Below are 72,089 nucleotides of genomic sequence, written 5' to 3' on the forward strand. Positions count from 1 at the left end.
AGGGAGAGGGTCAGCAGGTACTTGTATGCAAGCCCAAGGAGACGATGGGCATCTGATAGCATGTTGAACCGCCTGAGTATTTGACAGCAGCACAGTGGGCAATTTTTGCAAGAATCACAGCTTTTGGTCAAAATTTCACTTTCTTCTTCCCATTCTGCAGATCCATCCTCTGCTGTTCTGGTCTTGTACTCATCCACATGTGATGCCTTAAAGGGGAATTGCCGTTTTTTACAACCTGGACCTTATTTCTAGCATAAAATACAATCATTTACTCACCCAGATAACTTTGGTGTCATTTGGAGTCGTTGGGACGAACTTAGATCCAGTGGAGCGCCACCAACAATCTACGCATGTGTGTGAGCTACTTACTCAATTGAAAGTTGCCCATTTGGTCCTGCAGGCTTTGGCTGTGTCTTCCAGTTGACTTTCGGGACATGAAAACAAGTCTCTACCACAGCCCGGTTTATCAGTGAACGGAAATCCTCCAGTGTTGTGATACAGACATTTATTGAGACATCCAGACGCCTATCTCCTGGCCTCAAATCCCACTCTGAGCAACAGAGGCATTCCTCCTCTGTTGTCATAGATGAACATTGTCCACAAGAACACCACCAGTTACCATCTACTCGCGGACATGCAGCCGTTTGTTGTTCTTTGGCCAGCTGTTCCTCTCTCTGCCTCTGCATCCTCCTTTCAACAAGCTCCTCATCCGTGTACTCTGGCTCAAAACGGTAAGGACGTCCATCAAAAACAAAGTCATCGTCCACCACCTCAGAATCAGAAAGATATTCAGCCATGTTGCAAAAAATAGCAGTAGCAAACTACAGGTAAACAAGCCGGCTGTCGCGGGTGTGCGCGGCGCTCAGAGATGACATCATCCAGGTCAGAGGTTAGTAGGTCAACCTACAGACCCCGGATGTTGATAACAGGCAACCCTGGACTCAGAGGGGAATAGCACTAGCGTATCATAACAAAATATTGGTGAAATGAACTAGTTTCGCTCCAGATAATGCTCATAGAGGCTGCGCTTCGGTGCCAAATCACTCGCATTATATGGATATACGCGGCGCTCCACTGGATCTAATTTCGTCCGAACGACTCCAAATGACACCAAAGTTATCTGGGTGAGTAAATGATCATATTTTGCGCTAGAAATAAGGTCCAGGTTGTAAAAAACGGTAGTTCCCCTTTAAGCCTGTCCCACTGTCCAGCAAAACTTTTCAGTTCTGACTGAAAGTTATTTACTGTAGCCCTGCTGTCAAATTTGAGGAGACGTGCTGAGATTTTGAAGTGCATTACTAGGAAGAGAAACAGTTCTGACCTAATCGAACTTTCTGGGGTCCAGCCATGCCAAATCAGCAAGGAGAGTTCCATGTGTGACAAATCGTCTGTGGATTGCCTCAATAGCTGTGTCCAGGATGGTGTTGTGCACTTTCACCTCATATACTTTCTCAGCATTGATATGTACCTCATCTTCAGCCATCAATCCAGCCCTGCTTTTTCTCTTCTTGGCTCTCTTCTCAGGTAGTGCAGCCTCCACTTCCATGTCTGTGTTGTCCTCCCTGTCCTCCAGTTTCTCGTTTGTCCATTTCACAAATGTGTCTGCAGCTGCCTTCACAGTTGCGAAGTCCCTGGCGATGCTTTTGAGGCTGTCTTGTGTGGCAGTCCCCATACAATGGGCAGAGAGGATGTCCATCCCCTTTGACTGGAGGTACTTGGACAGCGGAGTTGTTTGCTCGAACACTCTAAAGAAAATCTGTGCTGTTAACACAGTTTCGTGTTTCAAGAGACACTCTTTAAAGCCTCGTCCTTTGGCACGAACAGCTGGCTTTTCTTTTTCCTGCTTTTCGATGGCTTCCAGTGTGAGCACTGCATCAATGAACAGGCCATTCTCTGGTTTTCCAAAATGTCCAAAGATATTTTGGAGAGCATAATGCTTGGCCCACCACCGTGTCTCACCAATTGGACTGAGGCGTCTGTGTCTTGCCTCTTCTTGGGTTTGTTTTCCCCACAGATTGACCCTCTGATAGGACTCCTTGATGAACACAGCTATGTCATTAACCCATTTAATCCCAAATTTTTTCCAGACATGAAAATATCCAAATCATGTGCCATTGTTAACCCTTTGAAATAGTCAATCATTATTTTTGGAAATTTTCATGGAAAAATAGGTTAAAAAGTATGTTTTATGGTCGGCCACAATTGTGACCGGTGGGATAATGTGTATACTGATTTTATGTTTTTCTCATTTCCAGTCATCAAATTTCTTATAGTTCAGCTCAATTATATCTGGGTTGGAATATAGAGCTTTGTTACTGGCAGTACCAGTATCAGCATGTATTAAAATATGCTAGTGTTCATGTGATAACATGTTAGTGTGACTGTTTCACATATGAAAAACATGAATACGACAAATGAAAGCAAAAACGAAAAGACGCCCATCAGCATTAACATTATCTTAACATTTATTAAAACATTCATATGGTAACTTTGTTGTAACATTTGACCTTGCACTTTTGTTTAATACTAGTAGTATTTCAGTGCATAATTCATTTTAACATTTTAATTGTAACATTTTAGTGCAACATTCACTGAAAACTATGGAGTAGTCATATGCGTCTTTAAAACTAAACGGACCGCTCAGAATAAAGGTAACTTGCATTCAAGTAGAAGCCTGCACTAAACAAAACTTTACTTACTGTACATATACAGTAGGCCTCAGAACTAAGTGCATGTGCATCAGAACTATGGTCATTGCTTGACTGATATGAACTGACCTTTTCAAAAAACTCTTCATCCTATAGTATGTTTTACTCCTTATTTTTTGCAGACTTTTCTATTTTTCTTTTATTGGCTTTTCTAACCCTTTTTTTTTTTTTAAATCTATCCTGATCTCTTTTTCTACTGCCCATGGTAGGCCTTGAAACATTCAATGTGCAGTGGTGCTGTGCATTTTTCACATGCATAGGTAGTGCGTTTGTCACAATGACGACATCTCTGGAATCGGTGCATGGTGTTGATTGGCCAGTGAAGGTCAACACCACCCATATGCTCATTGTATTGGTTGATGCATTTTGGTTGTTTGACTGTGTCAAATGCACGTCGCTGCTTGTTCCATCTCTTTACAGAGGTCTCACTGTATTTATCTTCCTTGTTTGTCCCCACTGTGACAATGTTGTTGTCTTTCCAACGGACCAACAACTTCTCTCCCTCAGTCAGGACCTCAGAGGTTCCCCGGGGGAACTTCATGAATTTCTTCTGTGATGTGAATGGGACATCAAACAGACGATTTTGTCTCATTGTTCCAGAGCTCCCATACCCTCTTTTTGTCATTTCATCGAGGAGTGCAAGCGAAGTGAAGAGGTTGTCATGGAAGAATTTGCAACCTTGAGGCACTTCAGCCTGCTCTGCAAGGCCAAGAACTACGCTGGGTCCCTGACCTAACCCAGTCTCAGGAAGGAGGGTGTGGGAACCACCATATGGCTCCATGTGATGCATGTAACCACTGGATGAGGCAAGGCTCCATAGCTTGTAACCAAAACGGATTGGTTTACCTTTTATGAATTGCTTACATCCATGTCGGCCATAGTATGGGATCATACTCTCATCCACTGACAGCCATTCCTGAAATGGCATGATTTTATATGACTGATTGAGCTCAACAAAGATGGGCCTGACTTTAAAAAATGGATCATCAGTGATTTGAGTGTTATCAACCACATGAACTGATGCCATTATTTCATCAAAGCGATTTCTTCGCATTGCATCGGAAATGCTTTCATTGTGTACATCATTGTCAAGTGACCAGTACATGTGCCTTATTGGGACAGAGCTGTACCCAGATGTGATCAGTATCCCATAGAATGTTAAGAGCTCATCCATTGTTAGACTTAGTTGCTTGCCCTTGGTCTGGGTGGAGTAGAGGTTGGACATTTCAAGGGTTAGCTCTCGAAGGGTGGGTGGATACATTAGTAGGAAAACATCCATTGGGCTGGGGCAGTTTTGTTTAACACATTCTGCAGCATTTGGGCTGTAAACTGTGTGTTTTGGAATACCTGCTGTGACAGGCCTCTTAGATTGTTTGAAGGTTCGGTTTTTATTTTTGACCACTTGCAACTTGGTCCTTGGCTCGTCTGTCTGGACCCTGTCTGTCTGGTGGGTAGATGAACTTGGCTCTTCAGAATCAACAGGGGGTGGAAGTGGGGTAGTGGTGAGGAGGGAGTTATCATCACTGATAACATCTGTTTCATAATCTCTTTGCATAAGTTCAGCACTTGCATTTAGCAGCCTAGCGGGCAAATGGCCTGTCTCACCCTCAAAGTCCATGTCTGACCCATCACTGTCACAGTCACTGAGGACAGCATCTTTCTCACTTTGAGGGACAACTGCAATGTTGCATGCCTTGTCTGAAGGGTCCACAAGGTCCAACATACAGAGGATTTTTATTCAAAGTTAAGCTAAAAGGAAGAACAGAGTAGAAAGTTAGCTAGCTACACTGTGTTATCCCACCGGTCACTATTGTTGCCATCAACAACTTTACTCATTCTGTGACCATACTGAACATAGTTGAGTTAATGTAAATACACCTGTCAATACTAGACACCTTAAAGATGATGTGTACCAAAAATATTTGTATTATCTTTATGTTAACCCTCTTTACTGATCTCTTTTGTTGGTGCTTTGATGCAGCCATCCTCCTCGGATGGTGCAACCAGGGAGTAATCAGCTCTGATCATGTGACAATTTACACTAAACATATGAAACTGCACATATGTGTTTGGGAGTTTTTTTAATATCAGTATTTTCTGGAAATAGGTTGATTCTCCATTCAGTAACATTTTTAGGACCTTTAAACTGGAAATGTTTTTTACGGTCACTTTTGTGACCGATGGGATTAAATGGGTTAAGTAGACTGAAGAGTGATCCACTTTCAATGACAGTTTGTGTTGTGTTAGCTGGCACAAGATTAAGTACATGTGCATAGCACCAGACATGCACATGAGTTGAGACTGAGAGGTCATAAGTGCTGAAAAGCCTTTGTACTGGCCCTGCATATATGTTGCCCCATCTGTTGCATTCCCGATGCACATGGCCTTGACCAGATTCAGATGCTCTAAAACTCCTGAAAGCAAGTCCACAAAGTACTGCCCTGTGGACGCTTCGCACCTCACTATGGCAACAAGCCTCTCCTGCACAGCCTCAGTAACATACCTAAGGATTACTGAACACTGATCATAACCTGTTATGTCCTGAGTTGTGTCTAGCTGAACAGAAAACATTCCAGCTTTCTGGACGTCACTTTTTGAGCACCTTAAGAAAACAGCGTCAGCACAGGTCTGGTGTGCAATGCTCTTTTCATGCTCCTCTGTGCGCAGATGTACATGTCGCCAATCACTCATGCCTGTAATGAATGTGCTGGTATCAGTCCTCCTTGCAAATGCCAGACACACAAAGCAGAACAATAAATGGCGTTCTTTGCAATAAGTGAGCCACTTCCTGCTAGTGCCATCTTTACAGGTGAACACCCTCATCACAACTGCACTGCTGGTGTGCTGCTGTGGGTGGTGATCTAAGGATGCCTGTAATATGGCGGGCTCAGGGCGAGCAAAGTAGTCTATGCCCTGGTTCTCTCTCTCCTGCTCTTCCGTCTCTCTCTCACACACTGCTCCACTGGGGATGGTGGATCAACCTGGTGCAACATATAAGGATTGACACAATTTGATGAGGAGTTCCCAGATAACAAGGTGACAAAAAGCTACATTACAATAAACGGTAATCTAATGGGCAAATTATTGTTTAATAAAAATAAACATAAACCAGGTGAAAAAAATAATTAAACAAATGCAACCTATTTACCTTTATTGAATCTATACTGTTTTCAAGTACAAGTAGGGTGGCCCCATACCATACTCATGCCATATCATAGTTACAACCTCAAGGCCTGCATTTTTCCCTGAGAAATTAGCCATTTTACCACAAGAACATTTTACCAAAAAATATTTTAAATTGAACGGAAACATGCCCACACTAAAAAAAATACAGGTAATTAATGTCCACAAGAGTTTGCTGTTAAATGTTAGTAAAAAAAGAGAATAAGATAAAAACACAACTTATCTAGAATAAAGAGGATACTCATGTATAAAAGACAAATACATTTAAGTAGTGCCCGGTATGCCCGATGGCCAGTCCGGCGGTGGAAGGAACTGAAAAGCGACTCGCGACGCACAAGGGTACAATTTCAAAATAAAGCAGGAAACACAAGAACAACAATACATGGAATCATGACAAAAATCTGGCCTGGGCCTGGCAGTTTTTCCAACTTACCGACCTCAGCTTTAACTGTCTCCCCTACAGCTGTAGATAATATGTGAGTCAGCACATTTTGTATTACCCGATGGCTTCACATTTTTTGGCATTTCACAAAATTTGTTCTGCAGAGGAGATGACTTTCATTGATTGGTGACAGTAACCAGCTGCCTACTGACTGTTTGCGTGCAGAACTTGTATATGTTATAACTATATGTTGACAGGCATTTTTTTGATTACACACAGGCACATATACGGTACTTTACTTTAGCTTTTAGTTGATTTTCTACCATTTTCACAGCACACTGCCATGGTTGCTGACATTGTTGGGTGAAGTCAGAAAACTACCACTGAATTAAAGCTCTGGTCTAGGATCTGAGAAAGATTTGAAAAAAGTATCCCCCCCCCCACACACACCCCTCCCCTCTGTGCTCCTTAACCCCTCCCCTCTGAGCTCGTATCGCTCTCCCCTCGGAGCCCCGCGACACACCCCCTCCCGCAACACGCAACAAGAGCAACCAGCCGGCAGAAACCAAATACAGCCCAGCTTTGAATGTGGAGTAACGATGGCGGATTCACAGGTAAAGTTATTACAATGCACGTTGAAACTCACGTAAATCTTGTAAGTCATTACAATGTCCACAGCTAAGCTCCACAGCCAAGCTAGCGTAACATTATTAGCATGTTACAGCTATGTGACGTTACAGCTAGGTAATAAGTTACAACAGCTAAGTTAGCCACTTCTAAAAGTTATTGAGGGCCAAGAGACTAACAGATGCTGCCGTCAGCTTTCATCACAACGATCGTTTTCACATTGTGGCTGAAAAATAAACCTGTGTGAGTCTCGGAGCAACTGTGTGTGTCCCAGCTGCTGTCTGAGTAGCACCAGACCGCGACACAAACGTGCTGTAAACCGTAATCTCTGGTTTATGACAGATAAGACACACAAATACACACATCGTAACGCGTATATGATAATCCATCATATTGATTTAGCAAAGGCTTCATTGAAAACAAATGGACAAGACCGGGAGGAGGGTTAGCAAAACAGTTGAGTAGTGACCGGGCGAGAGGCTGTTATGGAGAAATAAATCCGGACAGTATGAATGAAATTCCTCGATTCATTCATCTTACTTGCTGCTTCATTTAGCTGCCACGAGCAAATAAATAGGCTGATTTGGTGTAAACATGTTAGCAATGTTAGCTTGTTGTTAGCTTACAATGCTAACATAGAGGCTAACGTCTCCGTCGAACAAGTAAACAAGTGTTGACTATACTGCAGAGACAGACACCGTCTAATAACACAGAGACAAACTAACGACAGCTTTCACAGTCATAATCCAGCATCGGCATGAAAGTTATCTGTGTCACAACATCCACAATAAAGACGAAAGATTACCTGCTCAACAGAAACGCCGCTGTATCAGCATCACTTTTCAGGTCACGGAGCTTTCGCCACCGTTCAAATGATGACCCGATGTTTACTCGGGTTTGAGACCTCTTTGTTTCACATCTGTCTGTCTTTTCAGTGACAGACTTTCACTTTCTTTCAGCCTTTGCTGGTGGGGCAAGCAGAGGCCGCTTGCTGTCGCTCTGCTTTCCCTCTGTACCTGAACTGCTCAGGGCAAAACAAACCTCTTGTCCGCTTGTAGTTTCAAATGTGGAAGTGGATCGTTACGAGGCGTGACCAGAAGCAGGAGAGTGAGCGAGAAAATTGACCAATAGTAGCCATGCGGGCCGCTCTTCGTGGGGTCTCTCCTTCTACGAAGCTGCTCTACGCTGCTGGAGTGGCTATTAACAGTAATAATCAAATAAAAAATGTCTACTGTCAATAAAATGTTGTCTACTTTCAAAAATTGAGTGTAAATGGTGAAATTAGTTGAAACGGTGTGTTCAAACAGCTGCTAAATGTTAGCAGTGTAGTGGAATCTCAATGATTTTACACTTTTATGATAGTGAATAGAATGGTGGAAGAAATAATCTGCTCAATAGCAACATAATAAAGTCTAGTAACTAATACTGAAGGAAGATGCAAAATTTGGAGGTTGAATGATAAAAATATTATTTTGACATCAACCCAGTCTTGAGCAGTTTGAGAAGATGGTTCATGCCTACTTTGAGCTGTTAAGGCCGGACCGGAGCTGAGCTCTGTCAGAACCCACAGCACTGGAGGGTGGACAGAAACCTCTTCACGGTGGACTATGGGTGGTGTTGTCCCTGAGACGATGTGTGGTTACCGGCCGACGAGTTCTGCCAGGTCTCTCCTCTGCAGTGGTTTGGGAGCAGACTGCCAGCAGACTTTTCCACTAGAAGCAGCTCAGTGGTCATGGTGTGGGACAGAGCAGATGTGCTGTCTGTCAGGACCTCTCTCTCAGCGGGCTGATGGCAAAAAAAAATTACATTTTAAAAATTATAATTAAATTGTTATTGACTTTGCCTGATAAATTAAAAAGACTTGGAGCTGGTTGAATGACACAAGACTTTCAAATTCTTGGGAAAAACCGTAGTATAAACCTGTAACCAAGTTATAATAGGTTTAGCTGGTGTTGAAACTTAGCTGTCAAATAACAGAAAAAAAAAACTTGCGTGCAAAACAAAAAGGCAAAATTAGTATACAAGAACACAAAAGCAAGGGAAAAGAGCCAAAAAGAAACGAAGCACAAAAAGTAGCAAAAGAGCACGAAACCCACGTTTCCAGTTGTTTTATCTTTGGAGGATACGATGTGTGTTCACGGTCGGTCAACCAGTCAGGAGTCTTTCCTCTCCTTTCATTGTTTGGGACGGTAAATCTCAAAATTTTGAATTATTAAAACATGGAGTTTTGCGTGCTGAAAACACAGCAGAGCGGATCTGGGGTGTGTCTGTCTGATGGTGTTCACAGTCTGATGGTGTTCATAGTCAGACAGCTAAACACATCCTTCACTCATCAAAATGAATAGAAATGTCCCACAAAGCAACGTTACAGGACCAAACAACAGTAATGTAGTAACTGGTAGTTTCTTAGGCAACCAAAAAAATACTGCAGTTATACGTGGAAAAGTGTCTGTCCTCCTGTCTGTCCTACCGACTCTTCCTCACATTTCTGTCAGAGCCAGGCAGCTCCCACAGTTGAATGGTGATGATTTTGTTGTTTGTTTGTCTCTGCAAACTTGTATTGAGAAAAGTCACTGTGACGGTCAGTCCTCCTGACCGAGACTTCATAAATCTCTCCCCCCCCCCCCCCCCCCAGAAAACGGCATCCCTCCCAGCAAATGAGAGTCAGACAGCATCCTGTTTACTGATGGTGATTATGTAATAATGTCATTTGGAGTGAAAACGTAACTTTGTCACTTTCCAGGATGTTTGGTGGGTCAGGATCTCAATCACAACACATTATAACTGCATCTATATGATTATAAACAGTCCTGTTTAGACTTACAGGTGGAAACATGTAAAAAAAAAAAAAACACACAGAGCTCAACATCATGATGTGTACGTCATGATGTTTCTAGGTTTCCCCAGGTAAATCACTGGCATCACTTAAGCAACAACGTACGTTTCTTAATGTCCCTGTGTAGCCTTGTCAGCTCGATTGTCAGCTGACAACAGGTCATAGCCTCACGTTACACATCTCATCCCATACAACCTGACAAGAGGGACATATCAAGATTTGACTGCTTCAGTGTTAACTAGTATAACTAGTACAATAAACTCAAAGACCAGTTGCAGTGTTCGCTAATAAATGTAATATTTCATCATTTCATAAGCATGCAGGATTTCACACCATTTAACACCTTTGCTGGCAGTGAATTAAAGGACACAGCAAGTCATCTCCCCCAATCATTATAAGAATAGCTGTTTACTCAAAATGGATTCCTCCCTCTGAAATTGTGTTTTCTATAACAAGCCTTTCTTCAAAGAATCCTCATTAATCTTCGCCCAAACTATTCGAGTTAGAAAAACAAGTTGGCTCTGAACCCCTTCTGACTTTGAAATGAGCTGAAAAGGATTGCTGCGAGCTCAGTGGTAACTTCCTTCAGACTCATTTCCCTCCTTTCCCTGGTTAATTGTTTGTGCAGGATATGACCCTGCTATTAGCAAATCCTCATATCCCCAGCAGTGTCTCTTCGCAGGCTCAGGGGAAGCATTGAGGCACGCTAATCCTTTCTCAATCACTGCATTTTGAGGCGAGAAAGAGCTGAGTTTCGATAACCACAGCCATCTTACTCAGCTGTGGCACTGCATCAGTGCTATTGCATAACCAAGACAAAGAGCTCTGGGATGTATTCCATGGCTAAGCATATTTACATGTTGTTCCATTGTAGACATAATTAGGTCAAGTGTTTATTGTTATGAGACATGTGACTTGAGTAAACTCATTTAGCATTTCCAAGACTGCAATTTGAGGATTTGGGTAAGACAGATTGCCTCTGGCTTTCAACACGACAGTGTTTGATAGGCAGCATTAAACCATACAACTTATGCAAATACGATTTAAATCATGCAGACGTAAACCACCATGAACAAATACTGCTTGTCTCTATGATCGACTTCAATGAAAAACTTCAATCCATAAATCCTACTTTGATTATGAGCAACCAGCACAACTAACATAGGACCAGACAGTGTGTGCTCCCTCACTGAGACTATGACAAACAGCCTGTACTTATGTTATCTTTATGGGTTCAAATTGACCATAATCAAGATAAATGCTGCTTGCTGATCCAATCACATCCACATGGCTCGGTGCTCCTTAAGGCTCTCATGTTTTAGCTTTACAGAGATCAATAAGTTATTTATTGGGGCCTTTTCTCCTGTGATGCTGAGAACCTGTAAGCAGCCATCACAGGTAAGAGGGGATGTTTGAGCATTTGATTCAGTTTCCCAATAATCAGTGTTTGATGGACAAATTGGTTTTCCTCCATACAGCAAAGTCATATTGGAAACAATGTAAATTAATCATATGGCACTTAATTTCACTGTAGTGTAGCATTCATGGATTCCCAAGCAGCGATAATCTGGTGCATATAACAGCAGATGTGTAGAAGGAATTTGTCCATTCTACCTTTTCACTTTAGGTGGATACAGTTGGGTCACAAATGAAGCTAATAATCTAAAACTCTAGAGTTTGCTGCAGTCAGGACTGTAATAAAATGTAATGTATAGTTTTCAAGATATTTGCAGCAGGGCCTATTAAGCTCGAACCATTTCCAAAACCCCAGACTTCCTTCAATTACAACTTTTTTCTTAACAATCAGTGCCAGTGTTTTTTCTTGATTCTTTCTTTCTACACTATTTGCACATATTACTTTAAGGTTAAGGCCAAGGAGAGTTAGTTGTTATCACAAATAATCTATGATTAAGGCACACTGGTCAGTATTTTCCACATTCCTGCTCAAATTGTGCAGCTCTTTCACTTTAAAAACAGACATATTGTTCCTATGTTTTATATTTTTTTCATATTTTTTATTGTAAATGTTTCTATTAATTTTCCTTGAACTGCTACTTGAAAACTTACTTGGCAATAAACCAAGGGTCTGTGGGTATGTTGACCACAACTTGACATTATTTATTATTATTTATGTTTACATTATATATATTAGTCTGCCCCTACCGGACAGTTAATTCCTGATGTAGCCAACATTTCCTAAGTACATAATAGCTTCGTTTGTTGTCATGCCATTGGCACTGCAGTCCTCTATATGCACTGGAAGCTCCTCCAGTGGACGACTAAACAACCCTTGTTTCCGTTTCCGCAGACATTCAAACCAGATTGGCTCTTGCCTGGTTGTTGCTTGTGTTGTATCAGTTGAGCCTTTTTCTGGTCACTGTTGCTTTGTTGGGTATGCTGCTAGAAATGCTAAATGCAAAGCAGCAGTTTTCAGGTATGGTGCCACTGTTTTTTTCAATGTGGTATTGGTACTTTTACAGTGCCTGTTTTCACCCAAAGTGGGCGTGGTTATTTTGCTGACAGGAAAGTGACGTAAGTCTGCTCTGCACCGGTTCAGACCACTGTGCAGCATAAACGTGGACATAAACAAAACCTTCAGAAAGTCTTGGATTAATGGTGAATTGTTTCCAAAGTGGAGTTGGGCGCTGGTGGTGGTGTTACACTGCTATTTATTTCTGACTCATTTTGTATTTTTTGTTTTGTGTTTTGTTTTTTGCAGCTGAGCCATGCCATGCTTGTAAACATGAAGTTATGCAGACTGACAGGTACCTCACTTATTTGACAGTTTGACTGTTATGCTGCATTATTAATGCATCTTCTGGACCCACATGCAGCCCGTCCTCATCAGAATATCCACCACCTGGGTTTACAGTGAAAGCAGGTTATTATGACTCATGTATACATATGTTGGTCAGCAGTGACCTCTAGTTGCCTTGGTAATTATTACGGCAGCAAAGGAGGAAGTCAGGTGAAGTAGAATAAAGACCACACAAGGAGGAGGACGGGGTGGACAGTCAGGTCAAACAAGAACAGGACGTTCAGTCCATTCCATGTTCCACACAGACATTCCCGGAGACCGCTGTTTGTGTCCGGTGTGAAACCAAAAGTCAACGGTGAGTTATTTAACTTAATAAATAGTAAAGTGACGTCATATACTTTATGTAACCAAAGTTACTGACATAGCTTAGGTACACTACGTCATAGTTATTATAATGAAACAACAATGTTTTCTTAAACCTAACCAAGTGCCAGTGTACGACAAGGTCTGCTATGTCTGTCTCTGATACGCCGCAATGGACATGATGTTTCATTCTGGGAGTCACAATCATTATGTCACACACTTTAATGGACTTCATTAACTGCGAAGTCCACAGAGCAGGACACAAACACAACTCATCATTATTTTGACTGTGTGGTTATGGTTGAGGGCAGTGCAGCTGTCATATGGTACCAGGTGGAGATGCAGCCCGTCGGGACTAAATGGTGCACCTGTTGAAGTTGCAGTGATCCTGGAGTCCATGTTGAGCCTCATCAGCCTGCAGAGAAAGCAAAGCTGTTACAAATGCATAACATGAAAATGAACTATTGAGCACTTTGGTTAACTTAAATATCAGCAGGAGACCACTTTTCATTTTCAAAGTGTGAAGCTGCATTCATCAGGATGTGTTGGCAGGTCAGGTGAGACAACATACGTGTCTTATATTCTCCATAACTGACCCTAGTAAGTCATTGCAGTAAAGTAATTGGTCCCATAATCTCCACACAAAATGCAGTTGAATGGTATGTGGTCTTTGAAAATAGGCCATCCTTCTCCAGACTACTCTCTCATCTCCAAAGTAGAGAATGATTCACTGGGGCTTCACCTGTGAGCTGTGGACACTTCCTGTATGATGAAGTGGAACTTGGCATCATAAACTCTACCTCTCATTTGTCTTTTTCTGTCCCTCCTTCTGGCTTCAGCTCTCTTTCCACCTAGCGTCTATGCATCTATGTCTTTTGCCACTAGTCTGTATGAAAAAGTACTACCTGTCGTTCATTTTACACTCCTGACAACGGGCCCTTAAGACACTGATGTTGATACTTTGGTGATATATGCTGTATGTCTTGTTATACTGAATGGTATCTCAACTACTGGCCTGGTTGTCATTTTATTTTCTATGACTTTCATGGTCTTCAACATGAAATGTAATGTTTTTAATGACCACCTTATCTTTCTTCTAATGGTTAACCTGGCATTAACGTGATCTGTAGGCCTATCTGGACCTGAATCAGGATCAAGAGCATGTGACCCATGTGTGGAGGCCAAGTCCAAACCTGTGGTCGAAGCACAGTGGTGGATATGATTTTACTTTGTTGATGTACTGATGGAATTGGTGCTGTTGAAAAGTACATTATTCTAAACTGATCAGGACATCAGGTGAACCGAGAGGAAATGTTGAGTGTGCTTTAACAGCAAGCATAATTAAACAGGAGCCAGTTTGATAACAGGGAGGCTTCCTAATAAAATATGATGAAACACACATACATATCATCAGATGAAGTGCATTTCTAACACTGCATGTCAGTGACATGTTCACCATGAGGCTACTGAAGCTGTGAAGGGGCTGCTGGTGTTTGGTGTGGTTCAGCAGAGATGCAGTTGTCCAGAAAGCTGCCCGCTGGCCACTTCCAAGCTCTTCTTCAGTGCTTCATGTGAGCTGCTGTAGGCAGGGGGTGGTGATGGAGAGGAAGAAATTGGCAGAGATGTCTCACAGATGTCAGCTTTGTGGCACTTGAAAGTTATAAGGTTCAACCTTTTTGGGACTAAATTACGCTGCGTCCCTGAGTCCAGTGGCATTGCTCCACTGTACAGGACAACACAGCAAACTGCACCTTAAACAAAGTGTAAAGAGAAGAGTTGCATACTTTAAATGTATAACATACCTTGGTGTCACAATACAAAAAAATATTTTAAAAAAAAATGGACCCATCCACGCTGAGAGACAACACAAAATAATTCTAAATGTCCTCAAATGTAATTTCGGGCCACAGTTTCCTGTCATCCTCCCACTCGGTGAAAGTTTGAGGGTGTGGGATGACCTGCCATGTCAGTTTTTTAGTGACACTGTCAAACAAACTAGTTAGCTCCAGTGAGGGAAATGAGAGAGCGTAAGTGCTGCACAAAAACAGGAAGCTGAGCAGATTTTTATTTTCCGTGTTTAAAAATAAGGTGAAAATGGAGGTTTTTCAGATCAGGACAGGCTGTAATCATCCCACTGCATTGAAATTATTAGCAGCCCCTGCAATTAATATTTCTTTGCCTACATGGTTGGCATCAGAGGGCCTTCACACTCATTTCCTTAATGACCTGCCTCCCTCTAACATTTATTTGAACAAAGCAGGACCAAATTATGCCCCAGCATTATTATTCATCAGCGATCCATTCCACCTTAGTAAGCATTCAGACTTAACAAAGTGTTCAGGATCATTAGAGTTGAAATGTAAAGACAATAAGTGGTGGGGAGGCGGTGGAGGAGGTTTCTCACAGCTGCTGATAAAGATTGTGCCCCACTTAAGTGGATTAATTATTAAGATGCTGCTTGGATCCTTTGTGATTCAGCAAAATTTAAGATCCGTTTATTACCTGCAGTAAATCACGTGAAGTGTATGCAGACTGAACAACACAAAGGGTTGTGAGGGTCTGAGGGTTTGCTGATGTTTTCCAAGGTCTTGGTATACATTTCAGTAGAGTAGAATTGTTCAGAGCTGCATCTGGCATAGGAGCAACTCATATTCTATTCCTTTTAATCAGCGCAGGATTCCTTCCCTGTGGACATAATTACATGGTTCATAATCCAGAGCTAGCGCTCCAAAGCTGGTTCCACATGACATAAAACTTGTTTCTGCCTCACAAACATACTCTCTGTACCTTGACACAGTCATTGGATGCTGATCTAATTATTAACCTCAAAGCACCATGTTCACAAAGCATGCTGTAGGAGATCTTGGATCTTTTATGATTCAAGGAGAGGAGATATATTCAGTAGAGGGCAGCTTAGAGTCAATAGTTTCTGACAACAACAAACATGACAGCGGTGGAGAAGGTCATGATAATGCACCAGCTAAGAAAGAGGCAAAAGCAGTGACAGTGTTGTAGACAGCTGCGATCCTTGAGGCCGCTAAAGACATTCAGATGTGACGAACGTCACTTCCACTACTTTCGAAGGTTCACCATTATTCAAACTTCTTTGTCGGATTCTAGTCTTGCATGAACTTTTGGCTACATCACCTCCATGATTTCCAGTGGCACTGCTCCATTTCTTACGAATCTGTGAGCTTTCAGAAAACAAATGTTGGTGAAATCAACACAGTATGGACAGAGGGCCCAGCGATCAACTACTAACTTTTCTTTTATACCTCCTTTAATCTCTTAGTACATAGATCAACTGTAAGCCAAGCCAGGACTATAACAGCAGACTGATGCCTTTCATCCCTTATCAGTCAGCCCTCATGATAATGGAAGCCAGTACAGTGATCCCTCAAGTGAAACCTATTGTATGAGACACTCCCATTGATTTATATTAGCAGAATCACAAAAGAAAATGCTGTCATTCCAGGAGGGGAAATAAAGGGGACAGTTTAATGGACTATTCCCTTGATGAGAAATATGACGATATGTTGGATATGCAGAAATGAGATAATTACCTGCAGGTGGATAGTTCAAGGAACAGCCAGACCGAGCTGCACCGACAGCATGCAGTGCGCTCCAATAGAGCATGAAGGAAACTAGGAGGAGTAATGTCATTGGTCTTACTTATTACAAGACATTTGTTTCTTTGAGGTAAATGCCGGTACAGTTCATTTAGGGCCAAAGCCAAGGGACATAATGCGTCCCACTTCATCTGATTTATGATACGAGCTCTCACAGACCTCTTCATGGCTGACTTGTGTAGGTTTAGGATTTTGTGCAGGGAGACAATTAGCTTGGATCCAACACTGCAGCAGTGCTGTGGATTTTAGTTTGTGCTCATTAGTGGATGGGTGAATGTTGAATGTTTATGAAGTGTGTTTTGTGGGTGCTGTACAGCTGCATGTACGAAACATCTGCATGTTTGGTTGTGTGAGGCAGAGGGAGAGAAAAGATAGTATCAGAAGGTTTGTGTCAATGTCAGATTATCAACTCAGTTTTACTGTGTAATGCTGGTTTATTTTCAGGAAGGGACGTCATTTTGATGCAGCACTGCTGGATCATTTTAGTTTATTTTTTATTATCAATTTAAAAAGTGATAAAGCCATGACTTGATTTTTCTATAGATTTATCCACAGATGTAAAGATTGATTCTACACTGTATTAAAACTGCATGAGCAGTTGTTAAGACATTACAGCACATGCGTTATTTAAAAAATAATGGATATTATGTTCTAAAAAATAGAATAGAAGAGTACAGAAACCAAAGTTTCTTTTCCTAATTCCCACAATAAGGGGGCAGTGTCATTCTTTTTCTGTGCCTGCCCTAATTCAAAGCGTCCTTGGTTCTCTTGAAAGGCACTATATAAAAGTATTATTATTTTAATTATTATTATTATTATTATTATTATTATTATTATTATTGCTTCAAGCTCAGATGTGTTTTAATTTTCTGTGCAGGCTTTTTTTTTACTTCAGGCTACTCCATCTCGCCTCCCCTTCCTGTGGAAACTGGGAAGGAACCAACCATGGCAATTTAATTAACTATATCTTTATTATCGATTGTAAACTGTGTGCAATATTAATACTGTAATCTTATGTAATGAACAAAGTAGTACAGCAAAGTCATAATAAAATATATTTATAATTAACTTCAGTGTCCTTTTTTTAATAATTGAAATAAACCAGAAGTTTATCTGAGCATACCAATACTACAATAACAATATATTAATGGTGTATTATTACTACAATAACAGTATATTAATGTACTGTATGTTGCTTGTGTATTTGCAAGAGACTCTAAGGTCAACTTTCAGTGAACTAATCAAGCATGTACAAAATAGCTAAAATAACTTTAAGTTAACTAATCATTAACATAATTGAAGTGTACTGATGACCCAATGACTTCGCCATAATCAACCTTAAAGAACTTTTTGCAAGACATTTTTGTTTCAACATCTCAAATTTTGACCTTGCTCATTGCCAAACAACAACAGATCAACTGATGCAGTGGTACAGTTATAATGTATATTATTCTTCAGTTGCAGGCTGTGCAGACAAATTTCATCAAAAAGGGATTCTTTCATCCTTTCCTTCACTCCTGTCCCTCAGGGAGATATTATAAGAAATTATCTGTCTAACAAGGCATCTCAATCTCTGGAGCCCTTCATCAACATTCTGTAATTAGCCAGTCAGGTCCAAACGTGGCTTTTCCTTCTCATAACCAGGACTCAGGCTGCTGACCTCAGATCTTTAGGTTCTACCACAGGGATGCGTGGAGATGTAAGATAAATGATGCAATTTAACATTTGCAAACAGCTTTGAATGCTAATTAGTCAAGTGATATGGGCAAGTTTAGCCTCATGCAAGAGGAAAATGAGTGAGATGTACATGCAGTCAAACAGAAACTACAAGGAATGTATATCATGAATTATCGATGTATCCCAGTGGGAATCTTGTACATCACTGGACTGTAAAAACATAAAAACACACAAACAATATAACACCTGTCTTGGATCAGACTGCCCAATATGAATTTTTGTACTTCGCTCAGAGACATGGCAAGATACACTTCAGACAAGGACCAATCACACACTCTTTAGAGCTGCCACACAGTCAGAAAGAGAGAATGTGATTGGTCAGCAAGTCAGGAGCACAGCGAGTGGACCCAGGCCCCCAGGAAGAGCGCCAGGCTTTGGAGCCAACTTAAATAGTGAGCACACTGTGTAATCACATGGGCCTAAAAAGACTTTTTCTCATGAGCTTACATTGTGAAAGACGCGGCTGTATAAAAACTGGATAATTCTATTTTAGCGACACAACCCCAATGAAATGACTTGTTTGACTGACAATACTGAAAATGTTTTTGAACCTGCATAAAACAGTACAAACTTCCCCCGGTGCAAACAAACAGCCAGGCAAGAGCCTAAAAACCTTGGACATGCAAGGATATCTGGCACAGTCCACTTTCTGAACCTTTTTTTCAGTTTCAGCACAAGATGATTTTCAAAATTAACAGAGTCTATCTGGCTTTGATTGGATGTTAAGAGTAAACCAGCACAGCTACAAAACCATTCACATGCAGCAGCGTGGAGGAGCAAGATAACTGCCAAGCTCAACTGTGACTTTCTGGAGAAGAAATCGTCAGATGACTGTCTTTGCTGATGCTCACTCTCATGCTCCGTCTTTGCAAGATGTTGTTAACGTGTGTTCAGGCTGTAACTGCAAGTACACAACACAATTTTGGTGCTTTAGCAAATTCTGTTACTTCAATTTCAGTGAATATTCCTGAACACACACACTTAAATCTGCTTAATCACACATGAAGACACTTGATATTTTGGGGAGCTCATCAATAAGTACCTTTTAGGATTGCCATGACTGAGACGTTAATGCCCTAGCATTATACATGTGTGCACACATACTATATCAACACACACACACACACACACACACACACACACACACACACACACACACACACACGTGATCATGTGAACTTTTGACAGAATTTGACCTCACCAGCCTCTGTTACATCTTCTCCGTCAGTCCAGGAGGTCTTAGACTTTGATAAGATGACTGCAGCCACAGCCTAGCTGCAGAGTGTCCAAAACACTTCTGCAGGCTGGTTTGCAGGGCTCTGGTGAGTGGGATCAAACTGTTAACCTGTCCTTACTGTATAACATTTAATGACATCTTATGACAAAGCCCAATCATTCATGTCAAGAAAGTTTTTCATGACACTGTTACAAAAGCATTTAAGTGTAATAAGTGTCATATAATAATAATAATAAGTGTAATATCTCTTACTGAAAGTTTTAATAACAAGTCTAAATTGTAACACGCTTATAAGAGGATTATTGTGAAGGTTAATGTCCAGTTATCATAACATATTTGACAGAATAACACTTAAAGTTGCTGTTGACATTAATTTCTTTTTAAAATGAGTGTTAAGTAGCTCTAATCACTGTTACACAGTGTTTGGTCAGTGACCCGTGTCTCTCATTCCCCTGCTCATGTAGTATAAAAGTAAAGACATTTTCTGGTATCCCTGCCCACTTCCTCCAATCAGGACAGAGAACTCCATGTAGAGGTGGTCCTGTCTGCTCCAGATGCAGAGAGCAGGATCCTCCTGTTCTGGTACCTACACTGACAGTGGCAGAGCAGGGAAGCTATCAATTCAATCAAAGCAAACAGATATATATATTTTTAGGTGTGCTTTCTTTTAGGTGGCTGTAATACGCTGCTGTCGGTGTCGTTTAGCTGCACAATGTACTGCTTCCCTGACGGTGCTACGTGTTGCTTGGTAGAGCTGATGGTATCTAGTGCAGGTAACACACTGACTGACTGAATGGTGTCATGTGTGGAGTTCTGCTAAAACTATATCTGAACTGTCCAGGCTTCAGTTTAGGACTGTACCATTTTGGGACTAGCAGCTCATTTACTCCATTGCTGTGTGTGTGTGTGTGTGTGTGTGTGTGTGTGTGTGTGTGTGTTTGAATAAGACAGAAACTGTGAGCTCTTAGCTCTGTCTGCTCAGTCACACCTGATGCACCACTGGCATTTCTCCCACCGCATCCATTCAGGCCCAGTATTGCTGTGGACTCAGACAAATCTCCTGAGTATACAAACCCGGCTGAAAGTGAGGGTGGGCTGCACAGACAGGTACACGTGTTTGAGTTGTGGGTTTTATAGCTGCATATTTGCATGCCATGTCGAATATGTAACCTTGTTAAAGCACATGTGAGAATAAGTACAGTTTGCAGTATCAGCTTCTAAAGCCTGCTTACTTTTTCTGCAGGCTCCACACATAGAAAAACAAATCTCATCTCTCTCATTTTGAAAATCTTCAGAGACTATAAAGTTTCTTGCCGTCCTTGGTTGACTGGTTTTACAAATGCTCTCTGCTACCTTACACTATCATTCTCTGCCTCCCACCAGCACTCACTCCCCTGCACACTCCTCGGGGCTCACTTCCCATGAATAACAAACTAGCACCCCAGACCATTAATAATACATAGAAAAACACACAGCACCATACGATTGCAGTGGAGGCCCCCCTACACACTACACCCTCCCTGAACCCAATGCCTACAAGTGTATCCAAGTTGAGTGATTCTGCACTCTGAACTTCTGAAGCCTTCCATGTTAAATTTCCTGATTTATAACACAGGCTCTGAGCTGCAGAAGTTGATATGCCCTTCATCTGGAAGAAGGACATAAAAAGTTGTTGGGCATGATGTGTGAATAAAGGCGGACTCTGCAGGGCACGAAGGCAGCCTCAATGAACCATTAGAACGTCATTATTACAGCTGTGTATGATTGATCCTTTCCCAGGGACCCTCAGTACGCCTTAACAATTAACCCACAAGCTATTAAATGTTGGCAGTACAGCAGAGTGGTGAATAAATCACAGTGTTTTACACCTTCGGATGCAAGATGGGTGAGGACTTTATTAAAGTGGCATATTGAATTAATCTGAAATTAAGCAAGGAAAAAAAGGCACAGTGGCTCGCAGGAAGTACAGCTACTGAATTCTAGATACTGGACTTATTCATAGCAATATTAATGCCAAAGCTGTGAGATTTATGAATTCCACTGGCTTCAGATCAGTTAAAAAGGACAGAAAATATAATGTAGCTTCCATACAATTTTATTTATAGCTGAGCTTTGATGAAAATACACCCCAGGCTGTATATTATAGATGGATAATAATTTTGGTGACACAAAGCTCATGCTGTAATGAGCAATCTGTAATGCTTGCTGTGTATTTAAGCTTTTTTGGCCACTTTGGGGCAACATTTCACTACAAGCTACAAAGTAGTTGCCTATTTTATTTTATTTTGCCTAACATTAGAATTAATTTGGGGTCATGTTTCCACCTGAAGCCCAATATTCCCTCTCTGATTTACTCCATTAACTCACCAACCATTGTGTTCAACAGCTACCAGCTAACTTCTGCTAACTGTCTGTACAAACAGGACTCAAACTCCAGTCTTTAAGGTGAGAGTCCTGTACCAAACCTATTCAGCCACATGTGGACTGGATTGGGTTTAATGAATGAGCTTTTTGTTGAACTGAACATTGAAGATATGGGTCGTAAAACCAATACAATGTGCTAAACGATGCTAAAACGTTCCAGAGTAGAGCTGCACAATTGAAAATTGTTCTGTGGGTTTTGTCATTCAGGCTTTTCACACTACATATTGTAAGCCCAGGGTTAACATTAGCCCAGGACCATACGAGTCACTAGCCTTGGATTAAATGCCCATTTGAACATGGAGCTAATGTCAACATTCTACAATGATGTTTGACTGCTCTGTTTATTGGAGCCATATTTCATACCTGCTCCTTTCAGCCCCCTGTTGGGCCAATTTTTAGGGGGCTAACCCCACAAACTCCAGAGCAGGGCCAGCAAGCCTCTCAAGGACTCTGTCAGTGTGAAAGCTTTCTCAGCCTGGGACTAATAACGTTCACAAGGGCCAAACGGACTGAAAGCGTCTGATGTTTTAAATGGGCAAACACTCATTATAAGATGCATCAAACTACCTTGTTCTTTGATTCGTTCTGCCTTGTTGTTTCGATGGAGCGTCGAATGAGGACCTACTGACCATATCTGCTCTTCTGCAGCTGCAGTGTTTGGACAGAGCTGAAAGGAGAAAAAACATGAGAGAAATCAAGAGGGACACAGAGGGAGAGATGCTGCTGTGTCCTGTGAGGACACACAGCTGTGAAATCTCTCTTCAGTAATGACCAAATTCAGCTGTTGTAAATACTTATCCTAGTTCTGTAAGACTGAGGTTCCACATGTGTGTATGTGTTGGGGGATCCTGGCGTACACGGAGGTCACTATAGAGAAAATATAGATAGATAAACTAGCTAAATAGCAACTTTTCTCCAAAATTCTGCTAATTCTGTGGTGTTGGCATTTTAAAATCTGATGCCTGCAGTTTGCCATAGGAACATTAAATGACGTGCTTCAGTTGAGGCACATCAATTATCGCCTTCAGTGCTTGTTGGCTTTAACAATGCTTTGAGTCCTGGGCTAAGTGCTGTGTTAGAAGCCCTATTGTGAGTGACATCTTTCATCTTTTGTCAAAGAAAAATATTGATTAGTGCGGCTGTAAGATTTTTTTCAACAACTCTATTTATCATTGCAATCATAGTAAACATAGATGAAGCATACTGAATGTGACAACACCTATTTGTTTTGAGCTGAAGCCCTTTCTATCTTGGACTGTTCACCTGGTCAAGAAAAAAAAAATCTGACCAAAAGGGTTAAAGAAGTGAGCAGCAGGAAGCCATGATTTAATTGTGTAGTGTGGTTCAGTGTTGTGAGATGAGCACCTATTAAATACACTGACAACAAATTTCCATCTAAACTCACATCAGAAGAAGAGAACTAGATATGTACAGGATTTGCTTACACCATGTGGAAGATATTAATTAGTATTGTAGTTCAGTTAGTAGTTGGTTTGAGGCATCATCCGCAGTGTTCAGAGAGAGACGGGCTGGTCTTGGCAGGTTGGACTTCAGCAGCGCCTATAGGCTGACAGCACCAGGCATGCACCACTGTGCTGAATCTAAAGTAATTGCTTCTCTGCTTTTCAAATTAAAGAAGCCATCATGGCTCATCTGAGAAAAGGGAATTCAATTCTTTTGTACTGCACTTCCATTCAGTTTGATGGAACCTGGGCCACATAATACTGAATGGCCTTTCATTTTCCCAGCACTCTCTTTAGCCCAAGTGCATGAGCATGGTTTTCTCTAAAGGTCACAGACACTTCAGTAGTGTGTGTTTGACATGTAGTAGTGCCTCTGCCTCTGTGTGGTGGTCGTACAAAACTGCATAGTGCTGCACATCACCGGCTGCCAAGACAATATATAGTAATGTTATTGTATACATACAGGATGTACTGGTTGAAGCAGCTTTGTCTGAGTGTACCAAACCCTGCTGGCTCTCATGTCTCGTGTTCTCTCTATGTGCAGGCCAGGGTCCACTCCAGGCACTGCAGTCCTACTTTTGAGTATGGTGCGATCAGACAGAATGCACTGAACCCTTTTCTTCCTGTTGTTTCCATTAGGCAGTAAGTATTTCTTCGCATTTTAGCGCTCTGATCGCATTGATTTGAATAATTCAACTCTGAAAATGACATCAGGTGCTTTTCTGCTCTAAGTGTCTCTGACTCAATCTAAAATATCTATAATAATAAGTCTTTAAGTGACTGTCCAGCCGAAGCTCCCGGACAGCTGATTGTACTTACTGTGATTTCTTCTCTTTCTGAGGGTCAAGTGATTTGATGGTTGCCCAGCACCGATTTTACAAAAGGACTGCACTGCTCTTTTTATAAAACTATGCTTTAACAAAAAATAAGGCAGTATGGTATCTGTCTGATCGGGCCCTCGGGCTAAAATATGCGTCCAATCTAGACCATGGTGAGTATAGTCAAGTCAGAGTAGTCAAGTTGCCTTACGCTGTTTCTCCCTCCTTCCCTGACAGTCTTTTTGACAGCTGAGAAGTTAATCTTGTTAATTAGTTCAGTGTCACCACAAACCCCCCCCCCCCCCATTTAAGTTTTTGTCTAACATGATAAACACAGTTTTTAAAGCTTTCTGGAACGTAGTCACTGCACTGCACAGGAAATATCAGTGTGTGTTATACATACAGTGGTTTTAACATTTAGCTTTATGGCTGACAAAAGGTATCTGAGATACCATTTCACATCATGCATGAAATGGTGTCTTTAAGCAGAGCTCTAAAACCAGACTGGAACTTCTCAAAAATATTGCTGTGAGACATAAAAGCTAAAAGTTGAGTAGAAACTACTTTCTCTAAAACTTTGGATAAAAACGGAAGCTTAGAAATTGGCCTAAAATTGTTAAGGGCCCAAAGGGTCAAGGTTTGGTTTCTTTAAAAGCGGTTAGACCACAGCATGTTTAGAGGAGAGTGGGAAAATGCCACTTTTTAGGGAGCTGTTAATAATCAATAAAATACTGGGTCCAACAGTGTCAATAACCTCTTGGTAGGGATAAAAGTAGTTGGTTTCATTTGTGATATGAGTTTAGTTAATAAGGGCAGTGAAACCGGTTCAAAGCAGCTAAAATAACTATGAATCTCCCTACTGCAGAAACTACAAACAAAACATGCACTAAAAGTGCCCCAGTGCCTACTTGCATGCAACAGGAGTGAAGTTCTCACCATGGTGCCTAGCCTCCCACCTGGTGACACCCAGGCCGCACTGGAAATCAAAGAAAGAAACAAAAAGAAAACTTCCTAACAAAAACAAAGGCAAAGCAGAACAAAAAGTTAACAAAACCAACAACCCAATTGATAATTAAACAATATCTCAAAACATACACACTCAAAGTAAGGTGTCAGACAGAAATGTACTTAAAGTAAGCAAACCTAACAAAAAGAAAAGCAAAACAGAACAGCAGCAGGTAAGCCTAAAACGTTCGGCATGCTCGTGGAGGGGAAAACCAACTTTAAATCAACCAGAAACAAAAACGGGGACCCTACTCACCACCTTCAGCAGGCAACCACCACCAGGGACCAGCAAGAGGCAGAACTTCTTCTTCTTCTTTGTGGTTTTACGGCAGCCGGCATCCAAAAGTTGCATTGCTGCCACCTATGGGACTAGCCCCTTAGTGCTCTAAACTCTATTATACAGCCCAGTGTCTTAAGAATCTGAAAAAACAGTTTTTTCCCCTCCTGCTTGACCCCACTTCCAAAATACTTTTCAGTGATACTTCTTTTAATCCAATTTCTCGCAATTCTCTGAAAAGTTCTTGTCTTTGGCGGTCGTATTTTCTGCAAAACATCAAAACATGTTGTACTGTCTCAGGTTGTTGGCAGGAACACAAAATTCACTGTTTCCCTAAAATGTGCTGTTCAGAAATGTGTGACCAATTCTCATTCTAGAAATAATAACCTCTTCTTTACGTCTACTCCCTCCTCTTTTACCAACGTTAACTGAGTCAGTTACCCTACTAGCTGTTGAGAATAGGTGCCTTTCTTTGTTTTCTTGCTCCCAGAGCTGTTGCCATTTTAGAATGGTTTCCTGCCACATTATACTTTTACCCTCTGCCTTTGATAGACTTCTGTTGACATCTACAGTTTCCTTTAGAAGAGGCTGAACTGAGCCAGCTGAGGCTTTTTATACTGCACCTTGGCAGGGGGAGGAGCTAAGGGAGGAGCCTTGCTGGACTACCTGGGTTGCACTCACAACCTTCACTGAGGTTCACAACAAAAAGAAGTAAAACTATTTTGTAAAATAGGCGTGCATTTAAAATCTTTTCTGTAAATGACAGCAACCCCCCCCTCCCCTGCCTGACAGCCGAGGTTGGTGGAGGTGTGTAAAATTAGAGGGGGTTGCTACGATAAGAGGACTAAAATCTCCCTGAGACAGCCATGTTTCTGTAAGGATAAAAAAGTCTAGATTATTAAAAGTTATAAAATCGTGGCATAAAAAGGATCTGTTGTTTAGGGATCTGATATTTAAAAGACCGATATTTACAGGGTTACAGCCAGAAGCAGGAGGTGACAGAGGTTGTAGGGTGACTTGAATTAGGTATGATTGTCAGCAGATGGGTGTGGTCTTGAACGTGCTGCAGATGGTCTATGATGATGAATGATGGTGGTTATGAAGGAAGGTGTATCAGTCCTATACAGTGTATTGTATGTAATACTGGATGTATTTAGTCGGCCTCCTCTTTTACACAACCTGTTCCAGGTGGGACTGTCTGCCTCACTGTCCTGTATGTAAGGTACGGAGGCAGACGGGGCGTAGTTGTTCCGACTCTCACCCTGCACCCTGCTGTAGAGACAGCACCGACCCGCCAGCCTGCAGGACAGAACAGGGCTGTGAAGTGTGACCCACCACTGGGGGATATTAAAAGCAGTTAGCAGCTAACTCAAAGAAGAACAGCCAAAAAGAAAGCAAAAACTGCTTTGTAGCATATAAACTGTACAGATGGCTCCAGTTTTTTCTTTCTTCTTTGTTGAAGATACATTGTGAATGAAAACGTGTCCCCTTTACATGAGTGGATTTATAATCTGCCAGACAAAATGATATCATGTCATTAACATGTAAAACAGTTTAACAGAGGGTGCCGTGGCTTGTTAAATAAAGTGGAGCTGCAGTGTAAACACACTGAATTATGTGAATGCCAAAGAGAATCAACAGTAGGCAGCTGAGACAAACACACTAAACATCAGAAGGAAGAAGTGAAGCAGGGGCAGATTTACTGAGAACACATCATCATCGTCCCGAGCTGTGAGAAACACTGTGACACCACATGTAACAGGCAGGTTCTGCCTCACAGAGAAAAGTCAGAGTAATGAGGCTGTTATGATCTGCCCAGAGATCAGTTCTCTGAGCTTTACCTCACAGGTCTCAAGAGCTTTTGTACAGAAAGTGACTGTAAACTATAAAGTTTCACAGCAATGGATTGAAAAAAATATTTGCCTGTGGCAGACAGGCATGAATATGAATCAAATAACAGTCACGCCTCCGTGAAGAAGTGTGTGGAAGACTGTCTTCATTGAGTTTTGATTTTTTTTCGTCAAAAACTACAGACTGATGATTCTGATAAATGATGCAGATGTTTAATTGGACCAATTGTGGAGCTTTTGTCATTGTTGGATGACTTAAAGGTGAATGTGAGAAAGACATGAGAGGGACGGAGACGGGGAAGGAGGGAGGGCGAGGAACAGGCGGAGAGAGAGGAAATGAATCCATTAAAGCTCCATGGTACTCACAAGAACTCTAATCTGCCTACTGGTAAATATGTGAGGTGTCACACACACACATACACACACACACACACACCATCGATATATTTACTGTTCTCTGTCTGAGATGTAATTCAATCCATAGCTGATAGCAGTGGAGATGAACACACCCTCCATACAGTATTCATGGCTCTTCCTCTACACACAGCATTAAGATATATCAGCTGTTTAAAGAGAGGAGCTGATATTTACATTTTCTTCCACATATTCCCTCACCTGATTACTTATTCATCAGACCAAAGCAAAGCTAGTTTCCTCAGCTTGATACATCCTCGACTGTAGTTACAGCTTGTCCTGTTGATGATGACTAACAGGAGGAGGAAAACCAACCGTCCGCATCAAACACTAAAATAAATTTAAACTATAAATAAAAATGATAAATACATGTGTTAAAAAGTGCAATGGTTCCTTTAAGAAGACGGCAGTGTGTGTGTGTGTGTGTGTGTGTGTGTGTGTGTGTGTGTGTGTGTGTGTGTGTGTGTGTGAGTGTGTGTGGGGTGTTGGTATTGAAAAATTTTAAGACAATAACAATATGAAATAGAACAAACACACCAGCAGGACCATCACTGACTACACTGGTATTTTTGCTTAATGTGATGTCATTTCTGGGGTATTTTTAAATACAGCCTAAGCTAACTGGTTATCTATAAGTCAATAAGCCATAACCAAATGATAAAAGCGATGAAAAGCAAAATTGTCTCCTGACAGTTTGATATAATAATCTAATATACCAACTACACAGATATCAACTGAAGCACCAGACATATGCTGCTGACACACAGCTCACAGGTGATTTGACTTTCTGAAAGGAATGATCAGAAACTGGTGCTGATGAAAGAGTGAGTCTCTTTGTGTTCTCTCTGCCTGTATTAAGCTCTGAGTCATCTGTGACACTCACAAGACAAGTCGGTGATTGCAGTCAAGGCCGTTAGAGAGGCTCCTCTCTTATTTATTCACAGCAGCAGTGTTAAGGTGTATGCAATCTGACAGGCAGGAAGGCTGGGAACAACTCTCATATGCATGAATTATATTCTAATTTCACTGCCACCACTTGTCTTGATTATATCTCCTCTTACAGCAGAGGGGGAATTAGACTCTATCAGCCGGAGAGCGCTGATGCAATTTGAGTGGAATGACATGTCAGTGGGCTCACCGCTGTATCCCCTGCTGTGTCTATTGATCTTGGCATTTCTGATCTGCAGCTCAAATTGATATGATTAAAACATGATGTAGCTTTAACACCTAATGGGACTGACATGCACTGTCACATGGCTGAAGCAATGTGTGGTGCGTCATCTGGAGTCCTGTTAGAAGCAGGACATAAAGGACTAGTTCAACATTTTGAGAAGTTATTGTTCAAATTAAAATGTTTAACTCTCTGTCTAAGTGAGATGAGAAGATCAATACTCATTTCGTGTCTGTGTGTTAAATACAGACCTTGAGTCAGGACCTCGTTAGCCTAGCTTTAAGACAGCTAAAGTTCAATAATTAACAAGTTCTATCTTGTTTGCTAAATCTGTAGGGAAATGGAAATGTGTATAAAGAAGAGGTGACATGCTGAAACCTTCCTGGTGAACATCAGCAGGGAACGGTGCTTGTTGAATGTGGTCACTGTGAGGTTGCCAGGTTTACAGGTTGCACACACATTAGCAGGTTCCACGTCTGAAACCTGTGTGTGCACTGGAGTTAATGCTGGAGAGACAGTGAAACACTGTGAGGATTATCATCAGTGTCCTTTGGATACAGACGGGAGCCTGTTACAGTCGGAGCCATTATTGCTTATGTTAGCAACACTGACCATCAGGCCTCATTCAGACAGAAACAAATGATAGGACTGTAATGCACACACACACATGCACGCACGCACGCACGCACACACACACACACACACACACACACACACACACACACACACACACACACACACACACACACACAGCTGGATGGACAGCTGCTCGCACGGCTTCTCCTCGGGAAATTGAGTCACCTCCAGAAGTTCGGGGACCGGTGGAGTAGGGATGGAATCCTGTTGATCGCACGGCTTCGCTTCAGGGACTTCAGGGTCTTTCAAGGCCTTAAGCTCTGTGGAGAGCTCAAGGTTGAGAGAGATCTGAAGGTCAAGCGGAGTTTTCAGCTCCAGATGTCTCTCATAACATCCCTCCTTCTCCAAGATGTTTTGCTGCAGTTGGTCGATTCTGTGCATCCTGTGATGGAGGTCGTCCTGTTCAGCCCTCAAGTTGGTAATCATCTGCAAGCCTTTCGACACTGTGACGGAGTGAGACAAGCTCCTGCTGCAGAGTATCAGCCTGCTGTCTCACAGTGATGACTTCAGTTTCATACCTTTGTCTCTTGTTGTGAAGCGCTGATCTTGTCCAGTTTGTCTTGGAGAAGGTTGTTCTTCTGCTTCTCCACTTGGAGCTCGGCAGTCAACTTCTCGTGGCTGGATGTTTGGGCCTTTTTCAGCTCCTCATGTTCTTGCTGAAGGAGGTTTCTTTGCTGGACTTCCTTCTGAAGCTAATGTTGAAGAGACTCAGCATGCTGTCTGACAGTGTTGACATCAGCTCTATACCTTTCGCTGATCTTGTCCAGTTCTTCGTGGAGAAGCTTTTTCTTCTGGTCCTCCACCTGGAGCTTGGCTGTGAAGTTGTCCTGGCTGAGTACATGTGCCATTTGCAGCTCTGCATGCTGTTTTTCAACAGTTGTCTTCTGCTGCATTTCCTTCACAAGGTCATGCTGAAGGGTGTCAACCTGCTGTCTGACTTTAATGACATCAGTTTCATACCTGAGTCTGATCTCATTGTGGGAGACACTGATCTGATCCAGTTCTTTTTGAAGAAGCTTGTTCTTGTCCTTCTCCACCTGGAGGCCAGTTTGAAACTTCTCCTCATTGATGAAATGGGCTACTTGGAGCCGTTCATAATCTTTATGAAGGTCCTCCTTCTTCTTCTGTGTTGGGACCCACAGATGAAGTCATTCACTGTGGATTTCAAAATGGACTCTGAACTGAACTCAGTGTCCCAGAATTCCCAATTCTTCACACCTAGGTGCAAAATTCAGCTTAGAGATACTATTGGTCAGGGTTGACAGACCCCCCTCTGATCAGAGTCAAAACTCCAGCGCTTTCTCTTGTTCTCTCTCTTCTCCTCAAGCTTCTCTTCTCCTCAAGCCTCTCTTATCCTCAAGGGCTCCTCTCCATCTCCCCCCCACGGGGCTGCCTGCCCTCGAGATCTCTTCTTCTGGGCCTAACAGCTGCGGAGAGCTGCAAGCTTCATTTGCAGCAGGCCCAAACAACTTCTCCTCACTGCAGCGACACAAGGTCCTGCCAGTATTCCTGATCAGTTAGCACCAGCAGCTGTGATGCAAAGCTTGCCAGCTAACTTCACAATCTGAGGAACAACAAGCAAGTTAGGACTGAGCTGCTATCCCTGCAAAGGAAAGGGGCGAACCGTTTCCTCCTCTGCCGACTTTCATCAGGCCTTGCACAGCAAGAACAGCATTCAACATTGGAATCCCAACGTTCTCCTGCAACCACCAGCACCTTTTCTTCAAAGACTGGTAACGTTGAACTGGGCTTAGATAGCATAGCACAGCATGGCTAAGCACAGGACTTTAAACTCTGATTGATGTAATGCATATGTGTTCAATTTATGTGTGTCCACTGTTTAAGTGTTACTGTGATCTCAGGTCAGGTTATTGGTAGTTTGCTTTCCTAGATGGCTAATTCGACGATGGTCTAATGATGCTTCACACAGACTCAGGGTATTTAACATGTAACATGTTTAAGAAAAACCCAATAAAAGTGCAAAATAAATGTAAGAGAGATGGAGATCGAGGTACATAAGAGTTGAGAGTGAGTAACAGCAAGAGTAAATTAACATGGTGTTGGCTGGACAGAAGGGAACTTTTAGAGGTCAACATTTCAGATCCAACATCATCAGTTAACTTGTGGATTCACTGAAGGAGTTTGTTTTTGAGGGATCTGACCCTTGCAGAGGGGTCTGTACCAAGTTCCATGACAACCTTCTGAACAGTTTCAAATGTGTACCTGAGATCTTTTGGGTACTTCAGGTTTAAAGCATAGATCAGTCCAAAGAGGTAAGCAAAAGCAGTTGGCAGGTCAGGGAGATCTTGAAGGAAAATCTTTTCTTCCACAACAACAGCAACACTCACAACACTTTGAGGAGCTGCGTTGTTATCATCCTCCAACACAGTGAGGATACCCACAATGAGGCCCTTCATCTGCTCCTCTTCTGGGTCAGTGTCCTTGTGTTGACAGACAGGAAAAGACCAACACATGGATTGCAAGACATTAGATTAAAATACTGTGAATCAGAATAAGCTATTACTCTAAAATAACTCCAAATTATTGGATAAACATTTTTTTCCAAATAGAATTAATTATGAGTTTGACATATTAAATATTTCCATCCCATACCCCACAACCAAAAATTGAACCCCCATACACACATCAACTGACATCAATTAGGCTTCATCAAGTCATAGCCAGGACAGTAGAACTATTGAAGACACTCTGGACATCGGGAAAGATGAAGGGAACACGGAGGTAAGAGAGGTAATGGTGAAAGTCAACGTTAAATACAGCACTATAAATACAGTATAACAACATATTTACAATTTCTATTTATAACCACTCACAAGACAGTTCCTGAAGAGCTTCTCCTGACTGTCACGGAGATACAAGGGAAGGCCCTTTAATGCTGCAGTTTGTCGATGTGCAGTGATGTCAGATGTCTGAAACAAAGAATTGCATGAAACATTACAAGATGTAATTGACATAAGAAGTACAGTAAACATACAGGCAGCTATCCTCTTCCATATCCAGAACATTTTCTGTTGATTGCACATCAAAGGTTTACTCCTTTTAGGGTAATTTGGCATTTTTCAACTTGGGCCCACCGTCAAGGTATGTCCACTGAAAGTGCTTTTTGTGTCACTGACAGGCTAATATGGAAATATTTCAACTTTTTTAAATCAACAGACAAGCAGTAACTTCTGACCAACACAATATTTGATACAAGTGAATTGGTCTTTCCTGCCACTACACTATTATGATGATATTAAATCTGATATGAATTACATCTTATTATTTTAATACTTAAATCGCAGTAGCATATAGTGATTTATTGAACTCAGCCTGATGTAAACGTTAATAAAACTCAATAACCTGTCACACAAGCAGCTCTATGTTGTCCCTGTGTGATGTTCAGGGACAGGACAGTCTGAGAACAGAGAGCTTTGAGGTGGAAGTTTCTATTAATGAAGGTGCAATGTGAGACTGTGACCCAACCACATGTCAGCTGCTCCACCGCGACGAGCGATGTTTTTTTTGGTTTGTTTTGTTTTTTTTTAAGTTCCGGTAGCGACTTGGCTAAAATACGGGAGGACACCTAACCATTACATCATTGAACATATCGTCATCAATGTGCACAATATAGGCCTATATTACGGCTGATTGATGCATTAGAGATTAGATAAAGTGAGAGCGTAATAACTGTAGCCTACCTTCACACACGCACACATTGCTTCACCCGCGCAGATAATAATCATGTTATAGTTTAACGTTAACTTATTAAATCACCACTGTCTCAACACACAGTCATTTACTGAGACCAGCAGACAGTAGAGAACTGAGTAGAGAGGCAGGCAGCAAACTAACTGCACAGCGGACCGAGCCGCAGCCTGTCAGCCGGCTCCGCTCTCTCTCTGTCCCTACTGTCAAACCAGCCTGCTCACCTACTGCCGTCCTGGAGCAGAGACGGGCCATGAGTGTTAGTACCACAGTGTAGTAACACCGCCAACACTTCTGTAAGATGACATGAAATGTCAGCTAATGTTGTGACCACAATTTTGAGTTAGTGTAACCCGGGTGAAAAAACCCTTATTAATTTATTCCCTTGTCCTTTTAAAACATATATTATGACGTGAGGCTGCACGTCATCACGTCACGCCGTTACGCCGTCACATGACAGAGCGCATCCGGAAACACCGGTAACATAGCCAGTGTGGCTTGCTGCGGCGGTAGCGAGAGGAGCCGCTGGGGAAATGTTTGCTGCAGGTACGTTGTAGCATTGCTCGATTAATGTAACATCAAACACGCCGAAACTTATGTGATCACTTTCGAAATATAGGAGCCGACTACCGGAGCCGTTGAGCGTCTGAATGCCGAGCTGTTGCCGATTTAAATCTCGGAATTTGGTGAGTTGAGCTAATGCTATTCATGTAGCTTAGCCTAGCCGCTACCTGTGTATTGTTTGGTGCGGTTTAATAGTGTTTCATATGCCACGTCCTTTGAATATGTCTTGCCACATGAAACGCTAACTACTTAAGAGCTATTCTTTTGTTGTTGATGATTTGCTTCCAGTGTATTTCCATGCAGTCCAGGTGGTCACTGGTACTGCTATGCACTTTGGTCCTGGATGCTTGTGGTTTGTGATATTGAGATTTCTGTCGTGAATATTTTAATATGACAAATATTGTTATTTATTCACATTGAATTATGTGTTAAGATTATATTGTACAGTACTGGGATATGTGTGTATATATGTGTATGTGTATATACATATGCATATATATATATATATATATGTGTATGTGTGTTTGTATATATATATATGTATTATATTGCTATTTATTTAATACAGTCTGTATTATTTGAGATGATTGTGTGCACACTAGATGTCTAATTGGTCCTGTTTCTATATAGGCCAGGGTTGATGGCGAGCTAGAGCCTAGCCTGGGCGCGAAGCCTGAAGACTGCGCCGGGAAGGAACCTACTGAACCTACTGAACCTCCACTGCTCACTGTCGGCTGGTAGGAGGCTCCATTGTGCAGCCGCTCCTCTTCCTAACTCTTGCCACACACACGGCCCATACACACACTACACACCCTCACCCCCCAACACGGACTTTTCCCCCTTCCCACTGGATATTCAAATATGGGCCCGTTGCACTGAGCGTGTGCCTCGCCTGTACAGGCGAAGTCGAACTCTCCCTTTTTGGGCAATGGTGGAACTGTGCGCTGCAACGTCATTTAAATGAGAAAGATGAACTGAACTGTATATAGCATTTTCTATGAATGGCCATTTGTATTTCTATTTTTCTCACTGCTAATATTTAATGTCTATGGTTCACAAATTATAAAATATGGTGTGCTAAGTCTAAATCTGCCTTCAGTGTCTTCTTCTCCACTCCAAGAGTCAACCTGGGTCTTCTGAACTTAGCCCAATTGATAGTCGTGTTGTTGCTAACTGTTAGTACCTAACCTAAACTTAAATAGGGTAGCGTGCTTGTTACATAAAGTGGCGAGCTAGCCAGGAGTGGAGAAGGACCTGAATATTTTTTTTGGTATTCATATATTTGTGTAGAAATGGACATATTCGAGAAACGTGGCATTAAGATTCCAAATTCAGTTTTGATAAAGGAAGCGACAAAAACTGAAACAGATGATGAGGTAATCGAGTTTTTACAACAGTATGGTTCTGTTTCAAATTTCGGACGTATTGATGAACCCAGTTCTGCTTTTCACCATTCGATTGTGGTTGAATATAATTCGGGCGCGGCATTAGCTGCGTTGCGTCCAATCTTGCCATATGTATATGAGTGTAACGGCGGTGATGTTACTTATAAGATCTTTGACCTATCTACAGTCTGTGCGGACGAGGTAGGGAAGTCGCAAACTAAGAACTATCTTTCTGAATTACAAAAAGTCGCAAAGTTGACCGGCCAAGATTTTGCGGTTGTCCTTAACGGGGTGATGTCTCTGCTTGGTCAGTCAGTCTCCCAGCTCAATCCCACTGCCACTGATGAGGGGTCTCCTTCGGAGGAGGATGGAAAGCCACCGGCTGTTGCCACAGTCAGTCTGCAGACTCCACCACTGCTCTCTGCTGCCATCTCTGGTCCTCCAGTGGGTCCTGCTGCTCCAGAGCAGAGCACTGAACCACGGCCAAAGGTTCAGCCGGGCCCCCCAGCCCAATACGCCTCAAGACCCTCTTTGCCAGCCATGTCACACGCCAACCTCAATCCACCCGAAGTTCAACGCTATGTGGTCGAGCATATTGTCAAGAATGACGACAGCGCTATGCATCCCACACAGCGTCTCAGAGCCTTCTCTGGAAGATCGGCCAGACCTCAAACCGAGTCAGACTACGACACATGGCGTTCCGGAGTTGAGCTGCTGTTACAAGATCCTGCAGTGTCCGACCTACAGCGCTCACGTAAGATCTTCGACAGCTTGCTACCACCTGCTGCTGATATGGTTAAGCACTTGAGACCCGACACTCCACCAGCAGTGTATCTACAGACACTTGACTCAGCATATGGCACGGTACAGGATGGCGAGGAGCTATATGCCAAATTCATGGACACATTCCAGGATGCTGGAGAGAAGCCGTCCCATTATCTGCAGCGTCTGCAGGTGGCGCTGAATCAAGCTATGAAACGAGGCGGAGTGTTAAACAAAGACTTTGGTCGACACCTACTGACTCAGTTCTGTCGTGGCTGTTGGGACAACTCTCTCATTACAGAACTCCAATTGAAGCAACGGAAACATAATCCCCCATCGTTTGCTGAATTTCTGCTCCTTCTGCGAACTGAGGAAGATCGTGAAGCTGCAAAAGCCATCCGCATGAAGCAACATCTCGGCTTATCACGACCCAGAGCTGCAACCCACGCGCAGTATGCCTACACCGACGGTGCAGAGAAAGGAGAGATTGCTGCACTCACTAACATCACGCAGCAACTCGCTCAACAACTAGCCGATATACAGAAGCAGCTTGCAACCCTCACTGCTGCCCAGTCAAGCTCAAGCTCCAGTCAAGCCGCTGCTTTCAAGCCCACACCTGGCCGTAAGTGGGGTGAGGGGCCTGTTGTGGACCCACAATGTCCCAACCAAAGAAATCATGTTGAATGTCATGAAGTAACCCAGACCACCCCTCTTGTTCCAGCTAGATTGCCCAAAGGCTTGGTCGGATCCCGCTGCACAGCCAACATCAAAATCGCTGGTGTAGAATTTGATTGTCTGCTGGATACGGGATCGCAAGTCACTACGATCCCGGTGTCGTTCTATAACCAGCATTTTGCGGACCAACCTGTGAAATCCTTGTGTGAGTTACTGCAAGTTGAAGGAGTCGCAGGACAAGCAGTTCCTTATCTAGGATATGTGGAGATGGTGGTTACATTCCCCAGTGAGTTCCTGGGAGTTGATTTGGATGTCTCCACACTGGCGCTTGTTGTTCCTGACGTAGGAGCCCATCAGTCCCCAGTGTTAATCGGCATGAACACCCTGGAGCCGTTATATAATCAGTACAGGGGGAGTGAATATGCCAACTTCCAGCCGACTGGCCATGGCTATAAAGCAGTGCTCAAACTGCTGCAGATCCGCCACCAGCAACAACAGGTGGGCAGCGATGGAGTCGTGAGGTTAGCCAGCAAGTCTCCCATCCTCATCCCTGCTGGTCACACCACCCTCATAGATGGCTCCATCCACGCCAGCATGCTGTCTCCTGGTCAACTGGTGCTTGTGGAGCATGCAGCCTCACCACTGCCAGGTGGGCTGTGTGTTAAGAACTCTTTGGTTATGCTCCCAAGCCAATCCCACAAGAGGATCCCAGTCATCCTCAGCAATGAGTCGGACCAGGATGTGACCATCCCACCCCTCTCCACCATCGCTGAACTGGCAGTTTCACCCCAGATCTTATCACACATTGTGTCAACAAGCCGTTCACCATCAGAACTTTCCCCTGCTCTGAAGTTGGATTTTGGAGAATCACCTATCCCGCCAGAGTGGAAGAGGAGAATTACTGAGAAGCTCAATAAGATCCCTGATGTTTTTGCACTCAGTGACATGGACTTTGGATGCACAGACAAGGTGAGACACCACATAAAGTTGCATGATGAAACTCCATTCAAGCACAGGGCCAGGCCCATACACCCTCAAGACATTGAAGCAGTCCGACAGCATCTGAGGGACCTTCTGGAGGCTGGTGTCATTCGGGAATCGGAGTCGTCATTTTCATCACCAATTGTCGTTGTCCGTAAGAAGAATGGTGACATACGGTTGTGTATTGATTACAGGAGACTGAACCTACAGACAGTTAAGGATGCCTATCCCCTGCCGAATCTGGAGGAGTCTTTGTCCGCTTTGTCCGGGTCCAAATGGTTTAGCGTTCTCGATTTAAAATCTGGGTATTATCAGATTGGAATGAACGAAGAAGACAAAGCTAAAACGGCTTTTGTGACTCCCATTGGGTTCTGGGAATTCAACCGAATGCCCCAAGGGGTAACAAACGCTCCATCTACATTCCAGCGGTTAATGGAGAAGAGTATGGGAGATCTCCACTTGAAAGAAGTTCTGGTTTTCCTCGATGATCTTATTGTCTTCTCAGACACGCTGGAGGAACATGAGCGGAGGTTGCTGCGGGTACTACATCGCTTGAGAGAATACGGTCTGAAGCTCTCTCCCGAGAAATGTAAATTTTTCCAGACGTCTGTCAAATACCTGGGACACATTGTTTCGGAGAAGGGTGTCGAGACTGATCCGGATAAGATCCTTGCTCTAAAATCCTGGCCAATTCCAAGAACCCTGAAGGAGCTCAAGTCGTTCCTAGGATTTGCTGGATACTACAGGAGGTTCATAAAAGGGTACTCCGCCATTGCAAAACCTCTCAATGATTTGACACGGGGCTATGCACCTACCTCCAAAGCCCGGAAAGGGGCCAGTCCAGTAGGAATCCAGGATCCGAAAAAACCCTTTGGGGAGCGATGGTCCCCCACCTGCCAGAGTGCATTTGAGATGCTCATTGAGAAGTTGACCAGTTCCCCAGTTCTTGGCTTCGCTGACCCAAAGCTGCAGTATATTTTGCATACCGACGCCAGTACCACCGGACTCGGAGCAGCTTTATACCAGGAGCAGGAGGGTCAGCTGAGAGTAATCGCCTATGCCAGCCGTGGTCTGTCAGTGAGTGAGTCGAGGTATCCTGCACATAAGTTAGAATTCCTTGCGCTGAAGTGGAGTGTGTGTGAAAAGTTCCATGACTACCTGTACGGGGCCAGCTTTGTGGTAGTGACTGATAACAACCCGCTCACTTATCTGTTAACAACAGCAAAGTTGGATGCCGCCAGTCACAGATGGCTTGCCGCCCTGTCCACCTACACTTTCAAGCTGCAGTATCGGGCTGGGAAGCAGAACCTCGACGCTGACGCTCTTTCTCGTCGCCCTCACAGCCACCCTGTTGACATGACAGAACAGAAGGATTGGGACTTGATCAACAAGTTTACGGCAGAGCATGTCATTAAATCTGGTGAACTGGAAGAACTCGACACAGACATCGTCTCTGCCGTTTGCTACCGCTGTCTTGTCATGGGTCAGCCCAGCAGTTCGGCAGGGAGTCCCATCGCCTGGGTCGAGTCCCTGAGCCTGTCGGCTAAAGCCGTTCCTGACTGTTATGCCAGCGAGGACCTCCATGGCTTACCAGTTGTTCCCTCCCTGTCACACCTGGGCCTCAAGGAAAAGCAACGTGCTGATCCAGTCATAAGAGAGGTGATCCACCAGATGGAGACTGGGGAGAAGGTTCCCCCCACAGCAAGGCAAGAACTTCCAGACCTGGTGCTGTTGCTGAGGGAGCTGAACCGCCTCGAGCTGAAGGGGGACATCTTGTACCGAAGGAGGCGAGACGGGGAGCTAGTCTCGTTTCAGCTGGTGTTACCGGAGGAGCTGAGGTCAGTTGTGGTTACAAGCTTGCATGATGACATGGGGCACATGGGCATCGAGCGGACCTTGGATCTTGTACGCTCCCGGTTCTTTTGGCCTCGCATGGCAGCTGCCATTGAAACCAAGATCAAGACCTGTAACCGTTGTGTGAGACGCAAGGCACTCCCAGAAAGATCAGCACCACTTGTTAACATCAGGACTACTCGTCCCTTGGAGTTACTCTGCATGGACTACCTGTCACTTGAACCAGATCAAAGCAATACAACAGACATTCTTGTCTTCACTGATCATTTTACAAAGTTTGCAATAGCCATTCCCACAGCAAACCAAAAGGCGAAGACAGTGGCAAAATGTCTATGGGAGAACTTCATAGTGTGCTATGGGATACCAGAACGACTCCACACGGACCAGGGGCCTGACTTCGAGTCGAAGTTGATTAAGGAGCTTTGCCAACTCGCTGGGATTGTAAAAACCCGAACGACCCCTTACCACCCACGGGGGAACCCAGTTGAGCGATTTAACCGGACCCTGCTCAGCATGCTTGGGACGCTGGAGCGCAAGCAGAAGGCTAGATGGAAAGACTACGTGAGACCGTTAGTACATGCTTACAACTGTACACGGAATGATGTCACCGGCTTTACACCATATGAACTGATGTTCGGTCGTTCACCGCGCCTTCCAGTGGATTTGGCTTTCGGCTTGCCTGTGCGGGAACATCAATCTACTTCCCATTCCCAATATGTTGAGAGCCTGCGGTCCAGACTTGAAGAAAGTTTCCAGTTAGCTTCGAAGAATGCTGTAAAGTCTGCTGAACGAAATAAAGCCCGCTTTGATCAGCGAGTCACTCCGTCGAGTCTGGAGGAAGGTGATCGAGTTTTGGTGCGAAGTGTCAGACTTCGTGGCAAGCACAAACTCGAGGACAAATGGGAGCGGGATGTGTATGTCGTTGTGAAACGTGCTGGAGACCTGCCCGTGTACACAGTGCGACCTGAGAACAGGGCGGATGGACCGACTCGCACGCTACACCGAGATCTACTCCTTCCATGTTCCTTCCTACCAGCGTGTGGTGATTCAGATCCGGCGCTAGTTACACCCCCGCGTCGTCCTCGAACCCGGAGCCAGAAACCAGCCAGTGTTGATCGCACTGAAGACCTGGTTGAGGAGGAAGATGAATGGAATGTGCATGAAGTCCAGATTCAGCCAGCCACATTCCAGTTCCTAAGTTTACCTGTTGAACCCCCTTCTGGATTCAGTTCTCAGCCTTTATCCAGGGCTGTTGGTTCACCTGTGTCCTCGGAGGAGCCTGTGGTCTCTGTTCCTGAAATTGTGCACTTAGCTGCTGATGGGGAGTCTTCTGCTGAGTCCGAAGCTTCTCTACCTGTGGGAGAAGAGGAGCTTGAGCCTGGTGAAAACGTACCTGAAGCTGAAGGGATACCACCTACCTGTGTTCCTGAAGGTCTATCTGTTGAAGAACCAGTGCTTCCTGACCAAGCAGAGACGCCCAGCCAAAATGAGCAATTGTTCAGTCCACCTCCGATATCGATTGAAGTCCCAAACTCACCTGATCAAGTCGTTGAATCGATACCTGTCGCCAGACATTCTAATCGGCAGCGCCAACCTCCTAATCGCCTTCAGTATGGGGCATTAGGTAATCCGCTTATTTCAGTCGTACAGACGCTATTTCATGGTTTTGTTGATGTTTATAGTGAAGCACTTCGTACCGCAGCAGCAACTGAAGTGCAGTCTCGAGTGTACAACGTGTAGCATGCATCGGGGGTTGCATGGTCTAAAGGGGGGAGGGTGTAACCCGGGTGAAAAAACCCTTATTAATTTATTCCCTTGTCCTTTTAAAACATAAATTATGACGTGAGGCTGCACGTCATCACGTCACACCGTTACGCCGTCACATGACAGAGCGCATCCGGAAACACCGGTAACATAGCCAGTGTGGCTTGCTGCGGCGGTAGCGAGAGGAGCCGCTGGGGAAATGTTTGCTGCAGGTACGTTGTAGCATTGCTCGATTAATGTAACATCAAACACGCCGAAACTTATGTGATCACTTTCGAAATATAGGAGCCGACTACCGGAGCCGTTGAGCGTATGAATGCCGAGCTGTTGCCGATTTAAATCTCGGAATTTGGTGAGTTGAGCTAATGCTATTCATGTAGCTTAGCCTAGCCGCTACCTGTGTATTGTTTGGTGCGGTTTAATAGTGTTTCATATGCCACGTCCTTTGAATATGTCTTGCCACATGAAACGCTAACTACTTAAGAGCTATTCTTTTGTTGTTGATGATTTGCTTCCAGTGTATTTCCATGCAGTCCAGGTGGTCACTGGTACTGCTATGCACTTTGGTCCTGGATGCTTGTGGTTTGTGATATTGAGATTTCTGTCGTGAATATTTTAATATGACAAATATTGTTATTTATTCACATTGAATTATGTGTTAAGATTATATTGTACAGTACTGGGATATGTGTGTATATATGTGTATGTGTATATACATATGCATATATATATATATATATGTGTATGTGTGTTTGTATATATATATATGTATTATATTGCTATTTATTTAATACAGTCTGTATTATTTGAGATGATTGTGTGCACACTAGATGTCTAATTGGTCCTGTTTCTATATAGGCCAGGGTTGATGGCGAGCTAGAGCCTAGCCTGGGCGCGAAGCCTGAAGACTGCGCCGGGAAGGAACCTACTGAACCTACTGAACCTCCACTGCTCACTGTCGGCTGGTAGGAGGCTCCATTGTGCAGCCGCTCCTCTTCCTAACTCTTGCCACACACACGGCCCATACACACACTACACACCCTCACCCCCCAACACGGACTTTTCCCCCTTCCCACTGGATATTCAAATATGGGCCCGTTGCACTGAGCGTGTGCCTCGTCTGTACAGGCGAAGTCGAACTCTCCCTTTTTGGGCAATGGTGGAACTGTGCGCTGCAACGTCATTTAAATGAGAAAGATGAACTGAACTGTATATAGCATTTTCTATGAATGGCCATTTGTATTTCTATTTTTCTCACTGCTAATATTTAATGTCTATGGTTCACAAATTATAAAATATGGTGTGCTAAGTCTAAATCTGCCTTCAGTGTCTTCTTCTCCACTCCAAGAGTCAACCTGGGTCTTCTGAACTTAGCCCAATTGATAGTCGTGTTGTTGCTAACTGTTAGTACCTAACCTAAACTTAAATAGGGTAGCGTGCTTGTTACATTAGCATCAATACCCTAATGGCTACTCCAAGTTAGCGAGCATGAATTAACACAACCAGTCAGAAGATAACATGCCTGTCCTGTTTGAACGGTATTTGCCCAGACATGCTAGCAGCTAACTGATGCAGCGCCGCTAGCATCAGTTAGCCGCTAGCTTTCGCTAATGACTGCAACCTGTTTGTGTTTAAATGTTGAAAATGTGTAGGTCGCTTTCTCCAGTAAACGACGTACAACATACTGCACAACACAACTCAGAATAGTATCATTTTAACTTAATTTAATTAAAGGTTGGTTAAAACTTACCTGTGTGGACTCCAGCTCGAGGCAGCTCAGCCACAAAAAAAAAAATACAAGTTGGCTTTTTTGCAGTGTAGTACATGTTAGTTAGTGTGTTTTCATCTTTGTATTGAATAAAAGACTTTTTAACCCACATGTTGTCTATTTAATATTGTACAAGAGTGAATGTTGCCAACCTCTACTCTTTCAAGAGCTCCAAAATCCTTCGACCATTACTAGCTGTTATGGTAATATTGGTTGTAGTTATTAAGTTAATTATTAATCAGTGTTACAAACAGTTTAGTACCTTTTCTGAGACTGATTTGGTGAATTGGCTATATTTTCCCTTCTTCAAGGGTGGTGCCCCGAGGTGATCTAATGTAAATTGGATCTTATTAGTAATCGTAATTAATAATTGTCCCTGATAATCATTAATTATTATTGATAGCCAAATTTAACCCAAAACTCCCTATTACTTTTGCATGAAACACTACATTATGGTGCCTCGTGTGATGTGAGCACATCTGCCTGGTGTTATCTCTCACCTTAGTAGCTATCTTCGCGTTGCTGTCTCCTGTTGTGTGCTGCATGTGTCAAATAACAACTATAGTCTGGACTTTGTCTGCAGTGTATCTGTGTAAACGGCTTCATTCAGCGTCTCTCCCTCCCCTCTGGCACCGTGGGTTACCATGGTTACAGGAACGCCCAGAAACTTTATAATGATGATCAATAAGAAGTTTTTGGTTAGTTTGACTGTACAGAATCATGAATGTAGCCTGACTGTAGCTCAATGCTGAAATCTTGTATTATAACATATAGAACAAAGCCTCAGAGCTTCTTTGATCATTAACATGTTAGTGATGACAGAAAGTGATAACTCGCCATCAGACTGACAAGGCTGCAAAAGTTGCTGCTTGTATGATGTATTTTTCTGTTAAACGATAAGAGGCTCACTTTAAACAATATTATTAATAATAATAATTAATGATAATGATGATGAGAAGAAGAAGTAGAAAAATAGCGTACTGAAAAGTTCTGTAGATGGTTGATTATTTGAAAGAGTAAAACTTGAGAGAAGCTTGGCAAAAAAAGGCACCGATTGATTTCATAGATTGAAAATTACCAGCCGGCCCAGTGAGTCATCTTCATGGGAGGCATCAATGCTAAAATTGAACAATTAATCTTTTATAGGCCTTTACTTACCACCGTGAGCTATTGTTCCATTCAAAATCAAACAGGAAAGCATTTTGCTTCCCTGTGTACTTTTTCTGCCGCTTGTTCCGTTCATATTGTAAGATCAACTCCCCATGGTACTCAACCACAAAGGATCCCTTTTCAATTGGTGCACAGGCAAATACACCATGTCCTAATACACAAAAGTTTACTGATTAGTGTCAAGTAATACAGTCCAAATCAGGTTTACGAACTGCAGCTGATCAGGTATTGACAAAACATATGCAGAACAAACAGAAATAAGACTTTTTAACGGTGAGAAAAAGATCTGAATGATGTTTGGTGGTGTCTGGAATTGATGGTTAGGGCTGCAATCGATAAAATCACTTAAAAAATTATTATTAAAATAGATTGCAACAAATTTCATTCGCAATTTGTTGTGTTGTGCGATTATGTCGTCATGATGTCTAGTAACGTTCATGCAGTAAACATCAGGAATGATATCTAACATACCTTTATAGGCATTGATCCACTGGACCTTTAAACAAGGCTTGTCACCTCCGGATAAAATAAACTGAGTAGCCTCAGCTTCAGGACGAAGTCTGGCTCTTCTTTTTGGCATGCTCTTTACTTGGCCATGTACTCCTCAACCTGCAAACATCTACATGGGAAGATGACAAAAAGTCAACGAGACAAGTATAAAAGAAGACCAGTACTTATTTTGAATCAAAGAGGACTTATAAAATGGTATTATTCATAACTCATTTGCTAGATCAGTGCAAACCCTGTGCAAATATCATTAAACATTAAAAAACTTTAACAAATAATATTAACCTACCAAAGCACAAACAAATCAACTTCAAAGATAACTACTGCTATAAAATCATTATAAAACTGTACTCGACTTGTACTGAATAACTAGGAAAACATCATCTAAATTCCAGAAAAAATATCTTGTGCAAAAAAAAAAAACAGTTAAAAACAACTTTGACTGTCTCTGCAGTTGAAGATGAAAAAGTTTGTTTGGAGAATCGTCCCTTTAACTCAGGTCTGCATTGTTATGAACAGTTATATTCAGCAACAACTTCTACTATCTGTTGTTGAAGATTAAGCAAAAGTAATTAATTACCATTTGATACATCCCTTCCAGTTTGTTTGAGTCCACTGCCTGTTTGAATTCCGTTTAGCTAATTAGCTAGCTAATCCACGTTGAAGGATTAAATGTCTCCTGAGCGCTGAAGGTCCCGGATGTGCCATTCACCGAGAGCTCCGCTGCAGTCGTATCCGTTTCAGAGGCTTTGCAATTAGGTTGAGTGTATCGACCAATCAGATGCTGCATCACTGACTGACTAACCAACCAATGCTGATCTCCAACGCAATCATTGTGTAAAGCTGGTTGCCAGACGCAGTTGTATGAGCAAACGGAGACAAAACCAAAACCTAGTATAAGACTGAACTGTGTATAGAACTCTAGAGGGCTTTTATTTTGAAAGAAAGAGGTACAGGAAGTGGTTAATGCAGGAACTTCACCAGTCACGGGCTGTATTCGAAACTGCATACTATACTGCTAGTACGTACTGATTTGGCCAAAATGCAGTATGTAGTATGTAGTATGTAGTATGCAGTATGCAAACAAAAGCAAAATCTGCAGTATGCGAAAAGTTCCCGGATGTCGTACTGATTCTGAAAATATTTCCAGTATGCATCCGACCAGTCTACTCTGCCTACTGTTTCCCACAATGCAATCTGCTAGAGCCTGGATCATGACGTCCTCGTCACGTACTCCGGAGCAGTACAGCGTTTATGTGTGTTCACATAACATTAAGTACAGTGCATAGGCTACTTGACTATTGTGACGAAAGCTATATAGGTACAATACAATTGATTAGCCCTGACAAATACAATTACAAAATACTGCAAAGTAATGTAAATACATGTACATGTAAACACATTCAAAATCAAGTAACAGAAGTACCGTGCAGAATGATGTATGTGCAGATTTTGACCCTTGAAGACTGTTTACATACATACACAAGTACATACACAAGCTCAAACATACAGTTGTGGGAACAAGAGGAAAAACACATTTTTGATTTTTGAATTTCAGCATTGATCATGAGGATTAACTTCCACAGACTCATTTTGAAACTTTTTTTATTTCCAGACATTTCTCAAACAAGAGCTGCTGGCCCTGCACAACAGATCCTGAAGACCTTCCCTCGCACTCAGCACGGTCAGCGTATTCAGCTTATACATTCTCACCGTGAAATTGAGAACAATAACAACAATATCCTAGACTCTTATTAGGAATATAGAATGTTGTTGTTATTGTTCTCAATTGCACTGTGAGAATTTGAGTGGTGCTTATTCTGCTTAAGACTGATTACTATACAGAACACTGTAGAGTGACATCACTGAAAGTGTGTTAAAAGTGTGTTAAGTTCCAAAACTGGCCACTAGTTGGCGTAATCGAAGATGAGCAAAAATGCTAAACACACTTACACACTTTATTTCCTAAAATTGCGATGTTTCAGGACATTGGAGATTTTTGGTCTGGGAGCATGTTGGGGGGTTTAGAACACTGTAGAGAGCTCAGAAAAATGAGGACGTCAAAAATGTCCTCAATTTTCCGAGTGTCCTGATAGTGTAGGTGTGTTATCATAAAAATGTCCTGATTTGTCGTGAAAACAAGAGCACACACACACACACACACACACACACACACACAGCTGGATTTCTCCACTAGATGTTGACCTGAGAGAGTCAGGTTCACGGGGGATGTCTGGCAATTCCATAGATGTAAAGTTATAGAAACATTTAACTGTAGATGTGTGTAGATTGACAAGGCAAATAATTAATTAAAATTATGTGATGATGAACATTTCTTAACCAAATACAAAATCAGGATTTTAGGATTTTTGCTGGAGTCCAGTGATGTGTGTTGTTTCTCCTGGAAACAGTTTGCATGTCTGTGTTCTGTCTCTGCTTTGATGCTCCCTTCATCTGTTCAGCTCAGTGTTCCTCCTGTGCATTAGTCTTGTAATAGCGCTAATTGTTTAAAAGCTTATCTCACAATTAAGGAGCTGGATATTGCTGACTTGTTGATGAGTGTTGTTGAAGTATAATAAAAAAAGTTTGAAGAACTAAATCAATGTGGTCTCAGAACATTTGTTTCCATGAAAATGCAAAACAGATGTTTTAATGAGTCACAGTGCGGCAGTTGAGTAAGTAGGCTAATGTATGTTATTTGGTGAAACAGCAGTTAGTGAAGTGCCGAACTAATTAAAGCTTATCTCTGTTATTTGTTGTTTTTCTCTGGAACATTATGTACAGATTTTCAGCAGCTTCATACTGAGAAACATCAGTTGTCCTCATCACAAAAATGACCTCACAGGCTGTGTTTTGTTCACGTTCACACTTTACAAGAACTAGTTCCAAGTTCAGAATACACAGATGAACTAGTTGACAGTCATAGTGCAAAAACTTGAGCTCCAGTATATATATAACCCTAACCCTAACCCTATATATATATACATATATACACACACATAAAAGTTTCCATCCACTCATAAAAAAACAGTTCAACATGTCAGTCTACAGCTCTCATGTTTCTGTGATGAATGAGTGGAACACAAACTACTTTGTCACAAAAACATTCATGAAGTTTGGTTCAGTCATGAATTTATATTATAGGTCTTCTGATAATGTGACCAAATCTGTTGGATCATAAATATACATACTGTAAATCTAATATTTGGTTAAATGTCTCTCGGCCAGTTTCACCTCAGTAAGCTGCTTCTGATCTCCATCCACAAGCTTCTGGTCGTCTTCTGGATGAATCTTTAACCTCTCCTCTTGACATCAGTGAAGTTCAAGTAAATGTGTTGTCTTCCTGGCACAGACTTGTTTCTGTATGGTCAGGACTTCCAAAACCTCAGTTCTAGCCTGATTGATCTGATTGTTGATGTGTGTTTGGATCATTGTCCTGTTGGAACACCCAACTGCACTCAAGAGCCAATCTGCTGCTGATGATTTTAGGTTCTCCTGAAGAATTTGAAGATAATCCTCCTTCTTCATTATTCCATTTACTTTCTTTAGGGACATTCTTTAGTGTTTTTTGTTGACTCTTGACCATCCTGACCAGTTTTCTCTCAGCAGCAGGTGATAGTTTGTGTTTTCTTCCTGATCGTGGCAGTGACCCAACTGTGCCATGCACTTTATACTTACAAACAGCTGTTTGTACAGTTGATCTTGGGATCTGTAATTGCTTTGAAATGGCTCCAAGTGACTTTCCTGACTTCATAAAGCACTTGCTGTTCAAATCAATAATGTGCTCGTTCAGATCAATGCTGAGCTCCTTAGACTTTCCCATTGTAGAGTTTGTAGCTGAGTCTAATGGGTGTATCAAACAGGTCCTATTAAAATGGGTCCAGAAAAGTCACCAGCTGTTATCAATCAGAACCACCGAGAAGAAGTTAAGATGCTACAAAGAACATTTGATTCACACAACTTTCTATAATCTCCTAAATTCATCCTTCCAGTTACTGTATGTATATTTATGATGTGAGTGTGATGTGATCCAACCATAAAGCTGCTTATAGGTAAGTTAGAAGCAGACAGCTGATTGTTAACTTAGTAACTGTTGTAAAGGCAGACAACGCTTCACTAAATAATTGCTGGAATACGTTGACGCAGGAGTCTTCCTTTATGACTACAAAGTGCCTCTCTTCACACTCTAACTTTGAAAAAGTTTCCAACCATATTTAATCACTGCTTTTCATTTGCTCTACACATTTGCCAATCCATTGAGCCACAGACAATAAATTCCCCTCTCTGTCAGCGCCAGTGGAAACGATCTGACGAGACAATTAGACAGAGAATGCAGACCAGTTTCAGTCGTCCGTCTCTGTGCAGGATCAGTAATGAGGAACATGGCAGGACAGTAATTTGACAGTGGATAAGCCCTGAGCCGCTCTGCTCGTCTCGTTGGCTCTCCCTGACAGTTTAGTTAAGTTGTGGTAATTAATTTGTCATTGTTTATTTGTGGAACTGAAGGGCCAATCCTATTGAGCTATCCACTCAGCACACGCACAAGTGTTTGGATTGTAGTTCTGTACACCCTCATTTATTTAAACCCGGGGAGACTGAAGGTCAGCTGACAATTTCAGAGCATTTTCTCTGTAGGTGCTGGAGATGCAGACGGAGGCTTTCAGCAATAAACAGTGCTGATAGAAATGTTGATAATGAATCCCTCAACAATCAGAGTGCTAACTGCACATTTTATATGTTTCTATCATACAAAACCCTCAATGCCCAGCGCACACATTGTGTAATTAAAAAATGAACCTGCTCCTGGGTGTGTTGGTCTTATAGTGAGGTGTGGTCAGGCGCACTGATGGTGGATTGCTATCTTGAGGCAGCAGAAAGCGACAGCGACACAGACCAACAACGAGCTGGTCACAGTCTGTTTCCTGCTGTTTGAAGGATGTATTAGATGCTCCTACACAGGCGGGTTCACACCGTTCATACACTCTGATTTTATGATTTGAGAGGCTGCTTCCAGTTATTATAAACATTTCCCTGAACACAGAAGATAGTAATGTGCTATCACCACACACACACACACACACACACACACACACACACATATATGTATATGTATATGTACTGTATATAAACACTACTCAAAGCCACTCATAAATAGAGAGAGATGCATATAAAACCCATATGAAATAATCAAACTTTTGATGTATTGTCTGAAGTGTGTAACTTGTACAAAGTTTATATTACACATTCTCTTTTTGTCTGCACAATAGACTCTGGCTTTCTTTTGGTCTTTGTTGTAATCTGTTCTTGACATTGACTCTTCATTTCATAGCTGTTTCCTTTTCAAATACAGTTTTATCATTTAAATTTTTTTACCTTTGGAGCATGAAGAAAAATGAATAATTTCTATTTTTTTTCCTCTTGACACTTACTCATTTAATACCATCTGACTAAAGTTCCCATTTGTCCACAATAAAGCCCATGGACAGCTCTATCTGAAAGTTACTGAGAGCATTCATACTGCAGGCTTTTATTCTTTTCTTCTGTTCAAACAACCTTGTTGCACGTGCAGCCTTCAATCCTCTAAAGTAACTTTTACTTTGTGTCTAACTTACAGATCCACACAGACACATTTTACAGTGGGATATCTCTGATTACACTTAATGACAATAATTACACAAATCAAAGAATGTAATCAAGCAAGCCATTCCCTGTCAGCCAGAATCAAAAGAAGTGGAAGCAGAATACATTAGTAAAACAAATTATGCAGAAAGCACACGACACAGTTTAAAATGAAGCTAATGAAGCAGTCGACATTCTATCAAAACTAGCTTATCAAGTGCAAAACAATGACAAGCATCGTGACGTGAGACACTAAGAGAGTCAGACAGGTCTCGAGGACAGCCTGCAGACAGTCAGTCCAGTCAGAAATGTGCCATGTTGGTAATGGTGAGTTGAAAGTTCACCACTCATTCAGCACTGTTCTGATGAATGTTCATTAAATTTAATAGATTTAATAGAGTTGTCACAGTTGTTGCCTCATCTAGATCCTCAAAATCAGTTAAATATTCAGCCATGACTTTGGAAAAACATTTTTAGTGGCAGTTTTGTTGTCGTTTTGTTAGGTTCACTTATTTACTGCTCAGAAGTTTGGTCTGTTGGACCAAAGTATCTACATGATGTCACTACATTTTAATTATGTCTTTGTTAATGCAAGAGGTGAATGTGCATTTATATGTAAAGTACCTGCCCACTCCTTTCTGCCTGCTGTCAGACAGGTATCGTAATCACTACAAGTTGATGTGATTACTTGGGGCAAGGGCACCGACAGCTGTGCTGTCTTAGGCAGAATCACAACAGGGCTATCAATAACAGTTAGAGCCTGACTGTAGAGGCAGTCGCACAAGCAGGAGTCACTTTCACAAAGTTCCAGTCTGGATACACTCACACATCCTTGACTTGTAGTTGTACAAAGTTGGAATGCTATTTATTGCACCAATTAAAAGTTTAGGAAAACATTAGTGCCGAGGTCTGCTGTAAAGGGTTTCTACAGTGTGAATTATTTTAGTTTAAAGCTGCTCAGATCAATATTTCTACATTAAGAATTGATCAAATAATAACTTGTAATATGAAAGGGATTGCATACAGTGATGAGCACACAGAGAAATATCCTCAACTATGCAGTTTCTCTCATCTCTAAGAAACTTTTTAGTTTGTGACTCGCAAATCTGCTCTCATCAAGCTTTAATCCAGCAGCAGCAGCACAACCTGCCCGGCACCAGACAGCAGACAGGCAGAGTTAGAGGCTAGCTGGAGATCATGGTGGAACATCTGGAGCTAAAGAGTAAGATATTTTTGTTTTCAGCACATGCTCACAACACTGTTGATGTATACACCATTAAACAATCTGATATGACTCAGCACACATGTTCACAGATGAGTTAATGTTTTACAGTTTTATTCAGTTTCTGTTTGCTGACTTCCCCATCAACAGAAGGAGCAGCCGCCACCAAATGAAGTGCAGCGTTACCTGGAGCAAACTTGTGGATTTCTCTTTATATGCAGATTTACTTCACCGTGATCTATTCACAGTTACAGTGAAGTAAATCTAAAGGTGACGTTGTGGGAATGGAAGTATTCAGATATGTGTATGGCAGTGTTACAGATCTTATTGGTGTTATCGATGTCTCGTATTGTTGCGGAAAGAAAGTTAAAATAAATATTTTTGTAAAAGTTTTTGACATAATTAATACTGATTAGTAAAGATGTCCCAAGAAGATCATCTTTTTCTCAGGATAATGTTTTAAGCACAATCTGATATTGCTGTGTGCTCCAGGAACCGAAACCAACCAATCACATTTTTGTCATTTCATAGCTTAGTGACTCAAGAAAAGGCTGGAGAAATATGCAAATGAAAGAGTTATCCTTTCTAATGTGGCATGCTGGACATTTGATTAGTTCAGAATATTTCCAGAATTAGTATTTTTTTGTAGTTTAAAACGCCATGTGTCACTGCGAAAAACAGGGGAAACTCACCTGCTTCACTTTAAGTACCTGTAGGGCAATACCTGTTTTCGCCAGTAGGTATGAGTATAGGCTTTGCAGTGTGAGTGACTGGCCCTGTAATCCTTGCAAACAAGGAAGTAAGCCCAGTTGTAAAGCACAGGACAGTCAGGATGGCAGCACGTCTTCTTGTTGTATTTGCAGGTGAGGAAAGTGCACATGCGCCCTGTACACTTATGTTAAGTTTGTCCCTCAGTTGTGGTGCCATGTTGATATGTTTATATGTTTACAACGTCATTCATTTCAGAAAATAAGGCAGTTGCTAGCCTCAGCTGCTAACATCGGTATGTCGAGCACGCTAGCTGTAGACGAGAGCCTCGCGTGGGCGTAAACAATGCTTAATGGCATCACGCTGTAATGTTAGTGACCTTACCATATCATTTATTATTCTCATGCATATGAATGTTGCGTTCAGGGATTTGTAAACATGAAGCAGCAGATATAAGCAGCCACTTGAAGCAGTTACTAGATGTGTTGCATATAAAATAATGTGTTCAGTGTATGATATAATGTTCAGCAGCTTATATGAGCAGTTTATTTGGTACATATAAACATTGTGTTCAGTGGCCATTATAACATTAAAACAGTTAATATAACGTCATATCAGCTGTTAGTAATTAATGTCAATTCTGTGACAACATGACAAAACAAAACTTGGCTGTTGTCGGGTTTGTGTGTTCTCTGCAGGAAAACATCTGTACTGTGAGAAAGACTCTATTTGGATTCATTAGCTTATGAAAATCAATTTCGGAGGCTGCACACATTGCAGACACACAACAAACATTCAGGACTCAGTGTAAGAGATACTGAATATTAAAGGACTCAAATCAGGCTCGGGGTCAAAAAACTTGATCCCTACTGATAAGCATTTCAAATAATATAATAAAAAAGATAAGTTTGTGATAGTTTTCTGATATTTTTTTAATCCTTTACAGAACTGTCAGTCCCTTTAACGAAGTCCATCACTTTCTTGTCAGTAAGAGCTGAATCATGAACATCAGTCACTGAAGTGAAAATCACTGATCTCAGACAAAGAACAGCCACGATCAGGTCTCGTCCTGTGTTTCATACCTGGACTGTCACACTGTTTCAGTTGAGAACGACCACAGTGTTTCACAACACAGAGCTCTGTGGCAGCCTGATGGATGGACTCTATCATTGACTTCATATACAGTGAACATTCATTATTTCACAGAATGCACACAAATTGATTAACTGAATCCTGAAACGACGAGTTTTATTTTACCAATGACCAAGACACTGAGTGAAGCTGCTCATTGATCACAGCAGGGAGCCAGTGGTTTATCATTCGGTAGAGTTTTCTTTGTGGTTAATGGAGAATGGCTCAATATTAGTTCCTTGGTGGCTGAGTGCTCACAGCTTAATTAGGATTTAGGATGATGTATTGAAAATGTATTCAGAATGTCTACACTTGTGTCTATCTGTGTGGCTGCGTTGTCTTCTCTCATACAGTATGGGGAAAAAAATCACACTCTTGCTCTGCAGAGGATCAATTATAGGTGTCCGCTGTTGGGAGAAGCAAGGACACTTCATACTTACACTCTTACTAATGAATGTGGAGATGTTTAAATTTAGATCAGGCAGAACCTTAACAGTCCTGTACAGCAGTGAGGAAACAGCACACATTAACAAGCTTAATGGCTGTTTCTCTTGTTAAAGAGGTTAATTAATGTTATTCCAACTTAACCTTTTACTGCTGTTCCGACTAATAATTGGTAAAGTCGAGCCCAGTCAGACAGTTACGGCTATTGGTGTTGAACAGTAACTCATTATTTACAGTACTGCTGTATTACTTACATTACTTTACAACAAGTCACAGTTTTGTTTATAACCTACTTTTTTCTGGAAAGACAAGTGTAAGGGATTACAATTTGCAGTTCAGTACATTATAGCTACTGAAGGGAGAAATTGTGACTCCATTTAAAGTTTGAATTGTTCCTGTCTCAACTGATTGGTGTGTAATGTGAGCTTAGTTGGCTCAGGGGATGGAAGAGATGGTCATGATTTACATTTATTTGAAAGTTGTCCTTTTTAGATGTTGTATCTTCTTAGCTAGCCAGCTAGCAACTGGTAAATCTACATTTAGGAATCACCCGGTTCTGGTCAGACTCAGAGGTTGTGTATTCTGTAGTCCTGTGTGCAGCCACTAAAGACATCTGCTGATGTTCGGTAATATTTCAAACTATTCTACTCTTTTCTATATATCCTTAACAAATTCCATAAAAAGACCAAAACCAACAATTTGCCGGTGTATCTCTTAATACTACTACTAATACTATACTCATCCCCTTTGTCCCCACTGTGAAGGGTGATCTTCACATTGGCTTCAGATATTTCATCTCATGCCTGTTTGTGGATGAATGTGTATGTTTGTAATGTTTGTACACTGCCACACCCATACATTTTTAAAATGAATTCATGCACCTGTGACCTCATCACGCACACACACACATATGTCATCTTCATCCCTTAATAAAAAACAAAAGAACAAACACAGTGGGATCTAACTTTTTATTTTGGTGTTACCAGCAAAAATCTGTTTAATCAAGGTCAGTGAAAATATGAAATATGGAAGGGTTTTTCTAATAACTTTACCCCAGTTCAAAAACCGACAAGTATAGATTTTTGTAGAATAATTGCACATGATCTGCTCAAACTTACTGTATGGTAAGATAAAAAAATGCTAGTCTGAAAGATGAATTTCAATCCCTGTTCACTGAAAAGCCTGTAAAGTGAAATTTGTGCACATTTGTTCATGTCAGTTTTCTTTACTAGTCAGAAATAAAGCATGAGTTGCAGGTCACGGTACAGCTGTAACACTGAGGCCTATTTGATTTTCTTAATTATTTCTTAATTTTTGGTTCATAACTCTTTCCACATTTTCCAACACACAGACTTCATTCAAACACCAGACTGTTCAGGTGCAGAAGGACTTTTCTCTCTGACTGTTTTGATGTTTTCATGCATTCAGCCACAAACACCATTCAAACTTTGAAACATTATACATCTTGTCTACTTTTAAAGTATTATTACAACTTTCAATGCCATTAAAACTTTTCAAAATATTAATCTTTCTTTGAAGCTTATTATAATGGAGGTCAGTTAGAAACCACTTCAAACCCACTCATTCAAACACTTTCCAGTCTGTCATGATCAGAGCCTTTAGTCTACTCTGAATCCTTTATTCTCACCCAACTATTCTCTCTTACTCTTCAGATGCAACTTCAAATGTTTTAAAGTCACCAATTCAGTTTGGCATTTCACCACTTTTCAATAAACTTAAAATATTACACATCATTCATACATGATTGGGATTATTGCAGCTTTTACAGCCAGCAAAGCACATTTGGTGTCAGCTTTTCAAAAATCTTAAAACATTCAACATCTTTCATACAATATTATTTCACTTTTTACAGCATTTGACGTCAGTTTTTCAACAGCCAGCATTCACAACTGCAACCTCCTCAGAACTTGAATTCCCTAGTTGATTGCGTTCACAACATATGCTCTTTGACACGCAGAATTCTTTATTATTCTAACGTCATATTTTTTTACATGTTTAATTCAGCTCAATTAGGACATTATTGCTATGACTTTTCTCATTTATATCATTCATACTTGAGAAATATTCAGTGTTGACCATAACAAAAACAATAAATAAATAAACAAAATACACATGAACGCGTTCAGCAACTTCTCCTGTCGCTCATGATATACATATTTTGTAAAAGTTAATTGATCAACACACATCTACACACACACACACACACACACAGCCAAATGTGCACCCAACTACTATGACTACTACAACAGCTTTTACTACAATTTGCCTACTACTACTACTGCTGCTACTACTGCTACTGACACTACACTGCTTTTACGACTAATAGCTTCTACTACTGCTACTTCTACTTTTGCTACTACTACACAGTAAGTATTTTGTAGTAAATTACTACTAAGTACTATTAAGTGTCAGTCTTTTATCCATGGCAGACCATTTGAGCCATCTTTTTTATCAGCCATTTTGTCCTTTCTCTAACTGACACTGACACCTTTTAATTTTTATATGAAGTCTGTTTACTCAGAGATTTAACTTGTACTTCACAACAAGACATGTAAACCACACAACACAAGAAATAGAAGTGACACAGTGTTGAAACTGTACCGCTTCTCTACATCATACATGACTCATGAATAATATTCACATCATTTTTAGCCAGCACTGATTGAGAGTTGCAGGTTGAAGATAAAAGTGTTGATTAAATCAGATGCAGCTAATCTTCACTCATGTTTTTGGCCAAACGACAACATGAAACCTTTGACAATATCTCTGGCTGAATTTCAGTTCTATAACGTGCACGCTCTACCAACTGATGTACCAGGCCGCTCCACTTCAGGGCTGTTTAGAGTAGTTTATATATGTCATGTCAGTGGATGAAGTACAGAGTAAAGGAACCTTCAGAGTAATCCCCATGACAGAAGCCTCTCACCACCAGGGTGCTGATAGCACTTCAACCTGAGCTGCTGCTCTGTGCCATCACTTTCTTGCTGAATGCTCATCCCTGTGCAGTGGGTGTATTAACACTGACTTGTTCTCTTCATCCAGCTGTGGCTCGTGTTGGCTCAGTATCTTCTGATCTTCTGTGTTCCTCAGTTTTACTGGGGTGCAGCGCTGAAATTTGAGTGGGACATTGTCGAATGTGGCTTAGTCCAGATCTTTACCTGAAGACAAACAAATGAACAGACACACAGACCTGACAATTCTAATCTTATTTCTTATTAATGGACAGCTCTTATTGTTTATGCACAACATTAAGACAAGGTGTTAAATTATAATTTTGTGTTTTTCTTTTAGTTCCAACAAACAGTATGTATGTAAGTTATTGAGCTTATCCCTTAGTACTTTCCTACTCTCCTGAGTTTACACCTTCCTGTGACTACTGATGCACAGCTTGAGATGTGAGGGTATTGATGGTTTTGTCACAGTCTGTCATGTTCTGTGTTGGATTTGTGTTTATGGTGTTTTTGTGTCTGTGCTTGTTGTGCATTCAGAGGTGCACTGAGAGGCTGGGCGGGGTTTCCCCTCACCAGAGCTGCTGACACACACACACCTGCAGCAGATTGGCAATCAGCGCCTGCTGATAAGCTCTGGTCTCCTCTCTACTAGCTGCCAGATGATTTTGTCAGTACTGCGTGCGTTCCACCTTGTTTCATCTACCAGCGGCTCTGTTTCCAGTTACCCAGCCTTCAGCACCTCTGCAGCAAAAAGCCTTCCCCTGAGTTCCACACTCCACACTATCCACCAGCACCACCGTGAGCTACCTCACCTCCTCCTCCTCTCCGGTGGATTCTCCAGCCAGAGCCTGTCACTACTCATACCTGCATACTCCCTGTGAAGCATCAATAGATTTCCTTACTACTCTACTCCCTGCCTTGTTGTCCGCTTCTGGGTCCTACTACACCTACAAATCATAACAAATTTACCAGATTCTGGAGTTTATCCTGCTGTAATAATCATTGATGTCCTCAATAATTGTTTGTACAGCCTGTTTTATAACTCCCAGAGGGGGGTCCAGCACAGGACCAGGCTGGGAGACAAGTCCCTCAGTTCTAAGGCTATCAATAATCAGTCTGTCCAGTCCATCCATCATTGATCAGTTGGTTCATTGTAATAGTGCTAGCACGGCTCTCATAAGACTCACTGTCTCAAAGGCAGCTATCGCAGTTAATTAATTCATTTGTGGTAGCTGGTGTTGTTGGTGTGAGATAGTTTCTTTTGTTTTCAGTTAATCATCTTGTATTCAGGGTACTTTCAATGACTTTCCCAATAAAATATGGTATGAGTTAGTAAAATAGAGTTTAAATTGTAATGAAATACAAACATTTTTTTCATAATCACATGTTCTGCAAATGCACTAAAACTGATTCTCTTAGGGCATACTACATCCTTTGATGACCCATTTCATTTTCCTCACAACTTGAAAAGCGGTAGAGGTACATTTATACTTTCATACTTATTCAGAACAGATCAAGGAGAGAGAGGGGGGATAAATGGCTGCACCGCCTCCAAAGCTAAAATCAAAATTCTTATTGATCCCTGTTTAAACACTGCTTTATAGAAAGATTGCTTTTGCTCCAAACTCTACTCTATTTGAATTAAACTGTATTATGGATATATAACACTGACTTACACAACTGTAGAACATACACACACACACACACACGCACACACAGTCTCAGTCCTTAACAGCCTCTTGTCTGCAGGCAGGGTGTTAAGACAGGGAGAGTGGCCTTCTGTGATTGATTTCCGTGGCTGAGGGTGTGAGGGAGAACGAGAGGGCAAATTGGTCGTGTCATTGGCTGGTAAGCATGGAGAGGGCAGAGGGAGACATCACACATGCTTAGTGTTCATTGATCTGATCTCTGAGATAAATGAAATTCTCTCTCTGGTCTGTGTGGTACTCCTAACTCCTCTGGCTCATCACTCAGGATGGATTATCTCTCGGACCACCAAAGAGGGTCTCTGATTCTCTTTATTGGATGATGAATGTCCTTGAAGACAAGATCGCATAGTGCAGGAACCATCAGCGATCTCATCATCCTCTTAGACTACACTGGCTTTCAATTATCTGTTTTGGATAAAAACAGAGAAAATATTTTCTGTAAGCCTTTATGATAATTTCTGTGGCAAGAGAACATGATTGTATATATAGTAAAGGTCCAAACTATGGCCCACCGGCCATGTGTAGACACTTAAATTTCTGTGGCTCATGACTTATTTCAAAACTATATTTGACTTGTTGATCTATTGTGAACACCAGGTTTCACTATCACCATATGGGAATGTTGGTCACAGGAAGGTCTCTGTGCTACATTTGATGAGTACTGTGGTGAAAACTTTTAAATAGAACAGAAAGCATCCTGATTGGAATAATCACAAACTGTCTGGTTCATTACGGCCCAGGACAGGACAGATCTACAGCGGGTGATCCAAACCACCAGAACATCACTGGTACCATCTGCAGAGCATCAGTGACATCAGTGAAGTGAGATGTCTGCACAGAGCCCAAAGATACTAAAAGACAACACCCACCCAGCCACAGTCTGTTCCCCCTGCTGCCATCTGACAACAGATACAGAAGTATCTGCTACTGTACCACCAGACTACAGAGCAGCTTCACTCCTCAGACTACAGAGCAGCTTCACTCCTCAGACTACAGAGCAGCTTCACTCCTCAGACTACAGAGCAGCTTCACTCCTCAGGTTGTGAGACTCCTCAATTCATCATCAACACTCCACTTTCTAAAATAGATGAAGCACAGAGGACTCAAACATAGTTTCTTTTTTTAAAACTTAAAAAATGACAATAAATGTACAGTGTAAGCTTGTAATCGTATGTGGTCATGAGCATTTCATGAACACAAGTTTCCTGTCAGAAATTAATGTGCAATATAGAGATGTAATCTAACATAGATGTGTGCGGGTTAAGTCATGGAAAAGTTTCCGAAGCAACATAGATGTGTGCGGGTTAAGTCATGGAAAAGTTTCCGAAGCACTTCAAAGTTCACACATGAAAATGAACTAGTTCATGTACGTAGTTCACAGTTTTTAATCTTGAGTGAGGTGCACAGACTAGGCTGGCTATTTTCAAGAAAAGTACTGGGACCAAAACTAACACCCCTGTGAGACATTACCCTCTTCCATTTAAAGCCATGAAACAGTGCATGAGCAGAGGTAAGTCTCACAAGAGTTAGCAAGGTTCTGGGTTCGTTTTGGTGTTTTCTTTTACATTCAACTGCAGCACACACACGCCTCACTCATCCATACACTACATTCACTATTGATGCTGCTACTCTCCACTACTACTTGTCTCCCCTCTTTGTCACACACATTGAGCCAGTTTGTGACAAGACTAAGGTCCAAGATGACTGGCAGTCGCCTAACAATGTACACCGAATCTCCACTATGAGATTTACTGAGATGGCAATTCTTCAGTTCAAGGCAATATTCCAATGAGGAGTGATAATTTCTGCCAAGTGAAACGTAAAAAGTGTTAAAAACCGTCTTACTACAGATTCAAATGTACTGCTCAAAGTGCTAAGGACTTGCTCATTAAGAGATTCTCTTAAATTTAAAGGATCATGGATTCAGACTATAGACTTCTTTTCTATGGCAAACCGAACCAGTGTGAACGAATAAGCCATGGTGTGTCAGTCTAATGGTGTTCACTGTCTGATAACTGAACAGGTCCTTCACTCAACAAAATATAGAGAAATGTCCCACAAAGCAACGTTACATGACAGTTATGTAGTAACTGGTCGTGTCTTTGGCAACTTATATGAGGAAAAAAATACTGCAGTTATACGTGGAAAAGCCTCTGTCCTCCTGTCTGTCCAACCACATCACATTTCTGCACAAAAAACAGCGTCTGTCTCCGTCAAAAAACTTTAACTCACCAACTGTTTGTCGTGGTGAAAAAAATCACCGCAACGGTCAGCCCTCCCGACCGAGACTTCGGTGAACTTTCCCCCAGAAAACAGCCTCCCTCCCGCAAGTGAAATAGTCAGACAGCATTTACTGATGGCGATTATGTAATTATTTAATTTAGATAAAAACGTAACTTTGTCACTTTCCTGGATATTTGGTGGGTCAGGATCTCAATCACAACACATTATAAATGCATCCATATGATTATAAACAGTCAGCAGGTCCATGTTTAGATTAACAGCTGGACACATTGAAAAAAACACACGTCATCATCATGACGCACACCGTCGCGCCTCTTTTGGAGCTGCGGCGTGAACTCTGGTTCGTCTTTTACGCCGGAGCTGCTTGGCTCTGTGTGAACAACCAACAGCTGAGGCGATAATGCGGCATCTCTGTGTGAAAAGGGCTACTGATGTAGCGTTCCCCATAGCTGTCACATGTGATGTGTTCACTTGAACAAAAGGTATGAATTAAACAATCATATTATAAAAAATACACTGTATGGAATATAGTGCAGGCTTTTGCTTTATATAGTTCTTTGAACATTCATCAATCTATTAAATTGATTCTATGTTATTCTATTATATATAATCTATATTGTTATATCCAGGAATATTGACCACTACAAAGCAATACAGTACCAAGAGAAATTTAAATCAGTGTTGTTTACAGACAAGCTTTAAGTCCTTCCTCTTATAAAAGAGTGACAAAAAAAGAGAATCAATTAGATGTTCAGCCAAACAGCCAAATTAAAAAACTGTGTAGTGATGAATCAGGTGGTGGCCCACCACTGCTTTTCAGGCAACACCTCAGTAATTAACTGTAGTTTTATCTAAACCTTCTTTCTGAGGCAAATCTGAGAGCGGTTTAACAGCACAGCTGTTGCCAGATGGTTTAGGGCATGGACCCAGACTCTCACTACTTTGTTTCTATTACTACCACACCCCCCGCAGCCCCAGAGGTGCTTTCTTGGCAGCTTGCTGCAGCCCTGGAACAAGGCCTTGGAGACTCCAGGACCCAGACCAATTCATCAAACACCCTTCTCCTCATGTCACAAGTGCTGAGGACTGACTGAGCTTGTTGTCACAGCAGCTCTTAACAACCCCTCTCTCCAACGTCCCCATGCAAAAGGGACACTATCTGGAAATAACTCAGTGCCCTCATAGGGCTTTATTACCTACCGGCTGACACAAACAGAGCTGGCAGGAGACCTGAGTGTAGAGGCAGAAAGTCAGACTTTTGGGGTTTGTTAAGGAGGACACGGTCCTATCAGATTTAATTGATCTTCATTAAGGGTGCACAGCCCTGTATGTCAAACTAAAGCCTTGATGAAAAGGTAATTGAAGGAGATAATGGTAAAATAAGACATTCTCAGTGGGATTCCAGTTTGTTGTGTGACAAAAATAACATTCAAGGTGAAACAATTCAATACAACAAAATTAGTGGACTCCATTTCGAAGCTAATGATAGCTAATCTTGTGTCTGTAGGTGTTGTGAGGGAGTGGAAGAGAGGCGATGCACAAACATCACATTTTGGGGATTTTACCAGACAAACTTGAATCAGTGACAAAGACAGAGGTCAGCATCGACAATCGAGAACAGGGATGGTTTAATTTTTTAAGTTACATTTAAATCCTTTCACGTAAAGGCAGTATAAAGTGATTAATATGTGTCAATGGTTTCACATTTTTTTCATACAGTGCGTTTAAATTGAATCCAAAAATAAGATGTTTTAAAAGTACAAATGGTAAAATAAAAACAAAAAAGGAAAACATGAACCTGACCACTGCTCAGGTTGCATGAGTGAAAGTAGTGCAAACATTTCTGGAGATGATTATGATATGAAAGACTGGGTGAACGGTGCCTTCAAGGTCAACTGGTCAACTGCCATTAGGGGTGAGTGGTTAAAGTAATGACAGTTTCAACAGTTTTTGTGGGCTGTGTCTTATTTTGCCTATCCTTGCTGTCATTCATTCAGCGTATTTATGGGGTAAAACTAGCTAAATCTAACTACAGCAAAATATGACAGCTGTGCAGTAATTCCTGGCTATTGACTGCACTGTATTCCCTCTAGTGACAATTGTTTATACGTTTCTCTTACTCTGTCTCCTGCCTTAGGTTGTTTTTAATCTGGAAGCAGAACTGAATGGAATTCAGTTTTTTAAAGGAATGTTGTGAGCCATTATTTCACTGCTTATTTTTTTCAATCTGAAAAGATCTGGTTCCTGAACAAAATGCAACTTTGCTTTTTTTCCTCATTATTTTGTACATGGATAATTTAACTCATAAACCTTGTACAAACCTTTCAGCAAGTGGCACCAGAGGTGAAAGTGGGTCTTAATCAGTTTACTGTTATAATTTAGTAGAAACTGCCCAAGATGACTGAACCCATAGTTGTTCTGAAATGATTTGCTCTCTTCATTACCTGTATATCAGACATTATTTTAGCGTTACTAAAATGACATTGACTTAGGAATTATGAAACAGTAGGCTTGTTTTTTTCTGTAGTCCTGACTGACCATTGTAGTCTGTTAATGTCCTGTTTGGTGGCCAATCTTGTCAGTCAAGTTTGCATCGTGTTCCTTGGTGTGTCATAGTAGCCTTGAAGCTGGCCCAAATGGTCAACTCTCGCCACCTTAAAAGTTGTAGTTAACAACCAATTTAGGCAGAGCGAGCAAATCATCCCGTCGAAACTTGACTGTTGGTTTCATCACATCATCCCCCTGATGAATTCTCTTAGATTTCCTACTGACCACTTGATACTATGCTTTCACTAGTTTGCCATTTGTAATGAAGTAGTTCACTTGAAAAGGAGATGGAGGAGAAAAAGCTGTCAGCATACAGGTGGTGCGAGAGCAGGTCGCCTTTCATCAGTTTCATGACAGCTGAAAACACAAGCCAAGTTCAGCCTCTTCCTGTGCCTCGTCCCTGCCTGTGTACACACTAAATTCGAAGCAGTATCCAGTGAAACTATCACATAGGCACCACAGCTTGACGTCCCACTTGACTGGCTTTTTGGGCATGTATTGTTTCCATAGCAGCAGACCCTCAAATTTATCATCGCCTCATTGACAGAGAGAGCTTGCCAGGGATGCAGCAGTTTTGTGACTTCTACCAGTGCATCATAAAGAGCCTGCTGCTTAATCAGCTGTACCAGCAAGGACTGCAAGTTGCTGAAGAGGGTGGTCCAAACAGCCCAGCACATCACCGGGTGTGAGCTGCCCATGCAGGAACTGTATGACCAGCAGTGCCTCAAGAAGTCTCTGAGGCCATCAGACTCATGAGGCCATAAGACTCCTCAATAAATAACACACACAGCACACGCACATGTTTCAGACCATAATGCAGAAGAATTTGCTGCTGACAAATTTGTGTACAACACCAGATCACTGAAGAAACAGGCACCTACAAGGTGCAGAAATGGACTAAGAATGTCCCCCAGGGTTGTCAGAGGGCCAGGATCAGCGGTGCAGGGCTGAGTATTTGGATTTGGGAGCTCTGAACTCCAAGGATATGTTGGTTGCGCAGATACTGTTACTCTCTTGTAACCCCACCCCTCAAGTGACAGTTAGATGATGAGGCAACTATCAGTCCATCCTATCTTTCTCACATACAGACAAAAAATGTTTTATTCATTAAAAGAAAAGGTCACTACAAACTGCTCATGTAGTGACAGAGTAACATTTCAAAGTGAGCCAATAATAGTCTGTAAGAAAAAAACAGGCCTATTTTTAGCTAGGTGTACATAATATGAAATGAATAATAGTAATGGTGACAAAAACTTAGAGATGCAAACAATTCGTAATGAAGATAAAGTAATTCATTATTAATTTTACAACAGTGTGACTTTCAAAAGGTTATCATTGCCATTTTGACATGTATAGAAATGGTGTGCAATAGTGTATCTACATTGTTTGTTACCTGAATGCACGACTTGAAAGAGCTGCAGTGCAATAAAGACATAATCATCAAAGAGGCAATAAAGGCAGGGCTGTGGTGGTGTTGCATAACATAAATACATCTATGCAGCCTATTGTCAACTGCCAAACACCCTGTATTGTACTGAACTCTGAACTAACCCTCCCAACATGAAGGAGGAACTCAGTGCTCTTATGAATGGATCCAAAGACTGGTTGGCTTAACACCTATGAACAAGGCTTCTTATCATGTAAACATCCTAGACTCATCACTTTTTATATCTTATCCAAAGTTCACAAAGAACCCCAAAACAACCCACCAGACGGGCCCATAGTGGCTGCAAATGGGACCCTCAAAAATATCAGCCTTACAGTTTATAGTCTGTTATTTAGATATATATATATGCTGCCATCACATGCTTGGGACACAGATATTTTGAATTATACTGTCTGGGCTGTAGAATCAGGATATACTGATATTAAGGTCTAAGGCTTCATTCAGACAGAATCAGGTGTTGCTGCAATGAGCTGCTGGTTTGTGTGACGTTGTGTGAACTTCTTGCCACAATGCCCTATTTTGTGTGAATGGGTCTTCAATGAGGAAGTTAATTTCAGACCATTTTTGTAAACTGGCTTAATCCTCTCATTGTTGATGTACATATGTAATTTTTATTATCTTTACTTTCAAGATGTAACTTCCACTCTGGTAGTTTAATCTGACATTCCCTAATCACGGCTTTCAACTATATCCTCAGCTTTGTGTGAGCCTTAACCCTAACCCTGCAGTCAGCCCATGTGCTCTTATTCTCTAAGTCGTTCAGTGAAGTAAAAAAGAAATGACTGTGCAGTTATGTAAAATAAGGTCTGTGTTGTTGGACTAGGTTTCGTGAGATATTAAAACATAGTAGACAGGAAGCTGAATTAAAATTGTATTGTTGGTAGAGTAGATTTCTGAATATAAGAACATGAGGACTGCTCATCTTTGTGGGGCTGTGGCATTCTTAGCTTTAAAAGCCACTCTAAATCCCACATTATATTTTCACTTTCCCAGAGGTACTACAGACTCAAGTCATTAGCATTCATTTTATGACTTGGGTTCAGCTCCCATTGATTGTTTTTTTCCCCTCCATCATCTGAGGAAGGGGCCGTGGACCTAGGCCTCGGGGGCCAACTCTAGACGCAAATGAAAAATGAAATGGTAATTAAGTGTGAGATGGAGGTAGCCCAGGACTGTCGGCGAGGAGAAATTGAGGAAGTGAAGGCATCAGAGTTGGACGGGCTGAAACGGTCCCAGCACTGCGGGAACTCTGCAGGCACAGTGGAGCCATTGTTTCACTGGTGACAGATCTCAATAAGGCCTGGCTAATTTATTTCTAGACTCTCATTACTTGCTCAGACCCTCACAGGTGTTGCTTTATTAAAAATGAGAAGCTTTTAACCCTGCTGAGGATACTGTACGCCTATCCAGTGTAAATAGGGAAATTAAACGGTTAAAGAGGTGGAAGTCTAGCTCATAAGCAAATGTCGCTGCAGTACCTACATAATGATTCAACTAAAGCAAGCCCGAACAAGAAGAGAAGAAGATTAATTAAATCAACATCATTATTGTGAAAGTCATAAATGAAGTGTTGCATGTTGGAATGTACTGTTAGAGTTAAATACAGTTAAATCTCATATAAAGCAAGTAGTCATAATGGCAGTCTCAAATAATAGCAGATGGCCAGCCAACCCCTTCACCTACTACTGACTGCACGACTATTGTCAACATAAAAAAAGAAAAGCTGGCATTTACATTTGTGGGTATAGTAATTGATAATAAGCTCACGTTCAATGATGATGCCGGTAATTAGTAAAAAACAAACAAACAAACAAAAACAATACAACAAAAGAAGCCCAGCAACAACTACATGTCTCAAAAGGTGGTGAGAACAGGTTGCAACATATGGTGAAAGTGTGCAGTGAGATTACTGGTGTTGAACTGCCTAATTGTTCCGTGAGATATTTACAGTGTCCTCTGCATCCTATCCAACTCTGATGACGCAACCCACATGAAAATTTAACATCTGTAGAATGTTAATATTAACATTAAATTATAAAAAGAAGTTCCCTTCCTCTCACCCATACACCCTGGGTGCCATGTCACAAAAAACACAAATCAAACAACAGGAAGGAAGTCCGAAGATGTATGCTTCAATAAACCAAATAACTTGAAGGTCAAAAACACTACACTGTACATTGACATTTTAGGTCTTTGTGTGATCCTTTACCACCCATTGTAGAGGCCACGTCTTCCCACTGTAATAAAATGGAAAGAGATAGTTTTTTTTACATCAGCCATGAATGGAATGCGAAAGCTATGTTCTCCATACTCATTCAGCATGTTTACATGCACGAAGAAACCAGATTACTGTAAAGGACTTGATTATGGCATTAGTCTGATTAAGGTGAGTAGTCTTTTTAAATGATCAACATTGGGAAAGTGTTATTCCTTACTACACTTTGAAATCAGGTATGATAAATAAGACCACATCAGCATTTAATCATTTGGACATTGGACATCTTTGGTCAGGAGAAAATATTAATCAAATATAATTGACTCATTTGTTTTTCGTAATATTGCAGTGCAATTTATAATACATCAACACTGAAAATGTGTACAATTTTAGAAATAATAAAATAAATACTACATACCACATGGAACAGGGCTCCCACGCCACCAATTCCATTAGATTCCCCTGAAAAACATTAAAGCAAACATATAGTCAGAAGATTTGGTGCTTTCAAATCATCTTAGTGCAGCTTAGCAATGGTACAGACATGTAGACAGAGTTCAACATTGTAAAATTAAGCTATGCATATTGGTAACATGATGTTTCATGGCAACATGATATTAATACATATATTTACATATACATACACAAAACTTTGACATTTGTGCCATAAAATATGGAGAAATTGTAAATTAACTTTACATGTCTTGTTGTCCCATGGATGAAGTCAACGAAGGAGGACACCTCAGCATCTTTGGCCAGAAACACTCCATCAAAAAATCCATTAGGTCTTGAAAAAAAATAAACGTATTTAACATACAAGTGTACCATAATTGTTACTCTAGAATTTTAATGGACAGAATTCTACACACCCTGGTCGGCTCTTAAAGCAATAGAGTTTACGGTTTCCATCCACTGCAACAGCCAACATGGAGGGTGTGCAGAAGGAAGGGATGGATTGTATCATCCTGAAATTTAAGCTAATAATAACTCCCATACACAGGCAATTAAAAAGATCATTTGACTTTTTCTTTTTTTGAACAATCCTTACCATCAATTCAAATCAAAATGACTTGCTTTCCTACGTAGAACAAGTAGAACAATCACAGTATCAAAACGATACCCCCCTTGCGCACCAGTGAAACGGCCTGATGAGGTCCATACCTATCCGCTCAAAAGGAACCTCCATGAGTGGTAACAGGTGCAAAGGCACTCTTGGGATGGCCGGCTGGTTAACCAGCTGGCATTCAAGACAAGACGCACACCAGCGGTGTGCACCCCCCGAATGCTGGGTGAATAGAACCTGTCTCTGGAGTGTCACAACTCACTCTATACAATCTGTCCCTAATCAATGAGAAGTGTGGATATGCCTGCACGGCGTCGGGGCGCACCAAATGACCATCAGTTTTTATTACTTGGTCCAAGGCAAAGCATAGAGTATCATCACGAGACTGCTTGAGTGGAAAATCTTCCATGGAGTGTAACATGGGAACCTCCCCCTCCCCGTCTGCAGCATCGGACAACCTTGCGTCACCATTGAGCACAGCACACATATCCCATGTCCCTAACGATCGCGAATGCACCTCCACATTGCTTCAATCACACCATGTCGCCATTCGTGTTTTATAAGTGACTATGTATGTAATCTAGTCGCGCAAATAATTTGCGGCACGTTTGGTCTGAACACGGTATAAGAGTCGTAATATGTATCTAATATGTCAGATTCTTGTCAGTGCGATCTGGCCACACTATGGACCCAGCCGACTCAGCGATGTTAAGGAGCCACTCTCAAAATATGCTCCTCACCCAGCATGAGGATCAACTGACCTCTATCTGCCATGGCCTACAGGAAATCAACACTCATCATTCGGTACTCCAAACCTTGTTGACAACACAAGTGAGTGTCCTCACTGACCAGATGCAACAACTTCTGATCCAACTCAGCTCCTCCTGTTCCTCAGCAAGCCACAGGTCCATCAGCCCCATCTCCTGTGTTTGAATTTTCCTCAGCGGCGCGTCCACTTTCCAGACTGGAACCCTTTACTGGTGATTTAAAGAACTCTCAAGCCTTTTCTGGTACTGTGTGGTTCACATGTCGAGCTGTGACAAACAGCTTTCCCCACCAAACACTCTAAAGTTCAGTTCAAAGCAGAGGTTTGCCATTAATCTAGCTGGCTAACCCATGATATTAGTCTCAACCAGCTCTGTGACCTATACCTATACCTTCATCTCGTCTTTCAGTCATATTCAGCTCAAGCCAATCTAATCAAGCAAGCTAATGTAAGATGGTTTAATATGCTGAGCTTTGTTTGCTAAAAATGTCCATAGATGCTAACATTAACTTTTACAACTGACTAACTGATCCATCCGGGTGTGATTCAGCTTCCTGATAAAGTTTGACATGGTTGATCCAGCGACTTTTATTTTGATTCTGCAGACACTGCATTCTGCGAGTCTTTTGTTTGGGCCTTGTGTGAAGTCTTCATAGCCAAAGGTGATGACAAACAGCTCAGCAGCTGCTGATGTGCTCGACATGGTGTTATTTTGAACTGTGTTGTCACTGCGGCATACTTTGTTGTTAGCGATGTTTTGAGCAAAGGTTGGCATCTTCTCGTCAGCAAAGCTGAACAGCTCTGTATGCGCAACTCGTTACATTATGTCACATGTAACAAGCTGGACAAGTACAATATCGTCCTGTCATTCACTCTGTGTGCCAAGGACGACGGGCTGCATCCCCCCCGACCTACACACTAAAAACAAAAAAAAAACAAGAAAAACAAGACTAAGAGTTAGAGTTTGAGAAGGATTGTCTTCTGTGGCTCTTCCTGAGGTTTCTTCCATCTCTTTTTTTCCCTGTTAAAAGGTTTTTTTTTATTATGGGATGTTTTTCCACACTCGAATCAAGGATCTGAGGACAGAGGATGTCGTTCTTTGTACAGATTTTAAAGCCCACTGAGGCGATGTGATTGTGATTTTGGGCTATAAAGGTAAAATTGACTTAATCTAAATCTTTATTTTCTTCCTTCATGTGTATAATCTAACTCAATAAACCAAAACAAGAAAACCAAAAAAACCTGTGCTCATGCTCAGCACTAAAATTCTATTTTTTCTCTCAAGAACAAAAGCACACACGGATACACACACACACACACACACACTATTGATGTCACTTAAATAGTGTCACCTGACTCGTGCCCTCCTGCGGCTCTCTGACAGGAAGCTGAAATGAACTCAGACTCAACTAAATAAATGGTTTCTTATTGATTACAGTCAGTGCAGTCTTACCTGGGAAAATAAGCAGAGAAGCACAAGCACAGTGAATAATTTATCACACTGTTAGTAGGAAAAACCCAGAGTGTCACTGCTATTTGAATTGATTAGATTAGATTTGATTTGGTGGAATTATATTGATGCCTGCAGGGAAAATGGGCTACTGCAGCAGCTAATGGAAACAGGATAGAGCAGAGGAAATAGGCCGTAAATAAGAACAGAGAAGATGAGTATTCCAACCCTCTATCCTATCCAAGAGCAGCAGTATCTGGCACTGATTATGTATTTAGAGGGGTGATATTTAAGATATGGCCCGAGTTTTCACTTAAAACATTCAACAAATGAACCAACATTATCAATAGTGTTGATGTTATGTCAAAGACGTCTGTGTACTGTGTTGCAAAGATGTCCACTGAAGTTAGCATGCTAACAAGCTAGCCCCAGCCCGCCTTATCTCTAATTTGTATGGTGACAGTATGACAGCCCACATAGTTTCAGCAGGGAGATGTTAAAGCATTCTCTACTTAGTCTAATAAGTCAACAAAATAAAGTCAATAAAAAAATCAAAATATTTTACATCTATGGCCAGCACTAAGACCTACAATGTTAAATATTGTTAATGTATCACTCATGACAGGTGTTGTCCCTGCTAGCTTTAAGTCTGCTGTGGTTAAGGCTCTACTTAAGAAACCGCACCTCAACCCTGGGTCTCTAGATAATTATAGACCAGTGTCCAATCTTCCCTCTTTAAAGTCTTGGGAAGAGTTGTGTCCCAGCAACTTTCAGGCTACCTACTTAAAAATAATCTTGTGGAACCTTTTCAATCAGTTTTCAGAGCCTGTTATTCCACCAAAACTGCATTTACTAAAGTGGTAAATTACATCCTACTTACTTTGGACTCAAACTCTACCTCAGTGCTTCTGTTACTGGATCTCATCACTGCATTTGATATCATAGATCATGGCATACTGTCAGACCAACTTGAAAGTCAGTTTGGCATCTCTGGCCTGGCTCTCGCTTGGCTAAAGTCTTAGCTATTGGGAAGAACACAATGTGTTTTTCTTACAATAATACTACATCAGTATTTACTGATGTGAAGTATGGAGTTCCCCAGGGCTCTGTTCTTGGCCCTTTGCACTTCTCTTTATATATTTCACCTCTTGGCCAAATTATTCAGAGTTATGGAATAACTAAATAAAACTTCTTGCTCCTGAATGTTGGTCATTGCCTACCGTCACCTGATCACCACTTTGATCACCAATTTAATAAGGTGACGGTAACTCTTGATAACTGTGTTATTTCTCAAAGTTAAACTCTCAAGATTCTTGGTGTTAGATTTGATTCTACCCTCTCTTTCAATCAGCGCATCAAAGAAACTACCAAGATCGCTTTTTACCACCTGCGCAACATAGCTAAAATTGGCTCTTTCATGTCCATGGCTGACACACAGATCCTGATTCATGCCTTTGTTTTGTCTAGGCTGGATTATTGCAATGCCTTAGTCTCAGGTCTGCTGTGTGAGAGCACTAAAAGACTTCAGATGGTTCAGAATGCTGCAGCTGGTCTTAACACGTACAAGAACATTTTATCATATTACACCAATCCTAGCCTCACTGCATTGGCTCCCAATTCATATAAGATCAGACTTTAAAGGATAACTACCGTTTTTTACAACCTGGACCTTATTTCTAGCTAAATATATGATAATTTACTCACCCAGATAACTTTGGTGTCATTTGGCGTAGTTCGGACGAAATTAGATCCAGTGTAGCGGCGATATATCCATATAATGCGAGTAACGGGGCATCGACACACAGCCTCTATATAACACATTATCTGCCACGAAACTAGTTCATTTCACCAAAATTTTGTTACGATATGCTAGCACTATTCCCCTCTGAGTCCGGG

At 41.6% G+C, this 72,089-nt stretch overlaps 2 long non-coding RNA genes across 2 annotated transcripts; one reads left to right on the forward strand and one right to left on the reverse strand.

Annotated features, from left to right (window-relative positions):
• Positions 1 to 13,061: 13,061 nt before the first annotated feature.
• Positions 13,062 to 33,567, reverse strand: LOC311274529. Its single transcript, XR_014624768.1, has 3 exons — positions 31,742 to 33,567; positions 22,452 to 22,551; positions 13,062 to 13,272 (listed from the first exon to the last, which is right to left on the reverse strand). It is a non-coding gene; the product is annotated as an uncharacterized lncRNA (long non-coding RNA).
• Positions 33,568 to 33,694: 127 nt separating this feature from the next.
• Positions 33,695 to 34,629, forward strand: LOC311273749. Its single transcript, XR_014624694.1, has 3 exons — positions 33,695 to 33,772; positions 33,846 to 33,912; positions 34,421 to 34,629. It is a non-coding gene; the product is annotated as an uncharacterized lncRNA (long non-coding RNA).
• The last annotated feature ends 37,460 nt before the right edge of the window (positions 34,630 to 72,089 follow it).

This window comes from Pagrus pagrus (assembly GCF_965226575.1).
Source record: "Pagrus pagrus genome assembly, chromosome: 18".
Taxonomy (NCBI): Eukaryota; Metazoa; Chordata; class Actinopteri; order Spariformes; family Sparidae; genus Pagrus; species Pagrus pagrus.